Source organism: Eucalyptus grandis, chromosome 1, assembly GCF_016545825.1.
Source record: "Eucalyptus grandis isolate ANBG69807.140 chromosome 1, ASM1654582v1, whole genome shotgun sequence".
In the NCBI taxonomy this organism is placed as follows: domain Eukaryota; kingdom Viridiplantae; phylum Streptophyta; class Magnoliopsida; order Myrtales; family Myrtaceae; genus Eucalyptus; species Eucalyptus grandis.
In genome coordinates, this window is record NC_052612.1 from 7,920,300 (window position 1) to 7,991,242 (window position 70,943).

At 39.0% G+C, this 70,943-nt stretch overlaps 7 protein-coding genes, 2 long non-coding RNA genes and 1 pseudogene across 9 annotated transcripts; 7 read left to right on the forward strand and 3 right to left on the reverse strand.

Annotated features, from left to right (window-relative positions):
* Positions 1-1,907: 1,907 nt before the first annotated feature.
* Positions 1,908-3,272, forward strand: LOC120290627 (annotated as a pseudogene).
* A 4,386-nt stretch (positions 3,273-7,658) lies between these two features.
* LOC104451168 (protein ACCELERATED CELL DEATH 6) lies at positions 7,659-15,017 on the reverse strand. Its single transcript, XM_039316241.1, has 4 exons — positions 14,294-15,017; positions 9,097-9,620; positions 8,323-8,459; positions 7,659-8,220 (listed from the first exon to the last, which is right to left on the reverse strand). Exons 1-4 carry the CDS (start codon positions 15,015-15,017, stop codon positions 7,659-7,661), a joined length of 1,947 nt encoding a protein of 648 aa, XP_039172175.1.
* A 12,834-nt stretch (positions 15,018-27,851) lies between these two features.
* LOC104438499 (major allergen Pru av 1) lies at positions 27,852-28,758 on the forward strand. The gene is made up of 2 exons (XM_010051697.2): positions 27,852-28,158; positions 28,484-28,758. The coding sequence occupies exons 1-2, from the start codon at positions 27,852-27,854 to the stop codon at positions 28,756-28,758; spliced, it is 582 nt and encodes a 193-aa protein (XP_010049999.2).
* A 5,329-nt stretch (positions 28,759-34,087) lies between these two features.
* On the forward strand, positions 34,088-34,890 carry LOC104451136 (major allergen Pru av 1-like). Its single transcript, XM_039309416.1, has 2 exons — positions 34,088-34,271; positions 34,595-34,890. Exons 1-2 carry the CDS (start codon positions 34,088-34,090, stop codon positions 34,888-34,890), a joined length of 480 nt encoding a protein of 159 aa, XP_039165350.1.
* A 1,347-nt stretch (positions 34,891-36,237) lies between these two features.
* LOC108957953 (major strawberry allergen Fra a 1.08) lies at positions 36,238-37,084 on the forward strand. Its single transcript, XM_018869507.2, has 2 exons — positions 36,238-36,452; positions 36,540-37,084. The coding sequence occupies exons 1-2, from the start codon at positions 36,269-36,271 to the stop codon at positions 36,836-36,838; spliced, it is 483 nt and encodes a 160-aa protein (XP_018725052.2). The 5' UTR covers positions 36,238-36,268; the 3' UTR covers positions 36,839-37,084.
* Positions 37,085-50,576: 13,492 nt separating this feature from the next.
* Positions 50,577-52,025, forward strand: LOC104437914 (major pollen allergen Car b 1). The gene is made up of 2 exons (XM_010050995.3): positions 50,577-50,782; positions 51,284-52,025. Exons 1-2 carry the CDS (start codon positions 50,632-50,634, stop codon positions 51,592-51,594), a joined length of 462 nt encoding a protein of 153 aa, XP_010049297.2. The 5' UTR covers positions 50,577-50,631; the 3' UTR covers positions 51,595-52,025.
* Positions 52,026-58,027: 6,002 nt separating this feature from the next.
* Positions 58,028-58,929, forward strand: LOC104451095 (major strawberry allergen Fra a 1-3-like). Its single transcript, XM_010065842.3, has 2 exons — positions 58,028-58,178; positions 58,643-58,929. The coding sequence occupies exons 1-2, from the start codon at positions 58,028-58,030 to the stop codon at positions 58,927-58,929; spliced, it is 438 nt and encodes a 145-aa protein (XP_010064144.2).
* Positions 58,930-63,953: 5,024 nt separating this feature from the next.
* On the forward strand, positions 63,954-65,131 carry LOC120291247 (major strawberry allergen Fra a 1.08-like). Its single transcript, XM_039308359.1, has 2 exons — positions 63,954-64,178; positions 64,661-65,131. Exons 1-2 carry the CDS (start codon positions 64,028-64,030, stop codon positions 65,005-65,007), a joined length of 498 nt encoding a protein of 165 aa, XP_039164293.1. The 5' UTR covers positions 63,954-64,027; the 3' UTR covers positions 65,008-65,131.
* A 1,374-nt stretch (positions 65,132-66,505) lies between these two features.
* Positions 66,506-68,093, reverse strand: LOC120291250. Its single transcript, XR_005549183.1, has 2 exons — positions 66,875-68,093; positions 66,506-66,734 (listed from the first exon to the last, which is right to left on the reverse strand). It is a non-coding gene; the product is annotated as an uncharacterized LOC120291250 (long non-coding RNA).
* Positions 68,094-68,523: 430 nt separating this feature from the next.
* Positions 68,524-69,434, reverse strand: LOC120291251. Its single transcript, XR_005549185.1, has 2 exons — positions 69,290-69,434; positions 68,524-68,901 (listed from the first exon to the last, which is right to left on the reverse strand). It is a non-coding gene; the product is annotated as an uncharacterized LOC120291251 (long non-coding RNA).
* Positions 69,435-70,943: the final 1,509 nt, after the last annotated feature.

The following is a 70,943-nucleotide window of genomic DNA, read 5'->3' on the forward strand; positions in this document are numbered from 1 at the left end:
GAAGCCCATCTCTTGCAAAAACGCTGATGCTTACGATTGAGTTGTTGTTACATGTTGGCTGGATCTTTCCATCTCCCACCATAATTTATGTCTTCATTCGTGTCTCTTTCAAGAAAAATAACAATCGAGACTGAACCGTAACTACGTTTTGAAGCGGTAGATATGCTGCATGCTGTCATCAAAGACGCTTGTCAAACATCTTGTAAAGATCTCGGCATTCTTTTAACAGAGTTGAAACTGCCGCGAGATTATAGATATGAATGCGCCGCTTTGCCCATCTGTCTGTGAGGCCAGATCAGAAAAGCATATCGAGGAAGAGAACAGTTGAATCAAGAAGGGACGGTCAACTTTTTCACATATGAATTTTCTGCATTTGACACGCAATTGTTACTTCACATTCGTATTTTTTAAGTCTTGAGATTTAACAAAGACTCTGGCGTGGAAAATCATTCGCGATTCACATGTGACGGAATGGCACGCGATTGGAAGCTTCAAAGAGATGAGAAAAGGCGCTTGATGGAGACTTAGAAATGAGTTAAAAGTAGTATATATATTTAATCAATTTTGGACGTTTTATTTTAGTGAGGTTCATTTGGGTTCCACATGAACCTATCAAATATAGCGATTTAGATTAACTTAGTACATATAGCAAAATTTTGATGAAGAAACAGAAATGAGCTAGCGTCATATTTATATTAAGTGGAATTTGGACTTTTATAGTGAATTCAATATGGATCCTATGTGAACTCATCAGATTTGGCAATTTAGATCAATTTAGGACATACAACACACTTTTGACAAAGACTCGGAAATGAGTTAGGGCCTCATTTTTATTTAGTAGAATCTAGACTTTTAATTCCAGCGAGTTTTATATAGGTCCCACATGAACCCATCAGATTTAGCGATTTGGGTTAATTTAGTACATGAACCCATCAGATTAAGCAATTTAAATCAATTTAGTACATACAATGCAATTTCAATGAGAGAGCATCATATATATATTAATGGAATCTGAATTTTTAATTTCAGTGAGTTTCGTATGGATCCCATGTGAACCCATCAAATTTAGCGATTCAGAATAACTTAGTACATATAGCAGAATTTTGACGAAGACTCGGAGATGAGGTAGTGTCATATTTATATCAAAGGGAATTTGGAGTTTTAATTCTAGTAAGTTCTATATGGATCCCATGCAAACCCATCAGATTTGGTGATTTATATCAATGTAGGACATCAAACACACTTTTGATGAAGATTCGGAAATGAGCTATGGTCATATTTATATTAAGCTGAATTTGGATTTTTAATTCCAATAAGTTCCATATGGGTCTCACATGAACCCATCGGATTTAGTGATGTAAATCAATTTAGAACACAATTTTGACGAAAGAGCACCGTATTTATATTAAGCAGAATTTGAACTATTAATTCTAGTGAGTTTCGTATGGATCCTATGTGAATCCATCAAATTTAGCGATTTAGATTAACATTGTACATACATAACAATTTTGACAAAAACTCGGAAATGAGGTAGCATTTTTTCATCGTATTTATATTAAGAAGAATCTAGACTTTAATTCTAGTGAGTTCTATATGGATTTAGATCAATTTAGAACATGCAGCATACTCACCAATTAACTTTTGCTTGGAAACACTATCTAAATTTAGCGATTATTTTTAAGAAAATATTTTTCAAATTATTTATTTTCTACGAAACCCTCCTAAGTAAGAAAGAAAATATTCAGTAATCATAACCCTTCACACTCAGTCTCTCTCTATATATGTCATCTTCTGTTTAGCCTCCTTTCTTCACTCCCAAGTCCTAGAGACCAACTTCATCACGACTACTCAGTCTTTCCTGATCATCAGCCTCTTCTCAGTTTCAGCAACTCTGTTCGGATCCAGTCATGGGTGTCATCACTAACGACTTCGAGACCACGTCCCCAATCCCTCCGGCCGAGATGTTTGAGGCCACTCTCCTTGACGCCGATAACCTCATCAACAAGGTCCTCCCATAAGACGTCGAGAGCATTGAAGTCCTCGAGGGCGATGGAGGTATGACTTTCTGCGAAAGTTAGTCCTTCCGTATTAGGAACTTAGGATCGCTCCAAATCAAGGCGGGTTCAACCTTGTGGAACACTATAATGAACATTGAAAAGGATAGATATATGACTTGATTAATTAAGACGTTTCTAACTATTTAAATTTACACAAGTGATCATGTGACTTGATTTCGATCAGGCAAAATCAGGCCATGTCTAAGTCAATAGTATTGGATTGGGGTTGGGGGTTGATTCCGAAATGGCCGGATCTACACCATCAAGATCGGTGCTCACAATGTTGAAACTGGCAAGTTCTAAATGTGAATGTTACTTTTTGTTACTTTGATAGGCAGTCAGTACAAGACGGCAAAGCACAAGGTCTAGGCCTTGGACAAGGAGAACTTCACCTACTGCTACTCAATCATCGAGGATGACGCGTTGGGCACCGCCTTTGAGAAGATCAGCTATGAGGTGAAGATCGCCGCGTTGCCCAAGGGAGGCTCGGTGTTGAAGAGCATGAGCAATTACTTCACCATTGGCGAGGTGAATATCACTGAGGAGGAGATCAAGGCCGGGAAAGAGAAGGCAACGGAGGTCCCAGGACCATCAAGTTGATCACTTTCGACGAAGGTTAGTCCGTCCGTGTTAGGATCGCTTTGGATCAAGGTTGTTTCAACCTTATGGAACATCATAATGAATATTAGAAAAGATAGATATGTAACTTGGTTAATTAAAGATGTTTCTAACCATTGATTTACACAAGTGATCAGGTGACTCGATTCCAATCAAGCGAAATTAGGCCATGTCTAAGTCAATCGTATCAGATTGCAGTTGGAACAACTTAAATGGCCCAATCGACACCATCAAGATCGTTGCTCGTGATGTTAAAACCAGGGAGTTCTAAACGTGAATATTACTTTTTGTTACCTTGATAGGCAATCAGTATAAGACAGTGAAGCACAAGGTCGAGGCCCTGGACAAGGAGAACTTCACCTACACCTACTCGACCATTGAGGGGGATGTGCTGGGCACCACCCTTGAGAAGATCAGCTACGAGATGAAGATCACCGCATCACCCGAGGGAGGCTCGGTGTGCAAGAGCACGAGCAAGTACTTCACCATTGGCGAGGCGGACATAATTGAGGAGAAGATCAAGGCTGGGAAAGAGATGCGTCCGCGATGTTCAAGGCCATCGAGGCTTATCTCTTGGCAAACCCTGATGCCTATTGAGCCGATCTCATCACTATCTTGTATTGTTCATGGTACTGTATTAAATATGTCTGGTTGTGGTAAACTGAAAAGGAGACGAGAAGAGTTCGAGTCACTCTATGCTTGGAGTTGAGCATGTTGGGCTGATGAGTGCTGTTGTTCGTCTTTGCTGAGAATAAGAGACTGAAAGGTGTGGCAGGAATCTGGTGTAGTGGTTTTTGTGGAATTTTTGTAAATTGGGCTACATGTGGAGTGCATCAAGGGTAAAAAAGTTGAAAAAACTTGATATTTTGTTGGTATCGTGAGATTCTCTAATTTTCAGTAAATTTCATACAATGATAGACTTCATGAGTAATAAATGAAATGGCGAATGGCCAATAAAATCTCAAACATTGGCCTGGTATTTCAAATTTGGACAAACATCTAAAACTATTGATGTTGCACAGTCTTTCATAAACCGCAATATATATGATCATTAATCAAAAAATTCATTCTTATGATATGTGAATAAAGTTATAAGAAAAGAAAACCATAGTTGAATGTGTTTGGGGTTTGGACTTATCTAATTGTGACACTTGGGCTATTTGGAATTCTATTTAAGCTGATCTTATCTCTTGATGCTCAAAAATCAAAGTTTGCTCTTATGCTCATATATAATGGGAATGTCGATAATATGACGACTTGTTCATGAAAATCAATCACTATCGATTTGTCAACAGTAGTAGCATATTCTTGTGAACTAGGACGCTGTATAAATCCTTAATTTATTAAAATGTTTAGATTTTAGTAGGGCTAGCAAAATGGGTCCCAACCTATTTTGTGAATTAGATTTAATGAGCATCGAGAAGTCAATAGATAATTGATTTCGTATTTCTTGTACTTGTTTTGCAAGTTTTCATACTCGTAACCTGTAATTGGATTTGGAACATCTGCCGAAAAATAGAAAAAAGGAGGCTCTACATTTCAGTAGCATAATTTTCATGCTACTTGAGAAGAGAAGAGAACCATTTGCAACATCAATCTATCAGTCTAGCAAGACTTCTTGAATGTCCGTTCTTTATGAAAAATACTTCTCATCCTACCTTAATTAATTGAAACATTTAATTCCCCAAGATGTTTTTTTTTTTTTAATCAGTTATACTCTACTCCTACTCTAACTTTCATTCTCAGACTTTTATCATATCTTCTTACAGGGCATGGGAATCGAAACTTACACTTGAAACTAAAGTGTCTCCACCCCCAACCCCCTGAGAAGGTGGGGATTTGAACCCCCCACCTCCCCAAGATGTTGAAAGTGACAAATAGATGATTATGTGGAATCGACTTGATGGATGATGATATGATGATGGTGAGCACACTTTACCATCTCAAGGTAATTTTTATATATAAATATTTGCATAGATCTCCAAGTACCATCTTTGCTGCTAAGGTTTGATGGTATTTAGATGGTGCAGTGAGGACTAAAATTGGATGGACACATGTCGCAATCTAAAAATGGAGATAACAGATAGATCGAGAGAATTACCAAAAAAATCATAAATCCATTACAATTGTACCAATTTAGTTCTAAATTTTTCGTAATCGTGTCAATTCAATCTATTCTGCCAATTTTGGACGCCGGTCATTCGACCAACACGATGTGGCAATTTTTAATAATTTTTTAATAACTTTTTTTCCTTTTATTTTTTCTCTTCTCGATTCTTTTGCTTCTTTGATGAGTCTCGTCGGCCACGAGCGAGGCCTCGGGGCTGCGCACGAGGTGGCTTCACCTAGATCTAGGCCAGGCCATGACGAGATTGGCCTCACCTAGGTGCGGGTTCCAATGCTAATGTGAATAATTTTTACAATTCTTTCAAAACATTTTTTTTTCCCTCTTTTTAGTTTCTTTTCTTTCCTTCTTATTTTTTTCTTCCTTTGTCCCCCTTTAGTATGTGGCCCGCGCAAATCCATCAGCCCTTGCTAGCCGGCGAGGGCATCGGGCCCTTGCTATCAATCACCGAAGCCATGGACCGGCTAATGGCTGGCGAAGGGGAATAAGAAAAAGAAAAAAGGAAAATATAAAAAAAGAAAATGAAGAAAATGAAAACATGAAAAAATGAAAAAAAATTGAGAATTTTTTTTTAAATTACAAAAATTGTCCACCTCAATACCAATCATGTGCCATAGGATGGCTAGCGTCTACGTTAATGATTTTCGGTCAAAATTAGTCGAAATGACTATATTAGCAAATCGTCAAGATGTTTAAAATTAAATCAACTAATTTAAAAATTTTATAACTCAATAGATATTCGTACAATGGGATCCTTCTTATTTTTTGTAATTATCTACGTTCACTGTCGAATAAATAGGTCCAGAATCACTTTAGAGTTATATTCTACTTGTCAATACCAACCAGCTTTGAAATAAAAATCAGAGATCGGAGGAGGAAAATCACATATCCAGACTTTTCCACAATTCTCCTTGAGTTGCGTATTGCAATTCCTTTTTATCTCGTCCCTTGACTAGACTTCTATGCCCGCTGCTCACTAGATTATACCCCGCCACGAATCAAACACCAAAACTCATTTGCATGCACAGAAATTGGGCGCCGAGGAGGGAGAAGTGGGGAAATGAAAGGGGTGTAAATGGAAATGAGTTCGGCGTTTGATTCTATTTTTTTGTGAGTAGTGAAGAGAATTATTTTGTTCCGGTTTTCTTCACCCAACTCTCGACTCAGAGAGTAAGCGATGAGAATTTGAGAATTATTTTCTTCGCACACCAAACAGGTAAGTGAGTGCTTAGGATTTCGTGACTCGAGAGTGCCGCAAATTGGACTGGTTCAAAGTGAATCGGACATGGCCACTCCAGACGAGTGATTTCATAAACCCACGAGCTTCCACATGTTCAATGTTAACAATTTGATTCCAGGGCAATGAAACGGATGAAATGAGCTATTCATCCATTTAATTTACATGAAGTGTGTATCACTTTGAAATTTCGGGGAACTACAATCAATCGTTCTAAAAATTTAAATTATTAGACAGATGCGATGTTTAATTCAAATACTTTAATACAAATACTTTGGGAGAATTACCAAAAAGTCCTAAACCTATTGTAATTGTGCCAATTCAGTCTAAATTTTTTTAGCCAATTCAGTCCTAAACCTTTTACTTTTGTTCAGTTCAGTCCTTCCGGCCAAATTAGCCGGCCGGCCGAGCGTGGCAGCCGGCCGGTGCCGGCAAGCTTTTTAATAATATTTGATTTTTAAAATTTTTTTATTAATTTTTTTTTTTCCTTTTTTTTTCCTCCTCCCTCCTCCTTCCTTGGGCTCCGACCTGGCCCGCCTGGCGGTCGCCGGACCGAGGCGATCCGGCGGGGATCCGGCGAGGAGGCTTCGCCACGCGACGGCGAGCCCCCTCGCCGTCGGGCGCTAGCTCGCCTCGCAGTCGCAGGGCGAGGCGAGCCTCGCCGGACGCGACGGCAAGCCCCCTCGCCGGATCCGGCGGGCTCGCCCGCCCAACGACCGCGAGTCGAGCCCTCGCGGATCGGCGAGGGGGCCTCGCCGTCGCCAGGCGCAAGCTCGCTCGCGGTCGCCGGGCGAGGCGAGCCCTCGCCGGATGGCGAGGGCTCGCCCGCCCCGACCGCGAGTCGAGCCCTCATCGATCCGGCGAGGGGGCCTCACCGTCGCGGGCGCGAGCTCGCCTCGCGGTCGCCGGGCGAGGCGAGCCCTCGCGAGATCTGGCGAGGAGGCCTCGCCGTCGCGTCTGGCGAGGCCTCCTCCCACCGGATCGCCTCAGTCCGGCGACCGGCCAGGCTGGCCGGTCGCCGGAGCCCAAGGAAGGAGGAGGGAGGAGAAAAAAAAAAGGAAAAAGAAAAATTCATAAAAAATTAATAAAAATTAATAAAAAATTTTAAAAATCAAATATTATTAAAAAGCTCGCCGGCACGGCCGGCTGCCACGCGCCAGCCGGCTAATTTTTGGCCGGAAGGACTGAACTAGAACAAAAGTAAAAGGTTTAGGACTGAATTGGCCAAAAAAAAAAAAGTTTAGGACTGAATTGGCACAATTGTAATAGGTTTAGGACTTTTTTGGTAATTCTCCCCAATATACTTTTATACTCATCTTCACTCGTAAACTTGAATTGATCTAAGATTGGAACACGAGAACATATAATAGATGAAGCAAATAGGACCTGAAAATGTTTGAACTTAGAACATCTGCCTTAATAACATATGACATTTGATGGAATTATATTTAACAATTCTAATAAGTTAAGTTATTAGAGAAACACATGGTTTAGCTTACATACATCAACAATCACCTTTGATCTGACATAAAGGAAAGCAACCGTAGAGTGAGTCACACTCACCAAGGAAAACATATATTATTACTACATATTACAGATAATATGGAATGATCAATTCAAATCAGTGACTTGGAGGATGTAACGCATCCTCACATTTTGCTTTAGCCGAGTCATCGGTCCTCGATTCACCGGCATCATCCACAGGCGGACTAGCGAAGGTCTTCTTCTCCCTTCTGTTATCTTCCGCGTCATTGTCATCATAAATGTACGTCTCAACTCTCCACACATAAACGTAAGCGAGAATAAGCCAGAATGTTAGTCGACGGAGAGGATGACCGAAGATGGGAGGGTCCCCTAACAATTTAGCAAATGAGATAATGAGGAGGAAAACGAGTCCCAAATAAAATATGGTGTTAGCAAGCCACGGGAGTTTGCCAATGGTCAAGGTGACACCAGTTAAGAAAGCGGTGGACATCGCTGGGAGTGCAATTTGTAGTGGTAGCGTTGTGCGCTCGAATGCAGCGACTGCAACGTCGACATCAACTATCTGGGCCCAGATGAGGTTGACGACCGCAGTCATTGAGCAGAACATCGCGATGGTGTTGCAAATCACGAAAGCCTGGAACATTCGATTGTCCAGCATCGTAGCCATGCCCCGGTCATCTTTGGAGGCTGTGTCCGAGCTGTTAAATCCTCCAGGGACTGCAAAACCAGCTGTGAAAGTCACTGTGGTCACAAGCGTTGCCACCACCATACGGGAATTGATGTAATCCTTGACGATTTACCTGCTCGGCATGCTTTTGCGCGAGCGGACTACTGATAACTCTTCATCTCGAGCTTCCGCTCTAAGTAGGATTAACTCTTGGTTTCCAAGTAAACCTTTTCCCGCGAGCGAGCAAAGCAACGCCAGGCATGCCAATACCTGAGATCGGAAGCATGTAAAAAGGAAAATAAGAACAAACTTATACCATATTGATAACGGGAATGAACTCTGGAAACGTTGGCTTCTAAAGATGCAGTTTCTGCTCTTTTTGAAGAATTAGCACAAAACTACCAAGTTCATTTTAGACAAAAAAAAGAGGCATGAATGGAATCTATGCGGGCAATCATTTCATAGGTCAACAAAATGATAATGTTATGAGATTGTGCTACATTTGGAGCGTTCAAATTTGCCACATTGACCCCTGGCTTTTTATGAAAAACAGAATGCAACCTTGACAAACCCTGCCTTTTTATTCATGACCGTATTCAGAGGCTCAATTAAACGAAATGTATAAATTGTTATCTCCGTGTTATGAAAGACACGTTACTTGTTTCTAACTGCAGAGAAATCCATGATCACAAATTTTAATTACCTCCTATCAAGACTAAATTAGGGACTTGCAGAACATTTATCCGAGAGGAGCCTGGGCTATTCTAGAAATTTGATCAATACTTCTACTGTCTAGTTGGCTGGGAGACATAATGATTTGAATACAAGATCTGCCTTAACTAATGCATTAGTCTACGAAATCTCCAGTAAGTTAATAAATAAAATAGTGACTGTTCATGTTACCTACATGCCGAATCTTATACCCCTCTGCCTTGCGTCGTCGTAGAGCAACGTCAAAAGCGAGCAAGCATTGGTTGTTGCGAACGTCGAGTCGAATTCCGTCAGTCCGCACAAGATGAATCAAAGCAGCGGGCTGTGAATGCATCGCAGCCAAGTGCAAAGCTGTATTTCCATCATGATCTGCTAAATTTAACAAGTGCACTAGTTTTGGATTGCTGAGTATATATCTCACTACGGAGGCTCTCCCATATTTTGCGGCGACATGAAGAACAGTTTGCCCTTGCCCATTTAGACAATGTGATACTTTCTCTAGCCTCTCGATATGTTCAACATAACCCATCTTGCTCGCAATATGAACGGGGAGATCTCCATTTGTGTCCTGTTCTAGGGTCAAATATTCAGTTTCTGGTTGTAAAAATTGGAATGCCCGGGGCCGATTCAGGTGAGCTTCTAAATGGAATACATTGCCCCCGGTGGAGTCAGTCATTGTGAATAGCTTCATGTGTTTCTTGGGTATCAGGTCGAGTAAATCTGTGATTAGGAGCTCCAAATTAGGATGGTTGGAGTTTGGTTGGTCTCAATGTATATAAACCCATTTTGGAATAAGGACATCTTCGACGTACCTTAATCACTACTAGTATTGATAGTTGACAATAACAGATTAGATTGCAATACCAAAGCTAGTTAATGACATCGACATGTACTTAAGATTTTACTATAAAAATCTTACTAAATGACATAGCAATTTATATGGCATTTCCACGCCATGAAGTATCTAATAGAATCGGCAGACGTAATGCAAGCTAAGGCAAGATCAAGGAAAGGAAAATGATGTTCGTCGAATTCTAGCAAGTATCAAGCAGACTTATTTAATTGTCAAGAATATTGCAACACCCTCCACAGCACCGTACCAAAATCCCCTTAAAATTGTTCCATCCTCTTTGGATTGAATGTCATCTTCTTCGTAAAGGTATACGGCACTTATTCAGCTCAATTAAGAAATTATGTATTGAGCAAAACTTTTGAGTAAAATCTAAGTAAAATTTGTGACCAGAATCTATTTCTAAAATAGTAGAGCTTATAAATAATAAATTACAGACAGGAAAAGGCTCCACCAAAATAAAAACTTTTTGGCCCCAACTATGAAAATTTAGAGGTGCTAGTAAAGAGGTTCAATAATGTTAGAGAGGTGTTTCAATTGTTTGAGAATATTCCGACGGTGTTCGAGGATTGAGGGTGGCCATTGGACTTCAGGTGAGAGTGCTAGAGATAACCTCATCCTTGGGGATTGTGCTACTCAATCCCATTATATCTTTTGAATGGACCAAATATATTTTGTGAAATTTCAGTGATTCTAGGAAAGATATTTTTACTCAATAAATCACAATATATGTTCTACCTTGTATGTGCATTGCATGGAGTCATATATATCCTAGTTATAACGACCACATATTTAAGCTGTGATGACACAACACAAAACAAAATGAGTCTCATTTCACTGCCATAAAAATTACATCCATAATACTAAAAGTTCAGTGAAATTTGCAAATTAATCTAGACCGTTGTAACATCTACATAAATAAATAATGATTTTTTTCTTTAAGAATTGTCTCTAAAAGTGATTTATAGGGCTCTAATTTGTAAGGGATTGATTATTTTCCTCACAAAGAGTGTTTTTCTTCCACTTTCAATTTATTTTGCTTCAAATTAGGATTTATGTTTGCGTCGTATACCATGACTTTTGTTCAACAAAAGAGACATTAGTTTTATTGAAATTAGTTCTAATGAGTTTCAAATACCGCAAATGAGCAATTATTGAAAATTCTAACATTTCTATAATACTTCCTATAAAATATACTCTAATAATATCGTTAAGTACATATACAAATTTCATGAGTCATATAACAACGATAATTAGGAATTTTCTAACTGTTGTCGAGTCCTCTATATTTTACATTAATATATAACTTGAATTAAGAATTTCACATTTATTCTATTCAAAAGAGGAAATTTTATATGAAATAGAATACTATTTTACCAATTATTTATAATAAAAACATATTTCAATTTTACACAAATTAAAAAAAAAAATGTGCTCACATGACGGATGCTGTCATTCTTGAAATTGATGGAGCAATTAGGCCACAAATTTCAATTAAGCAATATGGGCAATCGGTTACATTCCAGGTACATTAGTGAAAGAGTGAAAATTGTCTAAAAATTCTAAATCTGTTGCACTTATGCCAATTTAGTCATAAACCTTTTGATTTTATCAATCACTCCTAAACATTTTTACTTGTTACTAATTAAGTCCATCTAGCAAATTTTGATGGGAATACGCCGACGTGGATATCAGCGGTGTCACGTAGGACGGCTGACACTAATGTAAACAATTTTTAAAAATATTTTTTATTTTTTATGATTTTTATGATTTTCTTTGCTTTCTTCTTTTGCGCTAGCCACTAACTATGGCCGAGCCAGCTAGCCTCGCATGCCTCTAGTAAGACGTGGCCGAGCAAGGGGGCTCACCCTTGCCTAGTTTGGGCAAGGGTTGGTCTCACCTAACTTAGGGGAGGCTAACCCTCGTTGAGGCTTGGCCTCACCCGGCTAGGCATCACTTGCGGCAGGCAAGGTCAGCTCACCCAGCCATGGCCGATAGCCGGCCATTGCCTGTGATTGGTGGCCGGCCATTGATAAAAGGAAGAAGAAAGAAAAAAATGAAAAATGTATAAAAAATTTCAAAAAGTACTAAAATATTTTTAAAAATTAATCAACGTCAACGAATTTGGTCAAAATTAGCCAGATGGACTCAATTAGTAAAAATTAAAAAGGTTTAGGATTGAATTGACAAAATTGAATGGTTTATGACTGAATTGGCAAGAGTGTAATAGGTTTAGGATTTTTTGGATAATTTTCCTAAGTGAAAGAATATTACTAGATTTAAAGAAATAACCTTACCTCATTTAATTGATATGAACCTTAAAAAAAAGTGCCTACCATGATAACCTAGTAAAGTGCCTATCTACAAAAGTCCATGGTACGCTCGATTCATTCCAGTGTCATCTACTTTTACATTCAATGAAGAATAAACACTGAACTATTATCAGATTTCAATCAGTAGTACTTCATAAAAGGATTTTTATATATTGGACAGTAAGAATAAGAAATATATAGTAAATCCAATTTCAATGGTATCTTTCGTATAGTTTCTAAAGTGCTTATTAGAATTATGAGCTCACAAACTATGAAACAACCCTTTTACATACATGTTCACTACGTGGTTAAATATGGTAGAATTAGGTTTAATTGTATCATCACAAATAAGTTAAGCCATTTATAAATGGATTATGAATGTTGTGTGTGCGGGTCGACTTCTACAATCTATTCAACGATTGCATCGTAAGTTTAGACACATACACTTATTGGGTATGCTAATTTATTATTTGCATCACATAATACATTGTTACGTTATGTCTATTTGAAATTGTTTTTGCATGTTCAGTTCAAATAGAGAGCCTCAAACATGTTATGTCGTGCAATGTAAATAATAACATGTGCTCGGATTAATAAATTGAGACAGGATAAAAATAAAGTCACTGCATCTAGGGTTGGAATTATACTTAATAGGGAAAATTGTCCAAAAAGTCTTAAATCTATTATATGATGATTAATTCAATCTTAAATCTTTCAATTGGGCCAACTTAGTTATTAAAATTTTAATAACTTGCCAATTTAGTCATAAATCTTTTAATTGTACAAATTTAATCATAAACCTTTAACAATTTGTCATTTAGTCATTCTAGCCAATTTTTGTTGGAAATCATTAACGTGGCAGTCTAGTAGCACTAGTTGTCCTACATGACACGACCAATGTTAACATGGATAATTTTTGCAATTTTATTTTTATTTTTCTAATTTTTTTCCTTTTTTCTTTCCTTTTTTTTTCTTTTCTTTTTCTAATTTCTTTTTTCCCTTTGCCAACCATCAACGGTTGATGCCTGGAGGAGGTTGAGCAAGGGCAAGGGTTGCCCTATGCAAGGGTAAGAGGGTGGCCGTGGTAGAGCGAAAAAAGGGATAAAAAAAAGAAAAGGAAAAATGCAAAAAATTAAAAAATATTGTTAAAAAGCCACATAAACGATCAACATCATGTAGGACGGCTAGCTTTGACTAAACTGCCATGTCAGTGATTTCCAGCAAAAATTGATTGGAATGACTAAATTGACAAATCTTTAAAAGATTTACGACTAAAATGGATATTAAATTGGTACAATTAAAAGATTTATGATTAAATTGATAGCCGCACAATAAGTTTATAAGTTTTTGGACAATTCTCCCTATTTAATATGAATGTAACACCTGAATGCAATCCACCAATCTGATGATCAATGAAAGCCAGCTGTGCTTTTCAAGTAGTAAACTCGAGATCCATGGTGTTAGCTGCCAAAAAATTCCACATAATTGATTATCGTGTGTCTGATGAATTTTATCTCAATATTGTTAATGGTCAAGGTAATTTAGGCTAGATTACGGTATTGGCTTTTTCTACAATGATTATGATAACTGTATTCATTTTTAGAAAAAAAATCAAAACTTTCTTTCTTTATTTAAATCCACTTTTCTTAATTTCTTCAAAACCTATTGACTATTTGTCACAAACAAATTAACGGTTTACGATGTTCCGTTAATTTGCTGAGAGTGACGGAACCTTTTTTTTTTTTTTTGGTCAAAGAGTGACGGAACCTTCACCTCCTCTTTTTCCAATGAAAAAAGCACGCCTGTGCAGCCTACAGGTTTGCTACTAGTTCATAATTCATGCCCTTAACTTTCATTTGTTCATTTTGGTTCATGGCTGTCATTCGCTTCAAACATGGTGTCATTGTTAGATTCCAGATTTTCATGGTCATCAATATTAAATATTTGCACTTTATAGCTTTTCTAATCAAAGATCGACAACACATGAGTTTCTAGTGAAATGGTTGTATTTGTAATATTTAAGCCAATCTATTATGCCCTAATGTGAATAATTTGTTTATTATGCGGCTAAACCGATGGGTATCCAACTACTTTAACAAGCAGGGTAGGGAATTTTAAGTAAAAACCGGTAAGGGGTTCTGGTAAGAGCAAAAAGTTATTGTACAGATTTGGAATGAGTCAGTCTAGAAATAGATAAATATATTTCCACATAAGCAGATTTAGGTACGTACCCCATTTTCCACGTACAATGGCACCATGAATGGGCGGCAAGCCTTCTATCCTCGATGGTTCCAACGAGTGTGAAAATAAAGCCTCAAGTATGCTGCGGTCGTCAACCTGGAGGGCTAGGTACAGGGGAGATTTCTCACTCGCGTTCTTCCAGTACACGGGCTCCAAATCTTCGCTCAACAAATAGCCCACCATGTCGGCATGTCCATTGCACACGGCCTCGTGCAAAGCGGTGTCTCCACGTTTGTTCTTCATCCTCAAGAGGTTCTTGTCCTCGACGTTGGGGAGGTCTCTTGCCCGGCCAATCAACATCTGTGCCGCTTCAGTAGATCCCCCCAACCAAGCGACCAAGTGGAGTGGGGTATTTCCACGATTATCTTGGGCGGTTATGAGGTGTTCACCAACATAATCAACCAGACAGCTTAGGATTTCGATGTTCCCGGTTGCCGCTGCGATTTGGAGCACTGATCCGTTAATTGCAAATGGGAAATTTAAAACGGCAGACCAATCGATGTCCCGCAACAATGGATCATTTAAACGATCGATCACGGAACGGAAACTGTCAAAATTGCCGCCTGTGAGGAGATCCCCCAGTTCTCGAGCATATTCGTAAGCTTTTGCTAGCCGTCCACCTCTCCAGATTTCTTCTTCAGAATCCATTTCATCCTCTGCGATCGAGTTGTTCATTCCACCATCCTCCACTTCTATATTCAGCTCTTCGGCCATTGAGCCCAAGCTATGCAAGTAATCTAGTTGTTGAAAAGGAACATGGGTCGTGAAAGAGACGCTATATCAATTAAGTATTGAATAATGCATCCATCTAATTATCTAAACTTCTATAATAGCTAATAGTGCTCCTTCATAATTTCATATGGCATCAAAACTAGAAAATTTTGAGTTTTTGTAAAAGACAAATACATGCTACATCTTGATGGGATAATTTAAAGCTGAAACACTCACTAACACAACACAAAAAAGAGGAGACAGATATCCTTTTTGTTTATTTCACCTTTCTTTCACCTTATCGAAAACAATTACAGGACTCGACTTTTATACGCTTCACACATAACTCCTAAACTAAATGACTCATAAATATAACTAATGTTCTGAGGTGATAAAATCCTAAGAACTTACAAAACATTGATTACACTTAGAAACATGAACACTCATGAAATAAAAATACGAATAGACTTCTCAAAAACAACGCTACAATAAAGAATCTAATTAACTCGAGCATCGGACAGTCATCCGTATCAATTCACCAAACAAAATCATCAGTATCAAATTCTGGAATATCAGCATTGACAACCATTAATATCAGTAACTTCTCCATTGACATCAGCAACTCGTAGTCGATTGAGGACATTTATTAATTTGGTTTAATTTCTAACACATCTCATATGCAAGTCCCGGCCTCCTAACACCCACTTTTATCTCCTAAAAAGTACAAATTGGAGCCCCGAGATAAACTTAAGTGAATAACTAAATCTGGTCTCTAAAAGAACGCTGCATTGGCTTATCAATCGTCGCACGTTTTGCCTTCACGGGCTGTGTTGGTTTTCACCACCCAATCTGGCCTCAACGACTCTGTAATCTTGCCAACTAGTAGATCAACTGCTGTCCTTGAATCGGTCTCTAGGATGATTCTTCAGATTTTGATAACTCGCCAATCAAATTTGTGATGGAAGAAAACCACGATCCTTTTTTGCAGTGGCGGTGCTAAAAGATTTTCTCCGTGGCCACGACAAGAGAAGGAAAATTATTTTTTAACACCGAGAAATTTCATTCACGGTCCTAAAGTTTGATATTTACTGCAGTTATGCTATTGATCTCTTGAAATTAGATTTTGCACTGCCAATCTAATGTTATGTGGTCGGTCCACTACTACTATTTGTGTCAATTATTGACTGAAACTTTTTACGTGTAATCGATTTAATTTACAACATCGTTAAAGTCACATGATTGGCAAGCAAAAAATGTCATGTAAGAATATTGTTGGAGCTTAGATCATGTGCAATAATAGTAACTTAGATTCAAATAAATGTAAGAAAACTAAATCTGAACATGATAAAACTGAATCACGACCTAATTATGTAATCAACATCGATAATCCAAAAGCCATCAAAAAATGTTGTCAAATTTTGCAATGAAAATGCTTGTTAGCAACCGTAGTCAATGATGTAAAAGTTCACGGATAGAATTCTAAATTTATTTTATCTCTATTTGTACGTAATGCTCTAGCTGGATGAACTCTTTTTAGCCATAACTTCCATTGATGGATCACACAAATATTAACATCACTTGTATTTGATTTTGATTAAATTTGCATATTGATAATGTCCATAATCTTTGACCTGTTAATTGAAAGTATGATTGAAGGAAAATATTACCAGTAGACAAAACTGACCCATTGAAACTTAAAATATAAAACAAGTGCACCATGTAGTGGCCCACAAAATGCGCCTAATACGTATACATATTTCCAATAGCATACAGGGCTTTGACAAGGAGGTCTATATGTCAAACCCATGGTATTTCGATATATAATCAGGCATCAACCCTAAGTCTCTTTTACATTTCTACTCAGTTGTTGTTGTTGCAGTTTCAGTAATTCAAACTTCAATTAGTCAGATTACTGTGTTTCGAGTATTCAACGGAATCAAATTCTTCAGAATAATATAGTCAGTTGTGTACTAAATCTCATGACATATTGGTCAGCAAAAAGGGAAATGATAAAATTTCTTAGTTAAGTCAATGGCCCTTATTGAGATATAAGGACGTGTCATCCTTAATGTAAGGATTTGAAAATAAGTGTAATTGCAACATTGTTAAACAATCGGTAAGTCTTTCTTCACTAATTGTGTTTCAGTTGAATACGAGCTCAATTTTTAGAGTCACATTGTCTTAAAAATTGGCCAAGTATTCAACTGCCTAAATTTTGGATTTCTAATAAAAGATTTAACCCTAAACAATGAGTTGTGCTAATTAACGGGGGTGGCTTCCATTTCGAGGAGCTCGAACTAGGTCAAACTTCAAGAAGAGAGACTCTTTCATATGATTCTTTTATTTATTTATTTAATTATGGCAGCCACATCACAACATGAATCAATGAAAAGGATTTGTTAGCATCGATTTGCAATTCGCTCATATTCTGAATAAACCTCTTGATAACAATACGTTTCTAGCTTGATGGATGAAATTAGTGTTTGTGATCCTTTTGGTTAATGTTCACTTTCCTTTATATTAATTTTTCCGGAATATGCTTTGTAGAACAATTATGTATATAAATAAATGAATGCTTTTGCTGATATGGTTTTCATCCCTGGGCATCTGATGTTAATGCTTTTTTAAGAAACAAGAAGGGGGAGAAGCACATACTTAGGGGGAGTATCACACTATGTGTACATATTAAGGGGAGTTTATTATGTTTTGCAGACATATTTGTACGGTCTATTAAAATGTCGCATGTAGAAGCATGCATGAATCATCTCTGGTTTTACAGTCAAATAGTTCTGCAGAATATGCATGCTTATGTGCATAACTCACTCTTATTGAAGGAATGGTATAGGTTTGTCATTGTCGAAAATAGAGAAACTGCTAGGAAAAAATACTAAAAGGATTATGATAATATCAAAATTTAACCCAAGGATTTAAAGAATTCATTTAAGTGTGCAAATGTTCATGTTTAAACCATACAGAAGCTTGGTTCGGATTTTACAAGTACATAAGTAAGATTTTACTATGTCAGGAAAGCTGCTGGAGGAAAGGTGTAGAACCAAACTAGGTTATGCAAAGCAGTCAGATTTTTTTAGCAGGCACTCTCCATGGATAGAGTTAATGACTATTGGAGTTCCTAAATCAAAGCAATAAAATGTGACATCCCAAGATTAGTTATGCAAAAAAAAGGGACTAATTCGATCAGAAGGTTGGTGAAACAATATAATTAAAACCTGCATTAATAGAAGATCAGATTGATGGCCTAGATTGTAACAAGGTTTTATACATTTGTTTTTAAGGAATTTTGCTGAGATTTTTCTTTTTTTAATTGAAGATTAGATAGATATAACTACTACAAGAGAATTTAAGTATTATTGGGAGACTTTTAAGTTCGTGTCTTTCGTAAACTTGTAATACCCATTTTAGTGTTGTTTCTAATTATTAGCAAGAGGGACAAACCCATTCGTAAACATATGAAGAGGGTGGTTTTACATACTTAGAGTGAACACTATTTGTCTAGGCAAGAGATAAAATGTATAATAGACTCTTTGTAAACAGTCGGAGGTGTGGTTTATAATTTAGAAACGGACCTTTGTATCGTGTGAACAAGGAGTGAGAATGGCTATTGGAGGGTCCAAAAGTTACTCAGTGTACAGCGGGATTGCTATAGAAGGAAGTCAAGTTCTCTGTGGCAGCAAGTTCTACACTTGTAACAACTAATTGTCTAATCAATCCTAGACTTATTGCATGGATACTAATTCGGTCATCAACTAGACTTTCGTGTGAAATTTCAATCTAGTCCTTTTGCCAATTTTAGCTGAAAATCGTGGGCATAGTGATATGCTACATAGGACGGCTCACGATGATGTCACGTCAGAAATTTCTGGAAAAAATGACTGAAAGGAATCTATTGGAATTTTATACAAATATTTAATATTAAATTGGCAAAATTGAAAAGTTTACGACTGATTGAGTAATTTTCTAAACAAAATGATATTTGTACTCTTGGCATAGCTAGTAGAGTTCAGTCTATTTGGGCTTTTAGAGCTAGAAAGAGGAGTATGTATACCTGAATCGAACTTTCATAATTCTCATTTTGCAATTTTTCTTTCTCTAAACTTTTTAGTTTTGTCTTGTTTGAATTGCTAGTATACTTGTTAGTAGAAGCACAATTTTTATACGGGTAGGTTTTACAAAATTGATTTTTAATATCTTGAAAAATCAATTCACCCCACGGGCTCCGGTGGATACTGGATATCCAAAAAAAAAAAAAAAACTTCACCCCATTGTTACGGGGGTAACAAATTTCCTTAGAATTGGACTAACGGAGAACACATGATCTTGGTCAAAAAAAAGTAATAATAATTATGATCACGACAATTCGACACCCAAAAAGTCATAATTATGCCATTTACAAGAAGACCTCTTGTTTAGTGAAGAGACCATCCAGACGAAAATTGTTAAAAAGGCAATTAACTCTCATACGTCACAGGGACGACTTTTCTACTCCATTTTAAAACAAACGGATATTTTTCATGCGGATAAATTCCTGAAAGAGTTGGTAAGTGTTAAAAAGTTATTGTTAAAAAAATAAATTATTACCTGATTTCCATATGACTTATTTATAACTTAATAGCAACTTTGTGAAAAACCAACTTTTTCTTGATAGTCTGCAAATTCTCACTTTGATTGACTTAGAATTTTCGCTGTGAACATGTAAGGTTTTCTCTTTTGGGTGGACTGCAAATTCAAATTATGCTCACAACAAACTAAAGATGACCAGATTTCTCAGGGCAATCTAGAAGCTGGGGTGAAGCAGAATTAGCAGTAACCAAATGCAGATCAAAGTTAGCTAATCCAAAGAATTAAACATTCTTATATCAAGCTAAATGCAATTGCAAAAAGCCACGTGATGTTTGAATGTGCATGGATAGTTCAGAAAGCAACAAAACAATGATGTTCGAGTATCCTTAAAAGAGTCCGATCCCATAAGACAGGAAAACCGTGGCCAAAACCCAGATCTAACAGAACATGGTAGCACATGAAGCATATCATAGGACAGAAGACATGAGTCAAGAGATCAAAGCAAGAAAACCTGAAGAGTAAAGAAAGGTTGGACTTGAGAAGAAAAATATGGTGTTGGGAGCGGAGGACGACGCTAACGCTGATGCTCTGGAATGGAAAGTCCGATGGATGAAGGACTTGGAGGGAGGTCAACAAAGATGGGTTGCTCCTTATCATCAAACCGAAGGACAAAGCCACTTGAGGTGCATAATTGCTGGTGAAACTCAATTATATTTTTTTGCCTTTTGTGCAGCTGGCGAAGAAAGAGCAGCTCGGAGAGAGAGAGAGAGAAGGAGAGAGGGAGAACAGGGTTAACAAAAATGTCGGTTGGATGCGCCTTTTTAGCGAAAATTCATCGCTGAAAAGTATTTTCAAAAAAATTTAATTCCGGAGAAAGTAAATAATTTTCTGGTGTTCGTTCGTGCCAAAACATGTTGGAGAAAAATTAATTTTATGGTGTTTGATAGCAAGTGAATCCACTAATATGCGTTAATAAAGTCTAATTTAGGCTAATTTAATCTATAAGAATTAGCAAAAAAAATAGGAAAAATGATTTATTACCATAAACAGAAGTTTTTTTTTTCCAAATATAAATTTATTATTTTCAATCCACAGAAAACACTTTCGGTAGATTGAATAATTTTCTATCATCTAAATATTGAAATATGGAAAAAAAATTCGTAAACAGTTTTCCATCAACTAAATGGGCATTTAGTCTATCTTTAAAAAATTGTGATTGTTTGTTTCTTGAAAAACAAAAGGCGAAAAAGTTTGCTTGACAGCTAATTGTACGATGTCCGAAAGATTCTACCATGTAATAAGTCGATACCCTCCATCACAAACATTAATCTTCCCAAATTATTAACTTAGATACTGTCTTTTTTGTTGACCCTTATCATATATCAATCAACTAAGGAGGATGTCATGTCATGATTTTTTAAGGGCAACGTCGACAAATAATATCGGATCAAAGAGGTGAATTAACGAAAATATGATACTATAATTACACTTTATTTGCACATAATGTATGTAGCCAATACAAAGATGTTATTGTATAAGATCAACCTCATGGGACACCGATTCCATAGTATTTGCTTCCGATTCATGCGATAAGTGTTGATTTCTCTTTCTGGGATCAAATCGAATGTTAATGACTTCATGTCAGCGAGGAAGATGGGATTAATGGGTGACGGAAAGTGGAGATTGAAGAACAGTGAAGAGAGACTTGAGAGGCCGAGACATAGACCAGGGTCCGCGTGCACGTGAGAGCAGACCTGGCACGTGCGTGAGTGGCCAAAACCTTTTGTAGTTTCTATTATTAGCCACAAAATTGCTTATCCTAAAGTTTGTGCTTTCTCTATCTCCCAATTAGCTCTCGACCAAGCTTTTTCACCACTTCAATCCAAAAATCATCGTGATCAATTCCGCTTTTGGCCTGGGTGCTTTATTTGACGGCAATTTTGCGATTGTCTTGTTAACATATGCTCTAAAAGAATTTCAGTAGGGAAAAATTCATTCATCAAATGCAACTCCAGCAAGGTGATTAACTTTACAGAGATCCTCGTTTTACCCGCTCCGACCTGTAATACTCCTGATGACCCTTCCAAAACCTGACTTATTGAACCCTTGCTAAGTAAACTTTAAGGTGTCAAGTATCGAGGGTTATCAGACATCTGGCCTTCAAAGGGATTTTTATAAAGAAGAGTGAACGACCAAAAATGTGTCTGTTTGAGTTGACGTTGTATGTTGGTTTGATCTATTAGACCAAAACCACGCGTGCACACGTAAAAAATCTTAATAACATTAGATCTTAATTCATCGATTGCACGTTAATTTATATTTATCAAAAGAGCGAATGAGATTGTAAGGTCTTGTACATCATAACATATTAGACAAATTCCCCATTGCTTATGGGGCACATGGGTGGTGTATCTCTCTCTTGGATTGATTAAATTAAGTAAATCATGTGTTAGAGGAAGAGTCTTTCATCCAAGGGAAACCATTAAAACAATGTTTGAACAATTTGGTAGATCTATACCCTACAAAATGATTTTCAATGTTGTAAGCATGCACTTTCATCTAATGATCATCCCGATGTATTGTGTAGTTCTTTACAAACTCTACCAGGCCAAAAAAAAATTTGTCCTCTCAATTTTATATAATTATTATTGTCATCATCATTATTAAGAGAGTAGATCGTCACTTTGAATTATGATTTATATATAATCTCTCTCTCTCATTCATCATTTATGTAGTTACTCCTTTATGCTTTCATAGTCGGCAATCCACAAGTGATTAGATATTGGTCCGAATGTTAGTGTGCTTTTAGTTGATGTGGGATCTAAATACAACTCTTGTGGTACTTAAATGCACGGTTGCCTAGTAATGTAGTTTGGTATTCTCAAAAAATAAAATAAAAAATATCATACATACTTCTTGGTTGTGGCTATGACATTAATGAAATCTTTTAGATCGTGCACTTTCGATGAACATGTATAGATTTCACCAAATAAGATTCCAAGTAAATTAAAAAATAAATAAAGTGATGTCCAAAGCTAGAAGAGCAAGGCAAAAAGGAGCTATTTTAGAATATCACTAGGTTGATTTTTTACTTTTCGTAAACAATTTCAGTCACATGATGGGATAAAGGTGCAACCGCACTTGTCTCTTCTTTAATTCTTTTCTTTTTTTATTTTTAATCTTGTAGTTTGAGATTTATATTTATTGATACTTAAATTTTGACTAAATATATAAAATTAAAATTATATAAAAATTTGGAATCAATTTGACCCTACTAAAAACGATTTTCACATCATCTAAGCATTAATATTATTTGCATTTTAAGTTTTATTTTCGTTTTATTTCTCTTATTTAACCCTATTTAATATTATTTATTAAAAAAAAAGGGCCCACGGGGGCTGGGCCTTCGCCTTAGCCCCCCTCTTTTCTCCTTTCTTCCCCTGGTGGGCCCAGGGCCCACTCTGCTTGTGCTTCTCACCCCGGCCCGGCCCCTCCTTCCTCCTTCCCGCTTCTTCCTCACGCCAGCGAGGACGGCCGCAGCAGTAGGAGCAGAGCAGAGCAGGCGCAAAGCAGAGCAGGCGGCGGTGGAGGCGACGGGTGATGTGATGCTGGTTCAGCCAAGGGGGGCCGGTCGGCGCCAAGGACCGGCGGCCGAAGCGCCTCCGCCGACGGCCTTCTCAGAAGGCCAGAGGTCGGGGAGGAGGGAGAAATCGGAGGGGGGTCAAGTACGAGGCGAGAGGGATTCGGATCCGAGGAGAGAGGGCCGCGAAAGAGAGACCGTAAGTTGAGAGAGAGAGAGAGAGAGAACGCGACTGAGAGAGCCGCTGTTGGCCTCCACTTCCGAACCAAAACTGATGATCCGCCGCCGCTCCTTGTCCACTTCGAGGCCATGGTAAGGTCCCCGTTCGGGCCGTCTTGGTTTTTCCCGATTCGGGGTCGGCTTCCCGAGGATCCCGGCTAGGAGACGAGCGAGGCGGACGGACGTAGCCCGATCTATCGAGCTCGTCCGCCGTCCGACGCCGCGAGCAGGGTAGGGACTCTCGGCCGACCGCGCTTTTTTGTGCCCATGCCCTGTTTCGGGCTCGCCGGACTGGGCTGCTGCTTACCGGTTCATGCGAGTTTCCGGCCTTATTTGTGGCTGGATCTTATGGCTACATGGCTCCTGATAAGTTAGATGATCGAATCTAATAGAACATTTCGCGGGTACAAATGGTCTCGGATTGATAATTTGCATTCAAATAATTCTAACGGGACTTTTATGATTCTTGCAAGTATAGGTTTTGAAAAGTGATACGTCTTAGAGAGTGGGTTTCAAATTTGGAATTTGGGTACAACTTGACATTATGATCATGACTTTGATTCATTCTTCTTCTTGAAAAATAAAATTAGTAGTAACTCTGCGGTTAATGGACAAATCGAATTTAGATTCATTCAATAATTCTAACAATACTTTTAGGAAGAGTAAGTATAGATTATGAAAAATGGTTTCTTTTAAAAGTATCACAGAAATTTGGAATTTGTGGACAACTCGACGATGTGAGCAAAACCCTGACTAGTTCTTCTTTCAAGAAACAGAGTCAGCAGTAACAGTAGTGACACTAGAGAATGATGGGAAGCATCCATTGAATGTTCTTTCTTCCCTACAAATGACAAAAACGTCGACATTTTTGAAAGACTCAAATGTGCTACTGAAGGATGTGCTCGACCCACGGCTTCCTCCTCCGACCGGCCAACTAGCCGAGGAAGTGGATGTGCATGGGGACGAGTCTCGATTCGCGACCTACCATGCATTTCGTCAAGCAGGAATTCTCCGCACGCACTCAAGCTTGCTTGTCTAAGCCATTGGATTCTATTAGAATATTTTAATAATAATTTAGTGACTCCCTCAAGGTTGTCTGCATTCAAAGATCTCTCGCATGCTAACAAGTATCATTTGGGCTTGAGATCCATGCCTTTTGTCCTCTTTCTTTATTATATGATTTAGACCAATGTGATGTTGAGTTAGATTACTAAACGAGGCGATTGAGAATCATTTAGAGGGCATTTTCAACATAATCTCACAGATCTCTTGCCGTGGGACTTGGAACTCTTAGGTGAAGACGATTCCATCCCACCTGCAAGAATGTTCAAGGCCGTTGTTCTTGACGACGATCTCATCCCCAAGCTCCTCCCACAAGCCTTTAAGGATTTTGTCATCCCTGAAGGTGATGGGGTCCCGGCGCCATCCTTGGCGAAGGCCAGTGCTTGCGCTGTCTTCTATTTTCATTTATTTTGATTGCGTCGCATTAACACGTGATGTCAAAGAGGACATTTGCCGACATTCTTTGTTAAGGCTAACGTGGGAGCTGACTGCAGTTGTCTGTGTCTGGCAGCTAGACAGTTCAACTCGGTGTAGCACCCGTCGAGAAGCTGGACAAGGAAAGCTCGCAGCATGCGTACGCCATCGTCCAGGGCAACGCGCTAGAGAAGATCCCGAACGAGATCAAGTTTGAGGCGGGTCCAGACAGAGAGGGTGTATGGCCAAGAGCATGAGCAAGTACTTCGCCATGGACCGGGTCGAGAACAAGGCCAGCAAAGAGAAGGCCATGGGAATGTTGAAAGCCAAAGAAGCCCATCTCTTGCAAAAACGCTGATGCTTACGAGTGAGTTGTTGTTACATGTTGGCTGGATCTTTCCATCTCCCACCATAATTTATGTCTTCATTCGTGTCTCTTTCAAGAAAAATAACAATCGAGACTGAACCGTAACTATTTTTTGAAGCGGTAGATATGCTGCATGCTGTCATCAAAGACGCTTGTCAAACATCTTGTAAAGATCTCGGCATTCTTTTAACAGAGTTGAAACTGCCGCGAGATTATAGATATGAATGCGCCGCTTTGCCCATCTGTCTTTGAGGCCAGATCAGAAAAGCATATCGAGGAAGAGAACAGTTGACTCAAGAAGGGACGGTCAACTTTTTCACGTATGAATTTTCTGCATTTGACACGCAATTGTTACTTCACATTCGTATTTTTAAGTCTTGAGATTTAACAAAGACTCTGGCGTGGAAAATCATTCGCGATTCACATGTGACAGAATGGCATGCCATCGGAAGCTTCAAAGAGATGAGAAAAAGGCGCTTGATGGAGACTTAGAAATGAGTTAAAGTAGTATATATATTTAATCGATTTTGGACGTTTTATTTTAGTGAGGTTCATATGGGTTCCACATGAACCTATCAAATATAGCGATTTAGATTAACTTAGTACATATACGACAATTTTGATGAAGAAACAGAAATGAGCTAGCGTCATATTTATATTAAGTGGAATTTAGACTTTTAATTCTAGTGAATTCAATATGGATCCTATGTGAACTCATCAGATTTGGCAATTTAGATCAATATAGGACATACAACACACTTTTGACAAAGACTCGGAAATGAGTTAGGGCCTCATTTTTATTTAGTAGAATCTAGACTTTTAATTCCAGCGAGTTTTATATAGGTCCCACATGAACCCATCAGATTTAGCGATTTGGGTTATTTAGTACATACGACGTAATTTGATGAAAGAGCACTATATTTATATTAAGCTGATTTGAACTTTTAACTTTAGTAAGTTTCCTATGGATCCCACATGAACCCATCAAATTTAGCGATTTAGATTAACTTATTATATACAAAATACAATTTTGACGAAAACTTAGAAATGACATAGCATTGTATTTATATCAAGGAGAATCTAGACTTTTAATTCAAGTGAGTTCCACATGGATCCCACGTGAACCTGTTAGATTTAGTGATTTAGATCAATTTAGGACATACAACACACGTTCGATAAAGACTAGGAGATGAGCTAGGGTCATATTTATATACAAAACAATTTTGATGAAAACTTAGAAATGACATAGCATCGTATTTATATCAAGGAGAATCTAGACTTTTAATTTGAGTGAGTTCCACATGGATCCCACGTGAACCTATTAGATTTAGTGATTTAGACCAATTTAGGACATACAACACACGTTTGATAAAGACTCGGAAATGAGCTTGGGTCATATTTATATACAACACAATTTTGACGAAAACTTAGAAATGACATAGTATCGTATTTATATCAAGGAGAATCTTGACTTTTAATTCGAGTGAGTTTCATATAGGTCCCACATGAACCCATCAGATTTAGCAATTTGGGTTAATTTAGTACATACGGCATAATTTTGATGAAAGAAAACCGTATTTATATTAAGTTGACCTGAACTTTTAATTTAGTGAGTTTCCTATGGATCCCACATGAACCCATCAAATTTAGCGATTTAGATTAACTTAGTATATACAACACAATTTTGACGAAAACTTTGAAATGACATAGCATCGTATTTATATCAAGGAGAATCTTGACTTTTAATTCGAGTGAGTTTTATATAGGTCCCACATGAACCCATCAGATTTAGCAATTTGGGTTAATTTAGTACAGACGGCATAACTTTGATGAAAGAAAACTGTATTTGTATTAAGTTGACCTGAACTTTTAATTCAGTGAGTTTCCTATGGATCCCACATGAACCCATCAAATTTAGCGATTTAGATTAACTTAGTATATACAACACAATTTTGACGAAAACTTCGAAATGACATAGCATCGTATTTAGATCAAGGAGAATCTAGACTTTTAATTCGAGTGAGTTCCACATTTATCCCACGTGAACCTGTTAGATTTAGAGATTTAGATCAATTCAGGACATACAACACACATTTGATAAAGACTCAGAAATGAGCTAGGGTCATATTTATATACAACACAATTTTGACGAAAACTTAGAAATGACATAGCATCGTATTTATATCAAGGAGAATCTAGACTTTTAATTCGAGTGAGTTCTACATGGATCCCACGTGAACCTGTTAGATTTAGCGATTTAGATCAATTTAGGACATACAACACACATTTGATAAAGACTCGGAGATGAGCTAGGGTCATATTTATATACAACACAATTTTGATGAAGACTTGAAAATGAGGTAGTGTCGTATTTATATTAAGGGGAATCTAGACTTTTAATTCTAGTGAGCCCATTAAATTTAGCAATTTAGATCATTTTAGAACATGCAGCACACTCACCAAATAACTTATGCTCAGAACATTATCTAAATTTAGTGATTATTTTTAGGAAAATATTTTCTAAATTATTTATTTTCTGCAAAATATAATGCATCTTAGTAAGAAAAAAATATGCAGTGATCAGAACCCTTCACACTCAGTCTCCCTCTCTCTATATATGTCAACTTCAATTCAGCCTCTTCTCTTCACTCCCAAGTCCCAGAGACCAACCGTCACTACTACTCAAGTCTTTCCAGATCATCACCCCTTCTCAGTTTCAGCAACTCTATTAAGATCCGGTCATGGGTGTCATCACTTTTCACTTCGATATCCCATCCCCCATTCCCAGGCCAGGATGTTCAAGGCCGCTATCCTCGATGCCGATAACCTCCTCCCCAAGGTCCTCCCACAAGCCGTCAAGAGCGTTGAAGTCCTCGAGGGCGATGGAGGTCCCGGGACCATCAAGTTGATGACTTTTGCCGAAGGTTAGTCCATCCGTATTAGGAACTTAGGATTGCTCTGAATCAAGGTAGGTTCAACCTTATGGAACACTATAATGAATATGGAAAAAGATAGAAATATGACTCGATTACTTAAGATGTTTCTAACCGTTTAACTTTACACAAGTGAGTATGTGACTCAATTTTGATCAGGCAAAGTCAGGCTATGTCTAAGTCAATTGTATTGGATTGCGGTCGGAACAATTGGGTTAATTCCTAAATGGCCTGATGGACACCATGAAGATTGGTGCTCGTGATATTGAAACCTGCGAGTTCTAAATGTGAGTGTGACTTTTTGTTACATTGATAGGCAATCCGTACAAGACAGCGAAGCACAAGGTCGAGGTCCTGGACAAGGAGAACTTCACCTACTGCTACTCAATCATCGAGGGCGAAATGCTGGGCACCACCTTCGAGAAGATCACCCATGAGGTGAAGATCAACGCGTTGCCTTTGGGAGGCTCGATGTTGAAGTGCACGGACAGTTACTTCACCGCGGAGGAGATCAACACCTGGAAAGAGAAGGTGTCCGCGATGTACGAGGCCATCGAGGCTTATCTCTTGGCAAACCCTGATGCCTACTGAGCCTATCTTTTCGCTATCTTGTATTGTTTACGTAATGCGTTAAATATGTGTGGTTGTGCTATACTGAAAAGGAGACAAGAAGAGTTTGAGTCACTCTGTTTTGAGCTAAGCATGTTGAGCTGGTGAGTGTTGTTGTTCTTGTCTTTGCTGAGAATAAGAGAATAAAAGGTGTGATAGGAATCTGGTGCAGTGGTTTTGTGGAATTTGATAAACTATGCTACATGTTTATACATGGCTTGTAGAATGAAATTCTCTAATTTAGTAATTTTTTACGAGGAAAGAATTCATGAGTTACAAATGAAATGCCAAATGGCCAATAAAATACCAAACTTTGGCCCAATATTTTCGAATTTGGATTAACATCTAAAGTTATCAATGTGGCACAATCTTTCATAAACCACAATATGGCAAGTACATCCCTTCTCTATGGATCGTACCAAAAGAGTTAGCAAATTGCGAGAATTTACTGAACCTGAACTTGAGCAACAACAATCTGTTGGGTGTCATGTCGCCAGAGCTGGGGAACTTGTTCACGCTACATAACCACTAGACTTGAGCCACAATTCACTAGTAGGATCAATTCCTTCCAATTTAGCAAAGCTCACTAAATTGGAAAATCTCAATGTTTTGCATAACGATTTGTCGAGTACGATCCCAGCTGCTCTCACCAGCATGAGCAGTTTAAGCTTCATGGGCTTCTTATACAACAAGTTGACAGGCGTAGTTCCTGGTGGTCGCCTCTTCCAACAATAACTAGGAAGTGCTTTTATTGCAAATCCAGGCTTGTGAGGAAACGCGACGGAATGTCTCCATGTGGGTCGAGCAGTAAATCGACTGACCATCGGAGAAAGGTTCTGATTAATGTGATTGTTGCGTTTGCTGCTTACTACTTCTCGCGACTCTTATTGCTCTGATTTTGGTGCTTTGGCGGTGAAACAAGCATCTCGATGAAGAGATAAGAAATCTTATGAAGTGCGTGAAATCATATGGGAAAGGGGAACGTAGTTTGCATTCAACGACATTGCCAAGGCCACCAACGGCTTCAGTGAAGAGTACTGCATCGGAAAACGTGGATTCAGAAGCGTTTACAAGGCCGAATAGGCCAGCGGCCACATCGTCACGGTAAAAAAAGTGTTGGTTAACCGCAGGGACATCATCCAATCTTTTCTGAACTTTGGCAAAGGTCTTGCGTGGAGGAAGAGGAGCAGTTGAATTGGACTTGTGTCAAGAGAATGAAGATTGTTCAATGCGTGGCTCCCACGATCGCCTACTTGCATCACGATTGCTCACTGCCTATTGTCCATTGGGACATGATGTTGAACAACATCTTGCTCGAGCCTCAACTTTTGGTTTTTGGGACAGTGAGGCTCTGAATTCGGATTCGTTGAATTGGATCCCAGTGGCTGCATCGTATGGCTACATGGTTCCTGATAAGTCACATGATCAAATCTAATCAATACATTCCCCCTGTACCTATGGTCTCGGGTTGATCAAATAGCTTTAATTGACATATTGAATTTGGATTCATCCAATAATTCTAACAAGACTTTTAGGAAGAGCAAGTATAGATTTTGAAAAGTGGTCTGTATTAGCAGTATCTCAAAAATTTGGAATTTGTAGGCAACTCGAGGTTGTGATGGAAACATTGATTCATTCTTCTTTCATGAAACGGAGTCAACAGTAAAAGTACCGATGGTAGAGAATGATGGGGAAGGATCTAGGAATCTTCTCTCTTCCCTACAAATGACACGAATGTCGAAATTATTCAAAGACTCAAATGTGCCACTATAGGATTTGCTCGACCCATGTCTTCCACCTCCGACTGGCCAATTGGTCAAGGTAGTGGTATTCATGGTCATGGTGGCAATAGCGTGTACGCGGACGAGTCTCGATTCGCGACCGACCATGCATTTTGTTGCGCAAAATTATCCGCATGCACTCAAGCTTGCTTATCCAAACCGTTGGCGCCGTTAGAATATATAAGTTATAATTTAGTGACTTCCCACCCTCAAGGGTGTCTCCATTCAAAGATCTCTCGCATGCTAATAAGTTTAATTTGGGCTTGAGATCCATGCCTTATGTCCTCTTTTTTTATTTATTATATCATTTAAGAACATTGTGATGCTGATTTAGATTACTAAACAAGGCGATTGAGAATCATTTAAAGGGCATTTCAACATAATCTCACATATCTCTTGCCCTGCGACTTGGAACTCTTAGGCGAAGACGCATTCCATCTCACCTGCACGAATGTTCAAGGCCTTCGATCTTGATAAAAATCTCATCCCCAAGTTCCTCCCACAAGCCAATCTGGATTTTGTAACCATTGAAGGTGATGGTGGTCCCAGCACCATCACGTCGTTTCCGGCGAAGGCGAGCACACGCGCTGTCTTCTAATCTCATTCATTTTGATCGTGTCGCATCAACATGTGATGTCAAGACATTTACCGACATTCTTCGATAAGACCAACGTGGGAGCTGACTGCATTTTTCTGTGTCTCGCAGGTAGACAGTTCAACTCGGTGGAGCACCAGTCGAGAAGCTGGACAAGGAAAGCTCGCGCATGCGTACGCCATCGTCCAGGGCAACGCGCTAGAGAAGATCCCGAACGAGATCAAGTTTGAGGCGGGTCCAGACAGAGAGGGTGTATGGCCAAGAGCATGAGCAAGTACTTCGCCATGGACCGGTCGAGAACAAGGCCAGCAAAGAGAAGGCCATGGGAATGTTGAAAGCCATAGAAGCCCATCTCTTGCAAAAACGCTGATGCTTACGATTGAGTTGTTGTTACATGTTGGCTGGATCTTTCTATCTCCCACCATAATTTATGTCTTCATTCGTGTCTCTTTCAAGAAAAATAACAATCGAGACTGAACCGTAACTATTTTTTGAAGCGGTAGATATGCTGCATGCTGTCATCAAAGACGCTTGTCAAACATCTTGTAAAGATCTCGGCATTCTTTTAACAGAGTTGAAACTGCCGCGAGATTATAGATATGAATGCGCCGCTTTGCCCATCTGTCTTTGAGGCCAGATCAGAAAAGCATATCGAGGAAGAGAACAGTTGGCTCAAGAAGGGACGGTCAACCTTTTCACATATGAATTTTCTGCATTTGACACGCAATTGTTACTTCACATTCGTATTTTTAAGTCTTGAGATTTAACAAAGACTCTGGCGTGGAAAATCATTTGCGATTCACATGTGATGGAATGGCACGTGATCGGAAGCTTCAAAGAGATGAGAAAAAGGTGCTTGATGGAGACTTAGAAATGAGTTAAAGTAGTATATACGTTTAATCGATTTTGGACGTTTTATTTTAGTGAGGTTCATATGGGTTCCACATGAACCTATCAAATATAGCGATTTAGATTAACTTAGTACATATAGCACAATTTTGATGAAGAAACATAAATGAGCTAGCGTCATATTTATATTAAGTGGAATTTGGACTTTTAATTTGAGTGAGTTCCACATGGATCCCACGTGAACCTGTTAGATTTAGTGATTTAGACCAATTTAGGACATACAACACACGTTTGATAAAGACTCGGAAATGAGCTTGGGTCATATTTATATACAAAACAATTTTGACGAAAACTTAGAAATGACATAGCATCGTACTTATATCAAGGAGAATCTTGACTTTTAATTCGAGTGAGTTTTATATAGGTCCCACACGAACCCATCAGATTTAGCAATTTGGGTTAATTTAGTACATACAGCGTAATTTTGATGAAAGAAAATTGTATTTATATTAAGTTGACTTGAACTTTTAATTTAGTGAGTTTCCTATGGATCCCACATGAACCCATCAAATTTAGCGATTTAGATTAACTTAGTATATACAACACAATTTTGCCGAAAACTTCGAAATGACATAGCATCGTATTTATATCAAGGAGAATCTAGACTTTTTAATTCGAGTGAGTTCCACATGGATCCCACGTGAACCTGTTAGATTTAGCGATTTAGATCAATTTAGGACATACAACACACGTTTGATAAAGACTCGGAAATGAGCTAGGGTCATATTTATAGACAACACAATTTTGACGAAAACTTAGAAATGACATACCATCGTATTTATATCAAGGAGAATCTTGACTTTTAATTCGAGTGAGTTTTATATAGGTCCCACATGAACCCATCAGATTTAGCAATTTGGGTAAATTTAGTACATACGGCATAATTTTGATGAAAGAAAACTGTATTTATATTAAGTTGACTTGAACTTTTAATTTAGTGAGTTTCCTATGGATCCCACATGAACCCATCAAATTTAGCGATTTAGATTAACTTAGTATATACAACACAATTTTGATGAAAACTTAGAAATGACATAGCATCGTATTTCTATCAAGGAGAATACATACGGCGTAATTTTGATGAAAGAAAACTGTATTTATATTAAGCTGATCTCAACTTTTAATTTTATTGAGTTTCCTATGGATCCCACATGAACCCATCAAATTTAGCAATTTAGATTAACTTAGTATATACAACACAATTTTGATGAAAACTTAGAAATGACATAGCATCGTATTTATATCAAGGAGAATCTAGACTTTTAATTCGAGTGAGTTCCACATGGATCCCATGTGAACCTGTTAGGTTTAGCGATTTAGATCAATTTAGGACATATAACACACTTTTGATAAAGACTCAGAAATGAGCTAGGGTCATATTTATATTAAGCACAATTTGGACTTTTAATTCTAGTGGGTTCCATATGGGTCCCACTTGGACCCATTGAATTTAGCAATTTAGATCAATTTAGTACATAATACACAATTTGAGGAAAGAGCACTGCATTTATAGTAAGCAAAATCTGAACTTTTAATTCTAGTGAATTTTGTACGGATCTCACGTGAACCCATCAAATTTAGTGATTTAGATTAACTTAGTACATACAACACAATTTTGATGAAGACTTGAAAATGAGGTAGTGTTTTATTTATATTAAGGGGAATCTAGACTTTTAATTCTAGTGAGCCCATTAGATTTAGCAATTTAGATCAATTTAGAACATGCAGCACACTCACCAAATAACTTATGCTTGGAAATACTATCCAAATTTAGTGATTATTTTTAGGAAAATATTTTCTAAATTATTTATTTTCTGCGAAATATAATGCATCTTAGTAAGAAGGAAATATTCAGTGATCAGAACCCTTCACACTTAGTCTCCCTCTCTCTCTCTCTATATGTCAGCTTCAATTCAGCCTCTTCATTTCACTCCCAAGTCCCAAAGACCAACTTCATCACTACTACTCAAGTCTTTCCAGATCATCACCCCCTCCTTAGTTTCAGCAACTCTATTAGGATCTAGTCATGAGTGTCATCACTTTCGACGTAGAGGTCACGTCACCCATTCCCCTGGCCAAGATGTTCAAGGCCTTTATCCTCGACGCCGATAATCTCCTCCCCAAGGTCCTCCCGCAAGCTGTCAAGAGCATTGAAGTCCTCGAGGGCGATGGAGGTACCGGGACCATCAAGTTGATGACTTTTGGTGAAGGTTAGTCCATCCGTTTTAGGAACTTAGGATTGCTCTGAATCAAGGCGGTTTCAACCTTATGGAACACTATAATGAACATTGAAAAAGATAGATATGACTCGGTTACTTAAGATGTTTCTAACCGTTTGACTGGACACAAGTGATTATGTGACTCGATTTTGATCAGGCAAAGTCAGGCTATGTCTAAGTCAATCGTATTGGATTGCGGTCGGAACAATTGGGTTAATTACTAAATGGCCTAATCGACACCATGAAGATTGGTGCTTGTGATGTTGAATCCTGCGAGTTCTAAATGTGAATGTGAATTTTTGTTACTTTGATAGGCAGTCGGTACAAGACAGCGAAGCACAAGGTCGAGGCCCTGGACAAGGAGAACTTTACCTACTGCTACTCAATCATCGAGGGCGAAATACTGGGCAGCGCCTATGAGAAGATCAGCCATGAGTTGAAGATCACCCCATCGCCCGAGGGAGGCTCGGTGTTGAAGAGCACAAGCAGTTACTTCACCATTGGCGAGGAGGACGTCACCGAGGAGGAGATCAACGCCGGGAAAGAGGAGGCGTCCGCAATGGTCAAGGCCATCGAGGCTTATCTCGTGGCAAACCCTGATGCCTATTGAGCCGATCTTATCGTTATCTTTTATTGTTTATGTAATGTGTTAAATATGTCTGGTTGTGCTGAACTGAAAAGGAGACAAGTAGTGTTTGAGTTACTCTGTTTGGAGCTAAGCATGTTGGGCTGGTGAGTGTTGTTGTTCTAGGTTTGCTGAGAATAAGAGAATAAAAGGTGTGACAGGAATCTGGTGCAGTGGTTTTGTGGAATTTGGTAAACTATGCTACGTGTTTATACAAAGCTTGTAGAATGAAATTCTCTAATTTTACTAATTTTTTTTACAAGGAGAGAATTCATGAGTTACAAATAAAATGCCAAATGGCCAACAAAATACCAAACTTTGGTCCGGTATTTCGAATTTGGACTAACATCTAAAGCTATCAATGTGGCACAACCTTTCATAAACCACAATACGTAAGATTGTTAAGGAAAAGTACATTCTTATAATATATCAAAAAAGCTATTGAAAAACATAGTTGAATGTGTCTAGGGTTTGGACTCATCTTATTATAACACTTGGGCTATTTGAAAGTCTATTTAAGCTAATCCTATCATATCTCTTGATGGGGACATTGGATTAGGGATCAAATTATTCAACAATAATAATATCAAAAACCGAAAAGAAGAAGAAGAAGAGGAAGAGAGAAGCAAAGTATAACGGAAAAGCAGCCGGCCCCACCTCCCCCAAACTTAGACGATAAGCTGATCCTTAGACACCCCGTTGCCGACCCGATTGTGACCCAGTCAAACCGCCGGTGTTTACTGAAGTTTGAATCAACTTTAACCCAATTGAACGGCCTTTCTCGATGCATTTGAACAGATCTGCCGTGACATTAGGGCGTTGCCTGCGAAGAAATAAAAATTATGTAATAGTGATATAGTGTGACATGCTTACGTAATATCATTAATCAATTAAGGATTCTCGTTTGTTCCATGTCAAACGACATTCGATTAATACACTTTTCTCCAACTAAGGGTATTTCCTTATAATATCTATTCAGCAAGTCACGTAGTAGTCCGACCAAATCATTATTAGATCAAACTCCACAACAATCATTTCAAAGGGATGGCCGCCCATGTGAACATGAGAATGTGCTCTCTCTTGTGTTCATCTTTTGGAACATCATCTTTGACATTTCAACTTGAATCTGAAAGGGATCGAAACCATTTTCATGACCAAAAGAACAAAAGAGACCAACTTAACTACTCTTCTACATTCCTTTACGCTGCAAATCCTTGACCATTCTATTTTCCTCAAACGTGACTCTTGCCAAACTAAGCCGACCTATTCACATAATTCTAACCATAAATAGGAGGCATCGACAGGACTCAGAAGCATATCACTTCTTTGAGGTTATTTCTTTCTCATCGCTTTGCTAATAGCCATGGGGGCAACCAGCATCACACAAGAGCTCACATGCCCGATCGCTGCGGCTCGCATGTTCAAGGCCTTGATCATCGAGGCGAATGCCCTGATCCCAAAGCTACTTCCTCAGTTCATAAAGAGCGTGGAGCTCGTGCAAGGCGATGGAGGAGACGGGAGCATCGAGCAAGTTAACTTCACCGAAGGTACGTAGACTCAGCATACACCATTCTTTTGGATCCTCTCTAGTGATGAGTTCAGTGAATTTATTTCTCATTCGGTAACAAACGCAGCTAGTCATTTCAAGTATGTGAAGCACCGGATCAATGAGCTCGACAAGGAGAACTTCGTTTGTAGGTACACAATGATTGAGGGTGACGCACTGGGCGACAAGCTTGAGTCGATTGATTATGAGGTCAAGTTTGATGCTGCCAGTGACGGAGGGTCAGTGTGCAAGATGACCAGCAAGTACAACACCAAGGAGGCATTTCAGGTTGAAGAAGAGGAGATCAAGGCTGGGAAGGAGAAGGCCATGGCCATATTCAAGGTCGTGGAGTCTTACCTCCTAGAGAACCCACAGGCCTACGCTTAGGACATGTTCCGGCGCCCTTCTCGTTAAGAATATTGTTTGTAATTCTTTGCCATGATTTAGGTTTACACATAAGAATTTGTTGAGTGTCATACAAAAGCTCTTGCTCTCAAGAAGAGCTACCATATCTTCTTTACTTTTGTCTTGTGATTTCGACAGACCGAATTTTGATCTGCAGCACTTAGAGCTCGCCAGAGTCATGAAAACCAAGTTCTTCGAAATCGGATTTAAATTCTTGAGCTTGGACAATTGGAACGTGAGATAAACAGAAATGAGCAACTGCATCTCTCGATTATTTGCGATCATATCGACACTACATGCAGACCAACAACTTATAGTATCCGGCGATTTGTACTCAATTTGGATCGAGATGTATAGAAACTCTGCAAAAATTGAAAATTGAATACGGCGGCCGTTCTCGTGTCTCCCTTTTGAACGTATCTACTTTCGTTGTTTGTTTTACCCAAACAGACGGGTTACCATTTGGGAACTTGGAATTCGATCGTCATATCTCATATTTTCTGTGTAAAACCATATCATTTCAATGTTGTCAAATGTCTCAAAAGTGACCTCTTGGCTTTAGCTAAGTTCGCTTCACATAATAACTAGGTTTAGAACCTTTGATAATTATATCTAAGTATACAGCAGATGATGTCGAAATGCCAAAATGGCTTTTAGGGAAGATGGTCATCTAAAGTCTCCAGATCTCAGATTTCTGGAGTTATAGCTAACGAATGTGACATGCGCTCTGTCAATTTATCGAGGGTAATATGTAATGTTCTTCTCTTATGCTGCATTTGCTCACTAAGAAATAAAGTCAATAAGGATATATTAAGATTAAGCAAGAAGTCCTGCAGATTTTTTATATCATATTATTTGGTCGAGTAAACAACGGATACAAGGACAGATACAGATATACTGTCCAATCAAATGTTTGATAGACGGAGGATGTGATTGTCTAATTAAAGAAACAATTTTCTGGAAAAGTATATATACAGAGCCACGGACTTGAGCAGGTCCTTAAACTGCTCAAAGGAGGTAAAGGCGGGAAAACCGCCCAGGGGTGGGTGACCCCGTTCTTGCCTCCCCATCCTCTTGGTCGGTTGGATAAATTATAGACCGAGAATTAGGGGGCTCATAGGCAGTGAAGGTAGGTAACCAATCCCAGAAACATTGTGTCTATGATGAAAGTCATAAGCTACAACTGGGCTGGCATGTGGTAACCAATCCTTGTCACTCGTCCGGCGTGATATGAGGAGGGTGAAAATCCCACAACTTGTTAGCCATGCCTAACGGCATAGTTCCATAACCAACTGGGCTAACAAAGTTCCCCCGGTAATGGAACTGTGCCGTAATCCACCATAGGGCGACAACCACTAGTGCAATGGCGAGGCTGGGTGGCCTCTGTCGTCATGGTGATTGCCTGAGACCAGCATACGTGGTCGGGATCATAAAATTTTGGAGGGCACAAGACTGGCAAGTATGCGTATGAATTTCTCCTGGGGCAGCTGCGACTTGACCAGTGGCTTGCCCCAAGCGAGCATCTCCGTCTTGAGCAAGTTTCACGCTACAAAGCAGCAAAAGCACCCCACTTAAATTGATGTCTAGAGGAACAAAGCTACCTGTAATGAGTCCATGGAAACTCTTGATCACGATCAGCAGTAAATTTCCAGTAAATTGCGTATATAACCTAGAACAATTGGTTCTTATTTGAAACAGCAAAATAGTCCGTATACAAGATGCTTTATGGAACTCACTTTCTCGCGGTGGAATATAAAACTTCACTTCACCTATTCTTAGCCCCCCTAATTACCCCAACAATCCGAAATTTATGAAGATGCAACAAGACGAATCAAATCTCGCCCCAACAAGAACAGCTACCTCCTAAGATTTAGAGCTTCTACTCATCATCTGTATCATCCTTAGTTTGTCCGGATTCATCCTCATTCCTATAAAAGACGTGATCGTGAAAGAAGATGAAGAAGACGAGAGGAAGGAAAGCGAGATGGGGAAGTTTTCTTGTATTTCGGTATATCCTTGTAATGTACAGAGCATGTCTATTATAATACATGTTGTATGTAAATAAAAGGAAACAATATTATATACAAAATCAGATTCGATATTAATTGATCTTGACTTGTGCAATGATATCTGAAAGATTCGGTTGAATATCCTTGCGTATCTTTAACACTCCCACTCAAGCTGGTGGCTTGTAAATGTCCAAGATGCCTAGCTTGCTCAAGAGATACGCATGCTGTCTCTGACATAAAGGTTTGGTGAAGACATCTGCTGGTTGTTCTTCTGTCCCAATCCCTTGTGTCTCGATCATCCCTTGTTGAATCTTTTCTCGTGTGCTTGGTTTGGTGACAGCCCACTTCTATGTGCTTGGTTCTCTCATGCACAATAGGATTCGATGCAAGTTTGATGGCTGCATCATTGTCACAAAATAGTCTGGTCGGTCCTCTAACTTGTACTCCAAGATCTCGAAGCAATCCCCTTAACCATACTATTTCACAAGTTGTTTTGGCCATAGCACGATATTCTGCCTCTGCCGAAGATAGTGAAACTGTCGGTTGCTTTTTTGTCTTCCATGAGAGTAAAGAGTCTCCCAATTTGATGCAGAAACCAGTAATGGATCTTCTGCTCATCGGACAGGTCGCATAATCCGCATCACAAAAAGCAGTCATCCTCATGTCGCATTTCCTGGAAAGAAGAATCTCGAGTCCTGGACAACTCTTCAAGTACTTCACCACTTTAAGCATTGCATTCATATGAGATTCCTTCGGTTGATGCATAAACTGACTGAGTGTCTGGACTGCATAACTTATATCTGGTCTGGTCATGGTCAAATATATGAGCTTCCCAACGAGCTTCTGATATCTCAATTGATCCTTGAGTATATGATCAGTTTGTTGAGATAAACCAGCATCATAATCTGCTGTAGTCAGTTTAATGTTCTGCTCAATTGGAATTACAGCTGGCTTACATCCTGATAGACCTGCTTCCGATATAATCTCCAGTGCAAATTTCCTCTGACTGAGGGAAATCCCTTGGTCTGAGCGTGCGATTTGGATTCCAAGGAAGTACTTTGGTGATCCTAAATCCTTAATATGGAATGTTGAATGCAAATAGCTTTTGAATTCTTTGATAGCTACTTCATCATTGCCCATAATAAGTATATCATCTACATATATCATTAAGTAAATAGATGACATACCTCTAGTCCATGTGAAAACAGCATAATCAAACTTGGACTGTTGAAAACCGGCGGCTATCAATGACTCAGCAAACTTTGCATACCACTATCTTGAGGCTTGTTTGAGTCCATACAAGGATTTGCGGAGACGATAGACCTTATCCTCCCCCTGTCTCCGTAAACCTGGTGGCACTTCCATATAAATCTCCTCATCTAAATCCCCATGCAGAAATGCATTGTGCACATCCATATGATGCAATGACCAGTCCCAAAAAGCCGCTACGGAAAGGAATGATCGAACAGTGACATCTTTGGCCACGGGGGAAAAGGTTTCGTGGTAGTCAAAACCTTCCCGTTGTGTGAAACCTTTCGTCACTAATCGAGCTTTGTATCTCTCAACAGATCCATCGCACGATACTTGATCTTGTAAACCCATTTGCATCCAATCGCCTTGCGGTCGGGCAGTAGGTAACAAGATCCCACGTCTGATTATCCATCAAGGCCATTAACTCTGCTTCCATGGCCTTCTGCCAGCGCGGATCAGTGCGTGCCTCCTCAAAGCTCGATGGTTCTCGCCCATTAGAAATGCGAGTAATACAACATCTATGTTCTGGGGAAAGTCTATCGAAAGAAACAAATGAGGCAACCGGAAATAGAATACCTGGTGATTTCTGGACTCCGCATATGTAGTCTTTGGTCCAGGTCGGTGGACGTGTGCTACGTCCGGATCGCCTTGGTACATGGTGCCTTGATGGTGAATGATTATCATTTGAATCCCCAACACTACTCGAAACTGGAGAAGCGACTTCCTCCTGGTGTGATGCTATCACTTTAGCTGAGGACGTCATGTCCATAGGGGTCATAGCATATGGCCTGATATTTGCTAATGGAGGAAGGAGAACATAGTTTGGATCTTCCATAGTCTCCTTCGTCTGAATAATACGAAAAAGATCATCCCGTTCTGTATCTGATGCAGAGGTGGCAAAAGGAAAAGAGTTCTCTTGAAACGAAACATCTTGACTAACTATGAATTCTCCTGTGGAAGGATCAAAAACCCTGTATCCCTTCTATAAAGTGGGATATCCCATAAAGATGCATCGACGAGCACGAGGTCCCATTTTATCCCTAGGACCTACTATGGTGGCGTAGCAAAGACATCTAAAAATCTTCAAATGTCCCAAATCTGGTTTCTTTCCATAAAGCAGCTCAAAAGGTGTATGCCCATCAAGAAGTTTACTTGGCATACGGTTGATTAAATAAGTTGCAGTTAAAACACAATCACCCCAAAAAGTGTCTGGAACAGAAGCTTGGAATTTCAAAGCCCGTGCCACTTCTAAAAGATGACGATGCTTCCATTCTACCACCCCATTTTGTTGTGGTGTATAAACACATGTGCTCTCATGTAGTATTCCATGGGACAAAAAAAGAGCAGTACATTCATGATTGAAAAACTCACTACCATTATCTGTCCGGATTTTTTGAACATCTTTCCCAAATTGAGTTTTTGACAAGGAAAGAAAGTTCTTAAGGTGAGACAGAACTTGACCCTTACTTTGCATGAGAAAAAGCCACGTAGCCCTGGAGTGATCATCTACGATGGTGAGAAAGAACCGAGACCCATCATGATTTAATGTATGGTATGGCCCCCAGACATCAACATGTAATAAAGAAAGAATGTCAAGTGAGTGATGTTGACTTAGTGGAAAGGGTGTTCGCGACTGTTTCGCAAGTGGGCAAATAGGGCATTGAGGGTAAGGAAAAGAAGAACTGTGACACAATCTGGAATGTAAAAGGAAATTCTTATCATTGGTAGTCAGATTACACAATGATTTATTACAAGAGAGTAAATCAAGATTGTTGGGTGAATTTCTCCAATAATACAATCCTTCAGAGAGGTTACCCCAGCCCATCAGTTTCCCAGTCGAAAGGGCCTGAAATAGACAAACATCAGCATTGGAAAAAACTTGGCATGAATTTTCTTGACAGGCTTTGGACACTGAGATAAGATTGAATTGGAAATTCGGGATGTAAAGAACATTTTTTAGAGTAATTTGTGGGCTAAGAATGACAGTCCCAGTTAGGGTGACACGAGTGATATTGCCATTTGGCAATTGCACAGTAATAGGATTAGTTGAATCTTCATGAATATCAGAAAATAACCCCTTATTGCATGTAATATGATCACTCGCTCCAGAGTCAATAATCCAGGCATTTCTTGATATGCTACTTGTCAGGCAATAAGAAATACCTGTAAAACTGCTCCCCCTTTTTGGTGCCTCCAATTTTTGCAAAGCCTGCAATAATTGTTGATATTCTCCATGTGTGATTGGTTGATTGACATCTCGTGGATGGAGTGGGCTGATAAGCCGCTGCTGAAATTTCCTTCCCTTTCCCCGGGCCTCCCATGTAATTTCCAGCAATTGTCAATTGTGTGGTGGGACCTTTTACAATAATCACAAAATAACTTCCCTCTATTTTTAAAATTCAGCCCAAAATTTCTTGAATAATTCGGACCGTTGGATCCCTTTAAGCCGAGCGCATCTCCACCGTCGAGATCACCCGAGTGCTGCGCCCCTTTCTGACCATCGGATCACTGCAGTCGATCTTGGCCGTCCACGGAGCCTTTAAAAGGGCCCTTTTGCTCCGCGAACCCTAGCGCCCCCTTTGGCTCTCCGAACCCTAGCGATATCGCCTCTCTTCCTTTGGCTAGGGTTTTCGCCCTTTTCGATTTTCGCCGCCAAGGCTAGGGTTTCGGTGGTTTTGGCCTCGGATGTAGTGAGTCTCTGGTTCTCCTCCTGCACCGCGAGCTGAATTATCTGGCCAAGGGGAGGAGCTGGTTCCATTGCCAAGATCTGCGATTTGAAATGGAGGTAAGAATCGTTGAGAATCAATAGAAAACGAGTCGGCTTTTCTCGGTCCCTTATTGCTTTGTATTGCTGGAGTGTTGCCTCCGGTCCTTCGAGTCTCTCTTCTGCCGCTTCTAACTCGTTCCAGAGGGTGGATAGCTTGTTGAAGCATGTCATCACTGACATGTTTCCCTGCTTGAGCTCGCTGAGAGCTTGATGCAACGATAAAATTTTTACCCTATCGAGTTTTCCGTACATTTCTTGAATATTTTGCCAAATTGTTTTTGAATCCTCTGTGGGAGGTAAACCTGCAGCAATTTCGGGGCTAATGCAGTTACCTATCCACGTTCTTACCAATTGGTTGCATTTTTTCCATTGTCGCCCCATCTTCTCATCGGTCGGAATCGGAATAGTTCCGTCAATGAAACCTTCTTTATCTTTGGTGACGAGCGCTCTTTGAAACTCTCGTGCCCAGCTCGAGTAGTTTTCGGGTCCTGTGAGAGGGTGACTAATAAGTCGCAACTTCGGCCCGTCCGAATTGGAAACATACAGGGCATCGCCGGGTTCTAGGCGACCCATGGCGGCCGCCAAGGAAATCGGTAGGAGACCGGGTGGAAACCTCGAGTAAGGGTTTGCTTGCTGACCCTGATTGAAAGCGCCCTGAGTCCCCGCATGCGAATCGCCTGGGTTTTCGCCCGCATTAATCGACCCGATTGTTTCTGATTGGTCCGCCCCGCTTGCGGCTGGTGGACTATTCTGAGTTTGACTTCCTGGGAATGATACATTCGGATTTCCTCCATAGTATACTGGCATTGGCACCCACCGGTATGGAGTCCCCGAATGAGGATACCTGCATCGGGGTTGCCAAGGAAACAATTGCCCCATCGCGGGCCGATCGACCGACCTATGATGTTATGCACTTGATCTTGTGCTTCGAGGTCGCTGCATCCACAGGTAATTGCCCCGATTGAGGTTGATTGTCAGCCATGGCGGTATGAAGAACTCCCTCTCTTCCTTTTCCTTCGTCTGTTTCAATGTGATTTCCTCAGGGTGCTGATTTTTGCGCCGGAGTGCTAATGCGTTTTGCGGAGTTAGCTAGATTTTTTTGGTGGAAGATCGAAGACCATAAGAGGACAAATCGAAGAAGCGAATTAAAGGTGCATAACCCGCTGTTGACACTTAAATTTTGACGACCCGTTTAGTCATTTATCAAAAAATTATGGATTAATTTTAACCCCTAAAAAAATATTATAATTCAATTGCATAGCATATAATTTTTAGGTGCATTTATTTTTATTATTATTTTATTTTAATTTGCATTTTTTACATTTGTTTACCGGACCGGTGGCGGATGGGTCGAATTGGTGTTTTTGAGTTTTAAATTAACGGTCGGACTAAGCCCATGAAGAGTACAAATTGGCCCAAGCCCATTTTCTGAAATTGAGATTTGAAATGAGGATTTTTGGAATTTAAGAAAATTGGGGTTATGATCTTATCTTTAAAAATCAGTAGAAAATATTTAGGAGATAAGGAGAATAAAAATATTTTGGTGATTAGGAAGTTATAGGCAATCTTTTCGTCGGATGAAATATTCATAAAAGGATTGCATTTTGTTTTGGCCTATAAAAGGGTGTGTACGTAAGGCTTTTGGGGTTTTTCTTTTCTCGATGGAAGAAAAAACGAAAATCAAGCACACCAAAAGAGAGAAGAGCTTCGGTTTCGTTAGGGTTTGGGGGAAGGAAAGAGTGAAGGTTTGACTTTTGCTGAAAAAGCAAAAAGCAAAAGCAGAACAGAGACGGGATTGCAGAGAGAAAAGTGAGAGAGAAAGGACATGCCGGAAGAAGAGAGAGAAAAGGCAAACAAAAAAAGAAAAAGAAAAACAAAGGGTCTTCTCCTTCGTGCAGGCGTCCTCGCCCCCTCCCGGCCTCCGTCTGCGAGCACCCACGCCGGCCCTTTTAGCCGGGTTTCCGCTGTTGCCTCGCCAATCCGCGTGCTCCGCCTCATCTCCGATCCACGCTGGTTCGTGACGCCGGAGCCACTCCTCACCCGCCGCCGTTGCAGCTCGCGGAGACCCCGATGCGCCGGCCGTGCGTTGCACCGGCACCACGACGCCAGCCTCCACCGCACCTCCGCCATCGTTGCGCCGGCCACCGATCGCCCCCGCTCGTCACTAGTCGTCACCCGCGCCATCACACAGACCCGCGACCAGAACCGAGCTCGAGCCGGTCGCCGCACTTCCGAAGCCCGCGACCTGCAGATCTCTCGCTCGCCATCACCGAGCACCACTGACGTTGCTCCTGCTCCGTTCACCTCTGCTCCCGCATCGCCGCGCCACAGCCGATCTCCGCTTCGCCAATCGCCTCGCTTGCAGCAGCACCAGACGCCAGAAGTCCCGACTCCAACGCCTCTGTTCAGGAAACCTCCATTGCCCGCGACGCTGTCATAGCCGCCGCGCTTGCGCCTCCGCCTGTCCGATCCAACCGCGCCGGACGCCCAGAGACCTGTGCCTCCGCCTCTGCCAGCGCCCGACGCTTGCTGACTCCCTTGCCGGAGCTTCGAACCAGCTGCCAAGCTTTGCCTAAAATCAATTAGGTTGTTTTTATTTTTCATTTATTTTACTCTATTTTGTTTATATTCTTTAGTTTAGTTATTTAATTGGATCCCAATGTTCACTTTATGAATCTTGTAGGCATTATCTGCAAGAGTTATCCCTAAGATTATTGTAATTATTAATTTGATCCGTAAGATGTCGGGTCATTTTTTTTAATTATATTAATTCTTGGGGTTTGTCGATAGTATTTTAAGTGTTGAATCAATATAATTATTAATTTGATTCGTAAGAATTCGGATCAGATTTTTAATTATTTTGAACTCTTTGTTAGGTTAATTAGGGTTAGGATAATCGTTAATTTGACCTGTGAGACAACAAAGTTATTTTTTCGATTATTTTAATTCTTTATTTGATTAAATATCTTGATTGTTTAAATTTAATGTTTAGTTGATAATTGCTTGTTTTTGAAAACCACTAAAAAGTCTAAAAAATATTTGAATTAGGATTCAGTTTGTTTTGGAATATTTCTTGTTATCTTGCATATCTAGAATAGGGATTTTATTCCGAATTTAAAAATAAAAATCCAAAAAAAGAAAGTGATTCATTTAGGTTATTAGTTTTTTATTTGAATTGCATGTTTAATTATGTGAAGTTTTAATTTCGAATTTCTTAAAGAAAAACACAAGAAAATCATTGTGCATTTTAGATTAGAATTGCATGTTTCATTTTAAATTTAGATCATCTTTTTAGATAAATTGCATCTTAGATTTAGATAATGTCTTAGTTTAAATTAGATTTAATATGACTTAATCCCTAGTTTAAATTAGATAGAATCTTAATCTAGCTAGATCATTTTTGCATTTTTAAATTTCGAATTTCATAAAATTTGTCTTAGGATGAATTAGTTGCAATTTCTAGGAATAGATTGCATTTTTAGAATAGAAAAAATCATGTGCACGTTATATAGAATTAAGTCCATGAAATGCACGTCATTTTAGTGATTATTGTTAGGTTCATTTCTAATTAGAAATTGCCCGTCATTAGATTATGTCATTTAATAAATGTCACGTGACATATAGCTCGCATGCTAAATTGTATACTGCATGTCATTTTAGGTTAAATAATTTTGTATGTCATTGCATCGCATTGCATGTCATTAGAATTAGGTCATTTAGATTGCATTTAATTATTGCATTTCTTCATGTCATATAGTTTAGGTCATGTTGCCATGTCATAGTAGATTATTAGCATGCACGCATGATTCTCATTAAATAAAGTGAAAACAAAAATTGAGTAATTGCTTGTTAATTAGAAACCATATCTAGGATTGTTGATGTGGATTTTAATTTAACACTGCAGATGCTTTCATTGCTTTGAGGTAAATTCTACATTATTTAATTGCTTTCTTGGGTGTTAAATTGGTGGTTTGCGCACCCGCATAATAACCTCACATGTTAGAGAGATAGTTTAAAATAAATTAGCTGCCTGCAAAAAAAAAAAAAAAAAAACATTTTTGAAAATAAAAAGAATGGTATCGAAAGGGCATTAGAGAAATCTAATGTAATCAAGTCCCCGTACCCTTAGTCTCTGGTTCGTAGGAGTAAAGTAATTCTCCCATTATTTACTTAGGTGTCTAATCGACCTACCATAAACTGATTAGTGGCGACTCCTGATTGAAAATCATTTGCATGTTAAGAATTCAGACCTAAGTCGCGAATTGGTATGGGCTTGGGAGAGCCCGAGCTAAGCTTAAAGACTTAGTAATCCATTAACCTAGTTTTAGGTGGTGAACCCGAAAAAATTGGGTCGCGACACCCACTCTAATACCATGAAAGAAGATGAAGAAGACGAGAGGAAGGAAAGCGAGATGGGGAAGCTTTCTTGTATTTCGGTATATCCTTGTAATGTACAGAGCATGTCTATTATAATACATGTTGTATGTAAATAAAAGGAAACAATATTATATACAAAATCAGATTCGATATTAATTGATCTTGACTTGTGCAATGATATCTGAAAGATTCGGTTGACCCTCATCATCACTTTCATCAGCCTGACCCTCGTAAAGAGAATCTCTAGTTTGATCATGTGTGGCCTTGTCAATCTGTTGGAAGACAACGTTTACCAAAATTATAGACTGTCAAGCTCAAAAGATTATCTGAAGCAAAGATATAAAGGGCCTAAACTGAGCGACAACAAGCTGCAGCTGACCAGCTAAATGTAGTCATGGGGTTGGATGGCTGTCCCTCTAGCTTCTACAGTCTATAAGGGATACAATAATTATATAAATCATACCATCAACCATAACCCGAGAACAGTAAATAACGTGAAGCTCTACCGAGAGTCCGAAAACTAAAATAATTTAGATGAAGCAAAAAAAGAAACTAATGCAATTATTTCATATCATTGTTGATGCAACCTAGACCTAGAGAAAAGATAGACAAGATTTTTCCTAGAACCAGAGATGACAGAACTCTTCAGAGCTCTAGCCATAATTACCCCTTTCCCTCGTACCACTTTTACAATTCAATGAAATCGACGGATGTAAAGGCGGTTTAAGATATTTATGAATAGAGTTTGCATTAGCAGCAGCCTTTTTTTTTCCATTTTCTTTTTTTATTTTAGATTTCTAACTTAGAAGCATGTGAATTCGGAAATAGTTTCATCGTATTAGACATTTATGAGAAATGTATATAACAACCTAGCCCCAATTACCCTCGTCACTTACATTGGTTTTAGCATTCAACAGAAGTATATAGAAAATAATGTATACATGAAACTGTAGAACTTTATCCTAACCCAGATTGTGGGGTCCAATTTTGTGTTTCTAAGTTCAGACTTGTGAAATAACTTTATGATGAGATAGTCACCAATTTGAATAGAAAAGATATTTGACCACTTTGATTCTAAACTCAAATAAACAAAACTCCTATTCTAAGTAGTCGGTTGAAAGACTTGAGTAAGCTTTTACTTGCCCAGCAATAGTTTTGAAGCAACCATGTCTCACCTAGGCATAGAGAACTAATATACTCTCCTAACCTGCGGTGGCCTAAGTAGCATTGACACTGACACGCGACACACACACAGCACGACACGATACGCTGACACGTTGTTTAGAGAACTCCAACACGTTAAGACATGTTGTATATTAAAAGTATATTTTTATATATACATAATAAATTATCATTTTTATGATTATTCAATCAAATTAATTTGATTTAAATTCACAACTAAATAAATAAATTATAAAAAAAAAGAGGCTAGCATGAATTTACACTAAAAATATTAATTTAACATTTGTTAATATTATTTATTGTTTTAATTTGATAAATTTAACTCCATTCTAACAATCCATATAACTTGGAGGGAAAAAAAAAGGAATCGACATTCTGGTCTTGCATGTCGAAGAAAAGAGAAAAAAAAATTGAGTGGTGAATTATGTATCACAATAAGTGAAAGTTAGAAGAGAAGAAAGATGAGGTTTTTCTTCTTCCACCTTTTTTTTTTTTTATTTACATATTTACATTTAGACTCCTTCTTTATTAAAAAATTTAAAATTGACTCAGTGCGTGTCAAAATCACCTATCAGAATTCTAAAGTTGCGTGTTGGAATTTCGAACTCGAGTGTTGGAGAGCGTCGAGAGTTGACTAAATATCAAATTTTCTGAAACCTGTTAATTGAGTATTGAGAGTGTCGAAAAGTGTCCGAGAGTGTCAAACATATGTTGGAGTGGCCGACATGACACAAAGATTTTCAGATAGTATCAATGCTTCCTAGGTGGTAGCCTCCAAGAACTGACGTGGTGTTTAGCTTCACCACCGACGAGCCCCCCGATTCTCATCCTATCTTTCTCTTCCTGGATAGGAGGGAAGATGAGGAATTACAATGGGGAGTCCAAACCCTCAGGGGTTCTTCCCCATAAAGAGTCCATTGAGTCATTTAAAGAATTGCTCAAGTCCCGAATAACTTTCTGATGAGATAGTCACCAATTCGAATAGAAAAGACACTCAACCACACTGATTCTAAACTTGAATAAATAAAACACCTATTTTGAAAAAAACACTTGAAAAAGAAACAAGAGATAGGCTAACCTTTGATCAATAAAAGCATGGAGTAAGCTCTTGCTTACCTCAGGAAGCTGATTTATATAGATGCTTACATTGCAACATACTCATGGAATCATTTCATGCAACTGGTTAATCAACCTTTTGGCCGAGGCGAAGGGATTTGTCTTGGGATCATTCCCGATCAGAAAGAAGAGACCCATCTTAGTTGTCAATTTGCTTTTGATAGCCAGACAAAACTAGGAACAAGATAATATCACAACAATAACATGCAGACCAGTCAACGCATGGAGAGGACCATAAAGGATTAGAGGCAGAACAAAGGAGAATGCTTTTAAGGAAAATGGCCAAAGCTTCCTCCCCGTCTCTAGAGTCCATGAGGAGATAGTTAAAACTCAAAAATTAAAAAAAAAAATTAAAAAAAATTGAGTTGCAAAAGCTTTATGTTGCTTTAGGAAAAGAAGGAGGATAATTAAATTAAATTCAATCCTAAAGTTAATCATTTGTCGAATGGGTAATGTATTGGGTTTTGAGGGGTTTAGCTTTTTTATTTTTTATTTTGGCTAAAACTTGGGGGGTTTAGCTTTTTATGGGAGGAGAGATGGTTTCAAGCAAAAGGGAATAATTTGCTTTTCCACGACATGCAATTAAGCGGAAGTTACTCTATGGCCAAATTTATGGAGGGTCGATGTTTGTACAGGAAAATGATACAAATGATCCCTAAACTTTAATCTAATATACAATGTGGTGCTTAAACTTTTGATTTGTTTAATATAGTTCCTGAATTTTTAGTACATGTTCAATTAATCCATGAATTATATAACAATATTTAATGTTGTCTATGATCTTAAATTAATGAAGGACTATATTGAACATTTTTATATAGTTTAGGGCTATATTAAACATATACAAAAAATTCTAAGGACCATATTGAGTAAATTAAAAATTTATAGATCATATTGCATATTAAATCAAAGTTTAGGGATTATTTGTGCAATTATCCACCTTCTTATCGCTATAAATATCAACTTTGTACTTTGCCTCCCCTCGAAGCTCATTCTTTTCATTGCTTTCTTTCTTTCTTTCGAGATTTTTATCCCCTTTTCAGTTTCAGCAAAATTCTATTCGGATTCAATCGATGGTAGAAGTTACTCTCAAGGCCGAGATCACGCACCCAATCCCTAAGGCCAGGTTGGTCGGGGCTTTTCTAGGAGCGGGTGGCTTCTTCCCCTATAACCTCCTGCCAGCCGTCACAAATGCTGACATCCAGGAGGCAATCTTTATCGAAGGTACTTGATCAATTGAAATGTTCCTCACCATTAAAATCGCATATCCATTGTATTGCATTACAGTTATAAATGGGCATGATCCCTAGATGGCCTGATCATCAACACTAAGATTGGTGCTCATGATGTTGAAAAAAAGAAAGAAGAACAAAAAATAGATATTCGGAGATTATGTGATGTTTACTCTCAAGCTCTTTGTTTACACTTTGTTCATCTTAATTCCTATCTAATGATCTAGAACGTAATCCTAGATATGAAGAACAAAAAGGTCCTTTTGTTTTTTTTACTTGCATATTTTTTCAATGTTCTTACTTAGGATTTTATTTATTGTACATCCTTATTTATTATATGAATTTAAAAAAACAAAAACAAAGGAAGATTTTGAAAAAATAAATAAATAATCTAACAAGTCATCAACGGAAACGGAAGAAAGGGATTGGAACCTTTGGTACGAAAAACTCATAGGACGGATCGGCGCGAATGTCACTTTTGTTACTTCTATAGGCAGACAGCGCAGGACGGTGAGGCACACGGTTAAAGCACAGGACCAGCAGCCCTTCCTCTACAACCACTCGACCATCGATCGGGATGAGCTGGGCGGAATCTCCAAGGAGATCAGCCATGAGGTGAAGATCACCGCGTTGCCCCTGGAGGGTGGCTCGGTCTGTAAGTACGCGGGCAGGTACTTCACTGTCGGCCCAGGGGATATCCCCGAGGAGGAGATGATGAGGGCCATGAGAGGGAAGGCGTCCGTGATGTTCGATGCCATTGAGGCTTATCTGGAGACGCCATCAGACGAAGTCCTGTTCGAGTAAGTTCTCGGCCAAGGGGATATCACCGAGGAGGAGATGATCAGCGCCTTGAGGCAGGAGACTGCTAGTCCTGTTCGAGTCAGCGCTAGTTGAGTACTGTTTTTGTTGTCGTCGAGGGAGTGCGTTCGTCTTTGTCTCTTCGCGAATATGATGGTGGTTCTGGTAAATGTTTTGCAAAATTGCTGTATTTGCTTCGTTGGCAAGCCCGGATGAAGTGTTTTTGGAGTAACCTTTCGTCCGATGTGGTCCTCAATTGAATGATGGACGTAGCGTGCGGCCCCCGTTTTCTCTTTCTTTTTAATTTTTTTTTTCTTTTGGTCTAGATAGTTGCGTGTGCCCCCCTCTGAGTTTGATGCACATACAGCCTAATTTGGATCGGGACGCATTGAAGCCCTGCAAAACTGAATACAGCAACCATTTTCGCTTCTCCTTTTGAACTCCCTCGCCTTTCGTTGTTTGTTCTCTTACTCAAACGAACTCGGAATTCAACCATCATATTCCATTTTTTCTTTGTAAAACTGCATATCATTTTAACGCTATCAAACGTCTCAAAAGCAACCCCTTGGCTTTAGCTGACTTCACTTTACATAATGACTGGGTTTAGAACCTTTGATAATTATATCCAGCATACAGCAGATGATATGAAAATGCCAAAACGGTTTTTAGGTTGCCACGTGGTTTGAGGACATCTAAAGCATCCCCGGTCAGTAAGATGGTCATCTAAAGTTTTCGAGTCTCAGATTTTGGAATCATATCTGAAGAATGTGACATGTACTCTGTCAATTCATAGAGGGTAAAATGTCGTGTTCTACTCTTATGCTGCATTTGGGCACTAAGAAATAAGGTCGAAAAAGATTCGTTAAGATCGAACAAGAAGTCTTGCAGATTTTTTATATCACAGTCCTTGTACGAGAAAATACCAGATACAAGGACAGATACAGATAAACAGTCAATAAAGTGTCCAATAGACGGATGATATGATTGAATAATTGAAGAAACAATTTTCAGGAAAGTATTAATAGAGGTATAACCTCCTAATCAACAGACCTTTCCCGAATGAATAACCATTCATTTCATGAAAAACCTGCGCTTGTTAGCAGCTAAATCACTCTCTCCTCTCGTAGTGGGCCTCTTTTCTTTCCCCCGCTGGCATGAGAAAAGAGTCCATTCCACTATCTCTTCTTATGGGGCAAAAGAACGTTTCAAGTGCCATAACTTTGGCTAAAATGACACTTAAGTGCCATAACTTACAAAAGATATACTTAAGTGCCACATTCGAAGAAAAACGGATCACTTGAGTGCCACTCCAGCCAAAGTCCGACCAAAACGCCGACGTGGCATTTTTTCGGCGAAGCGCACCCAAAACGACGCCGTTTTGCACGCCGACGTGGCAAAAAAAAAAATGCAAAAACGGCGTTGTTTTGGGCTGTAAAAAAAAAAAAATTAAATTAAATTTAGTTAAAATATTAAAAAATAATAATTTTAAAATTAAATTTAGTTAAAGTATTAAAATAATAATAATGAAAAAATTTAAAAAATTTAAATAAAAATAAAAAGGGAACGGGGGAGGCGGCCGAGGGATTAGCCCTAAGTCGCCGCCGCCGCTACCGCCTTGTCGCCGCCCGGGAAGGGCCGGCGACGGCGGGGAGGGTTAGCCGGGTCGTCGGGCCCGGCCAAGGGCCGGTGACCCGGCCGGCGGTGGCGAGGGCCGCCGACCCTCGCCGGATCGGCTGCCCTTGGCCAAGCCGAGCGAGGGCTGCCGACCCTCATCGAATTTGGGCAAGGGCTGCGACTCGCCCGCAGCCCTTGCCCAAATTCGGCGAGGGTCGACGGCCCTCGCCGCTAGCCAAGGCCCGATCTCGACCGACCCTCCCCCCGCCGTCCCGGCACTTCCCAACAGCGGTGGGGCGGTGGCGGCGGCGGCTGCTGGCGATCCCTCACCGCCTCCCCCATTCCCTTTTTTTTTTTAAATTTAAATTATTATTATTTTAATATTTTAACTAAATTTAATTTTAAAATTATTATTTTAAAATATTTTAACTAAATTTAATTTTAAATTTAATTTAATTATTTTTTAATTATTTTTTTACCACATCAACAAAAAACGATGCCGTTTTTGCATTATTTGGCCACGTCGGCGTGCAAAGCGACGTTATTTTGGGCTCGGTTTGTCGGAAAATGCCACGTCGGCATTTTGGTTGAATTGACACTCAAGTGATTCATATTAGTCTGATTTTGACACTTAAGTGTACCTTTTGTAAGTTATAGCACTTAAGTGTTCATTTGGCCCAAGTTATGGCACTTGAGGTGTCCACACATCCTTCTTCCGGCCATAATCCACTATAAGGCAATAACCACTATGACGACGGCCAGTCTGTGACGTTCTCTATTGTCATAGTGATTGCTTGAGACCAGAATTTGCAGCATACGTATGAATTTCTCCAGGGGCAGCTGCAACTTGACCAGAGAGTTGCCCCAAGCGAACATCTCCATCATGAGCAAGTTTCACACTGCAAAGCAGCAAAAACAAATCCAACTCAAACTGATGTATAGAGGAAAAAAAGCTACTTGCGATGAGCATGGAAAATTACAAGCCATAATTGGCACATGGAAACTCTTGATCACGATCAGCAGAACGTCCAGTAAATTGCGTATATAAAGTAGAGCTGTTCGCATTTAACTGGTTCTTAATCGAAACAGCAAAATAGACTATATACAAGATGCTTTATGGAACTCACTTCTTGCCGTGGAATGAAAGACTTTTTCCTGAAAATGCAGATCAGAGAAAAAGATGTTGCAGCCTTTATTTCACCTATTCTTTACCCACTAATTCCCCCCAACGAACCAATTTTTTGAAGATGCAAGACGACAGATCAAATTTAACACCAGCAAGGATGACTACCTCTTAAAATTTGGAGCTTCTACTCATCATCTGTATCATCGCTAGTTTGTCCAGATTCATCCTCATCCCTGTACAAGACATGATTGATGTCATCGTCCTTATCATCACTTTCATCAGCTCGATGCTCATGAAGAGAATCTCTAGTTTGATCGTGCACGACCTCATCAAACTTTTGGAAGACAACGTTTACCAAATTTAGAGACTGTCAAGCTCAAAAATTTATCTGACGCAAACATATAAAGGGCCTTAACCTGACCGACAACAAGCTGCAGCCGACCAACTAACTGCAGTAATGGTTGGATGGCCGCCCCTATAGCTTTTGCAGTCTACGAGGGAAACATAACTTTGTAAATCATACCATCAGGAAACCATGACCCAAGAATAGTAAATAACGTGAAACTCTACGGAGAGTCTGAGAAGTAAAATATTTTAGATGAAGCAAAAAAGAAAACCAAGGCAATTCCTTGATATCATTGTTGATGCCACCTACGCCTAGAGAAAAGATTGACAGGATTTTTCCTAGAACTAGAGATTACAGAACTCTTCAAAGCTCTAGCCAGAATTACCCTTTCCCTCATACTACTTTTACAATTTAATGAAATCGACGTATATAAAGGCAATTTAAGATAACTATGAACAGAGTTTGCATTAGCAGCAGCCTTTTTTTTTTTTTTTTTTTTTTTTTGTTCAAAGATTTCTAACTTAGAAGCATGTGAATTCGAAAATAATTTTATCGTATTTGTTAGAATTATGTCTCAAGTTTGAGCGTTTGCGAAATACGATCTGATTGGATAAGTTTTTCCATATTTGAATCGCTTGGATAACTTTTTCATATTTAATCGTGAAGATATTTTTTGTCCAAGGAAATAGCACAAGGAAAGAAATCCGCTTTAGGTCCGTATAGTGGACGTCTTCTTCAAATCCTAATCCTGTGATTGGTCGGTCAACAAAGGAGTGATTCGTTGGACTCCTTGTGGTTGCACAAAAGGAAATAAAATAAAACAAAATCAAGGGTTTTTCTTGAGTGAAAAAGAGCCGCACGAGAAACAGCCGCCACGGGGTTCTTCGTGGGTGGTGTAGACGCTGCACAGAGAAGATTCAAGAAGCCGCACGGAGTACTTCTTGGACGCATGAGGGAGTTGTCTATCGGCCGCATGAACGTAAATACCCAGTGAATTTTAAATGAATTTGACACGAGATGTCATTGCACATCGTCTGATTTTGATTTTCGTCAAGGAGGGGCTGTTAAAATTTTTGAACGTGTGTGCTGCAAAAGCATGGTTTTAGTATTAGTTATAGTGTTTGATTAGTGATGTTGTGTGCAAGCGTATGGTATAGTTTGTAGAGAATGGACAAGGGATAAACTAGGATAATTGAAAGACAAAAAACATGAAATGTGGGAAATAGTTTCATTAGTTAGATAAAATAATTTTACAATAGTTGAAGGAAGCGTTGATGGAGGAGCTTCAAGATATGGAGTATTATCTCATGCTCCTCTCACTCTATTACATTTGTTGGTTTGCTACGCTCCCCCCTCTTTCCTATTTATAGGGACTAAATACAACATTCTAGAATAATGTGGAATGTTATCCACTTAGGCTTATTCTAGGAAATTCTACATTGTAGTTCTTCTAGAGACTTCTGTTACATGTTGGACATTTTCCTCTTTCTTCCAGAAACTTCATCTAGGGAATTCTAGAAGTTTAGCAACTCTAAGAAATTCTAAAAAAATGGATCACCATTTACAACTGGAGCAAACCCCATTCCGATGGATCGAAATCCAACAGTAATTTCAGTACTTGGTCCGCTATATCATGAAAAGAGCTATCAAGCCTGGGATCTGGTACCATAACCGTAAACCTGCCAAATGTATAGGAAAATATTAGTAGAGGGAGCAAGAGATAAATCCGTCCAATGCTGCAATATTTGATATTAACAGCAGGAACGGTAGATTGGGTGAAAGAAAATCCCTTGTTAGAAATCAAAATGGTCAAGGGATGAAAAACGAAGAAGAGATCTACGAAATAGAACAACCAAATGCACAATAAATCATTTAAGTAATAAAGAACGAAATGGGGGCAGCAAGTAAAAGAACTTACCTTATTTGGAAGAATTAAGTTGAGCAGGAGGGAAAATGTAATTGCAGGAGAAAAGGAAAAGGATGGATCGTCTAAGCCACATTAGGCACCATAAATTTCAGCACCAGAACATTTTGCTAATTCTCCCTTCTACTTCGAAAGTCCCAGACAGCAATCCCAAATCTAGACCCCCATTATATGTCTTGTACAGCCTAACTAATGTGATTAAGCCCTATATTACTGCATGCCACTGTTCACATCCCTGAGGTCAGTTAAAATCACCACTCTCTGCTAATTATCCTAGACTAGGGCTAACGATGAGATAGTCACCAATTCAAATAGAAAAGACACTCGACCACACTGATTCTAAACTGGAATAAACAAAACTCCTATTCTAAGAAAAGCACTTGAAAAAGAAACAAGAGATAAGCTAACCTTTGATCAAGAAAAGCATGGAGTAAGCTCTTGCTTACCTCAGGAAGCTGACATAAAGATGCTTCCTTTGCAATATACTCATGAAATCATTTCATGCAACTGATTAATTAACCTTTTGGCCTAGGAGAAAAGGATTTGTCTTGGGATAATTCTTGATCAGAAACAAGGGACCCATCATAGTTGTCAATTTGCTTTTGATAATCAGATAAAACTAGGAACAAGATAATATCATAGCAATAACATGCAGACTAGTCAATATTTCCTGGCAAAGGGTTAGAGGCTAAACAAAGGAGAGATGTTTTTAAGGAAAATGGCCAAAGCTTCCCTCCCTCTCTGGAGTCCATTAAGACAAAGTTAAAACTCAAAATTTTAAAAAACAGTTGGGTTGGAGAATCTTTATGTTGTTTTAGCAAAAGAAGGGAGATAATTAAATCAAATTCAATCCTAAAGTTAATCATTTGTTGTATGGGTAATTTATTGGGTTTTGAGGGGGTTTAGCTTTTTTCAAGGGAGCAGAGATGCTTTCAAGGAAAACGAATTAATTTTTTCTACTACATGCAATTAAGTGGAAGTTACTCTATGGTGAAATTTATGGAAGGACCGTACGAGAAAATGATGCAAATGATCACTAAACTTTAACTTAATGTGCAATGTGATCCTTGGACTTTTGGTACATATTCAATTAATTCCTGAATTATATGAAAAATGTTCAACGGTGTCTCTAATCTTGAATTAATGAAGGACTACATTAAACATTTTCAAACGGTTCTTGGACTATATTGAACATGTACCAAAAGTCCAAGTACCACATTGAACAAATTAAAAATTTAGAGACCACATTGCACATTAAATCAAAGTTCAGGGATCATTTGTATCATTATCTGTTTTCTTATCACTATAAATATCGACCTTTTACTTCGCCTCCATTCAAAGCTCCTTCTCTTCACTGCTTTCTTTCTTTCTTTCTTTTGAGATTTTTATTCCCTTTCCAATTTCATCAAATTCTATTTAGATTCAATCGATGGTAGCAGTTACTCTCAAGGTCGAGATCACGCAGCCGATCCCTAAGGCCAAGTTGGCTAAGGCTTTTCTCGAAGCCAAGGGTTTCTTCCCCCACACCCTCTTGCCAGCCGTCACGAATGCTGACATCCAAGAGACAATCTCTGTCGAAGGTACTTGATCAATTGAAATGTTCCTTACCATCAAAATCGCATATCAATCATATTATAATTGGGCATGATCCCTTGATGGCCCAATTGACAACACTAAGATCAATGCTCATGATGTTGAAAAAAAAAAAAAGAAATTGAAAATTATGTAATGTTTACTCTCAAGCTCTTTGTTTACACTCTCTTCATCTTTGGATTTCTATCTAATGATCCTGCACAAAATCCTAGACATGAAGAATTAAGATCTTTCTTTTTACTTGTGTAATTTTTCAATATTCTTACTTAGGATTTTATTTATTGTACATCCTTATTTACTATATGAAATAAGAAAAACGAAAACAAAGAAAGGTATTGAAAATAAATATAAATAAAATAATTACTCATTAACGGAAACGGAAAGAGAGGGATTTGAATCCTTAGACTCATACTATGGATTAGCGCGAATATAACTTTGGTTACTTCTATAGGCAGACAGCGCAGGATGGTGAGGCACACGGTTAAAGCGCCGGACCAGGAGCCCTTCCTCTACAGCCACTCGACCATCCATCGCGATGAGCAGGGCAAAATCTCCAAGGAAATCAGCCATGAGGTGAAGATCGTTGCGTTGCCCCTGGAGGGTGGCTCGGTCTGTAAGTACGCGGGCAGGTGCTTCGCCGTCGGCCAAGGGGATATCACGGAGGAGGAGATGATCAGGGCCATGAGAGAGAAGGCGTCCGTGATGTTCAGGGCCATCCAAGCTGATCCGGCAGCTTAGTCTAATATGTTCTCTTCGAATAAGGTCTAGTCGAGTGCTGTTCTTGTCTTGTCGTCGAGGGAGTGTGTTGGTCTCGTCTTTTCCGCGAATATGATGGTTCCGGGAAATGTTTTGTAAAATTGCTGTACTTGCTTCGTTTGCAGAGCACATATGAAGTGTTGTTGGTGTTGGGATATAATACGCAGAAACGACAACATCTTACAATTTACGTCAACGCGAAATCATCCGAGAAATAAACGAGAAAAATAAGGATATCAGAAATTTACGTTGGTTTGGTTCGAGTATTGGTACTTACATCCACGGGGAGAGCCGACAGCAAATAATCTACTATAATCGGATAATCAGAGTTTATAATCGCTCATACGCTCGATTGTTTCCCACACTTATATTTAACTCAAAATCTAAAGTGTTTATAAATAAACAACTTATTTGAATATAAACTCTATATACGCCGAAATCAGGAATTTCAGTGTTTGTCTTTGGTCCGCGTATATCTTTTCAAAGCTTCTCGCGGCTTTCGGCTTGAAAGATCGTGCGTGGCTTCGTAGGGTTTTTTCCACTTGCACCACTGCAGCTCCTTACGGCTTTCTCTCTGTGTGCAGCTTCTTCCTTCGGCTCCGCTTCACGCCAAAAAGGCAACAACTTTATGTTATTATACGTGTGCCCCGAGTCAACGTTGACTCTGGGCCCCACGGCCTGATTTCCTTTTCCAAAGGAAATTCGTAACTGCAGGATTCTTTTCCTTTTTTTTTTTTAATTCTTTTGTCTTCCCCAGCAAAGAAGAACTTTGCTTTTTTTTTTTTTTTTTTTTTCATAAATCCGTCCCACGATCAAATAACAAAAAAAATTATCCCAATGAATCGCGTTTTGCAAACGCTTAAACTGAAGACATAATTTAACAGTTGGAATAAACCTTCGTCCGATGTGGTCCTCGATTGAGTGATTTTCGCGTACGGCCCTGTTTTCTTTCTTTCTTTCTTTCTTTCTTTTGGTCTCAATAGTTGCGTGTGCTCCCCTTCAAGTTTCATAATACATACAGCTGAATTTGGCCCGGGACATATCGAAACCCTGCAAATTCGAATGAATAATCTAAAACCAAATACAGCAACCATTTTCGCTTCTCCTTTTGAACTCCTCATGCCTTTCGTTGTTTCTCTTACCAGAACGAACTCGGAATTCCATCGCCATATTTCATGTTTTCTCTGTAAAACTACCCTATCATTTTAATATTGTCAGATGTCTCAAGAGCGACCTCTTGGCTTTAGCTGACTTCGCTTTGCACAATAACTGGCTTTACAACCTTCGATAATTACATCCAGCAGACAGCAGATGATGTCAAAATGCCAAAACGGTTTTCAGGTTGCCAGTGTAATGCAATGATGACATCTAAAGCATCCCGCGTCAGTGAGATGGTCACCTAAAGTTTCTGGCTCACATATTTTGGAATTATAGCTAAAGATTGCGACATGTATTCTGTCAACTCGTTGAGTGTAAAATGTCATGTTCTACTCTTATGTGGCATTCGGTCACCAAGAAATAAAAGTCGAAAAGCATACGTTAAGATCAAACAAGAAGTCCTGTCGATTTTTCATATCACATTCCTTGTGCCAGAAAGCACCCAATACAAGGACAAATACAGATAAACAGTCAATAGAGTGTCTAATAGACGGATGATATGATTGAGTAATTGAAGAAATAATTTTCAGGAAAGTATAAATAGAGATGCCATAATCCACTGTAAGGCAATAACCACTACTGTGATGGCCAGTCTGTGGTGGTCTCTGTCGTCATGGTGATTGCCTGAGACCAGCACACGCGGTTGGGATCAGAAAATTTGTGGAGGGCACGAAAAATTGGCAACATATGCATGAATTTCTCCTGGGGCAGCTGCAAACTGACCAGTGAGTTGCCCCAAGCGAGCATCTCCGTCATGAGCAAGTTTCACACTACAAAGCAGTAAAAACAAATCCAACTCAAACTGAATGTTTAGAGGAACAATGCTACCTGCAGTATGGAAAATTAAAAGCCACAATTAGCACATGGAAACTCTTGATCATGATCGGCTGTAGAACTTCCAGTAAATTGCGTGTATAACCTCGAGCTGTTCCTGTTCAACTGGTTCTTAATCGAAACAGCAAAATAGTCTATATATAAGATGCCTTTCGGAACTCAGTTCTCGAGGTGGAATATAATACCTTAACCTGAAAATGTAATCAGAGAAAAAGTCTTACGGTCTTTCATTTCACCTGTTCTTCACCCACTAATTACCCCAACAATCCAAAGTTTATGAAGATGCAACGCGATAAGTCAAATTCAACACCAGCAAGAATGACTGCCTCTTAAGATTTAGAGCTTCTACTCAACATCTGTATCATCGCTAGTTTGTCCAGATTCAACCTCATCCCCATAAAAGACGTGACCGATGTCTTCGTCCTCATCATCACTTTCATCAGCTCGACACTGGTGAAGAGAATCATCAGTTTGATCACGTGTGGCCTTGTCAATCTGTTGTAAGACAACGTTTACCAAAACTAGAGACTCTCAAGCCAACAGATTATCTGAAGCAAAGATATAAAGGGACTAAACCTGAGCGACAACAAGCTGCAGCCGACCAACTAACCGCAGTATCTATTGAATGGCCGTCCCTCTAGCTTTTGCAGTCTGCAAAGGAAACAATAATTATATAAATCATACCATCAGGCAACCATAACCCAAGAACAATAAATAACGTGAAGCTCTATAGAGAGTCTGAGAAGTAAAATAATTTAGATGAAGCAGAAAAGAAACCAATGCAATTCTTTCAGACCATTGTTCATGCAACCTACACCTAGAGAAAAGATGGACAGGATTTTTCCTAGAACCAGAGATTACATAACTCTTCAGATCTCTAGCCATAATTACCCCTTTCCCTCGTACTACTTTACAATGCAATGAAATCGACTTGTATAACGACGATATAATATATTTATGAACATAGTTTGCATCAATAACAACCATTTTTCTTTTTTAGATTTCTAACTTAGAAGTGTGTGAATTCGGAAATAATTTCATCGTATTTGTTAAATTATGTCTCGAGTTTAAGGGTTTGCTAAACACGACTTGCTTGGATAAGTTTTTTCATATTTTAACCATTTGGATAAGTTATTCATATTTAATGGTGAAGATATCTTTTTTCTGTTGAAGAAAATAGCACAAGAAAGAAAATCCGCTTTAGGTCCGTACAGTGTGTGATTGGTCGGTCAACAAAGGAGTAATTCATTGGACTCCTTGTAGCTGCACAAAAGGAAATAAAATAAAAGAAAATCAAGGATTTTTCTTGAGTGAAAAAGAGCCGCACAAGAAATAGCCGCCAGAGGGTTCTTCGTGGGTGGTATGGACGCTGCACAGAGAAGATTCAAGAAGCCGATCAGAGGACTTCTTGGACGCACGAAGGAGTTGTCTATCGGCCGCAGCGATGTGACTATACAGTGATATCATGCTGTGAGTTTACATTTGATTGAGTATTTATTTATAAACATTTTGATTTTGAGCTTAAATTTAAATATGAAAAACACTCGAGTGTGTGAACGATTATAAATTTAATTCTCCGATTATAGCGAATTATTTGCTACTGGCTCTCTTTATGCATATATGTATCAATACTCGAACCAAATCACGTAGATCTCTAGTGTTCTATTATTCCTCGCTTATTTCTCTTTTTTTTTTCGCATTGACTTAATTTGCGAGATCATGTCGATTCTACGTTAATATCACAACAGTATTAGACATTTATGAGAAATGTATATATTATGACACAAGCCCAATTACCCTCGTTGCTTACATTGGTTTTAGCATTCAACAAAAGTACGTATAAAATAATGTATTCATGAAACTGTAGAAATTTATCCTAACCCGGATTGTGGGGTCCAATTTTGTGGTTATGAGTTCAAACTTGTGGAGTAACTTTCTGATGAGATTGTCAACGATTCGAATAGAAAAGACACTCAATCACAGTGATTCTAAACTCGAATAAACAAAACTCCTATTCTAAGAAAAGCACTTGAATAAGAAACAAGAGATAGGCCAACCTTTGATCAAGAAAAGCATGGAGTAAGCTCTTGCTTACCTCAGGAAGCTGACATATAGATGCTTACATTGCAACATACTCATGGAATCATTTCATGCATCTGATTAATTATCCTTTTGGCCGAGGAGAAAGGATTTGTCTTGGGATAATTCCCGGTCAGAAACAAGGGACCCATCATAGTCGTCGATTTGCTTTCGATAACCAGACAAAACTAGAAACATGATAATATCATAACAATAACATGCAGACCAGTCAAAATTTTCTGGCAGAGGGTTAGAGGCTGAACAAAGGAGAGATGCTTTTAAGGAGAATGGCCAAAGCTTCCCTCCCTCTCTCCAGAGTCCATGGAGACAAAGTTAAATATCAAAATTAAAAAAAAAAAAAAAAAATTTGGGTCGCAGAAGCTTTATGTTGTTTTAGCAAAAGAAGGGAGATAAATTAAATTAAATTCAATCCTAAAGTTAGTCATTTGTCGTATGGGTAATTTATTGGGTTTTGAGGGGTTCAACTTTTTATGGGAGGAGAGATGCTTTCTAGGAAAATGAAATAATTTTCTTTTCTACTACATGCAATTAAGCGGAAATTACTCTATAGCGAAATTTTTGGAAGATTGATGTCCATTCTGAAAAATGACATAAATGATTTATGAACTTTAACCAAATGTGCAATGTGATTTTTGGACTTTTGGTACAAGTTCAATTAGTCCTTGAATTATATGAAAATATTCAACGGTGTCTCTGATCTTGAATTAATGAAGGACTAAATTAAACATTTTCAAATAGTTTTTGGACTATATTGAACATTTACCAAAAATCCAAGGATCAAATTAAACAAATTAAAAGTTTAGGGACCACATTACACATTGGATCAAAGTTGTGGGATCATTTGTATAATTATCCCTTTTCTTATCACTATAAATATCGACCTTTTACTTCGCCTCAATTCAAAGCTCCTTCTCTTCATTCCTTTCTTTCTTTCTTTTGAGATTTTTATACCCTTTTCAGTTCAGCAAATTCTATTCGGATTCAATCGATGGTAGAAGTTACTTTCAAGGCCGAGATCACGCACCCGATCCCTAAGGCCAGGTTGGTCGAGGCTTTTCTCGAAGCCAAGGGCTTCTTCCCCCACACCCTCCTACCAGCCATAAAAAATGCCGACATCCAAGAGACGATTTCTGTCGAAGGTACTGGGTAAATTGAAATGTTCCTTACCATTTAAATCACATATCAATCATGTTGCATTACAATTATAATTGGGCGTGATCCCCAAATGCCCTGATCAACAACACTAAGATTGGTGCTCATGATGTTGAGAAAAAAAAAGAGTGGAGATTGTGTAATGTTTATTTTCAAGCTTTTTGTTTACACTCTCTTCATTTTTGGATTCCTATCCAATGATCCGGGAGGTAATCCTAGACACAAAAAATAAAAAGGCTTTTCTTTGTTCTTGCATAATTTTTCAATTAACTTACTTAGGATTTTATTTATTGTACATCCTTATTTACTATATGAAAAAAAAAAAAAAAAAAAAAAAAACAAAGAAAAACAAAGAAAAGTTTTGAAAATAAATATAAACAAAATAACGAGTCATTAAGGGAAATGGAAAGAGAGGGATTCGAACCCTCGGTACGGATTAGTGTAAATGTCACTTTGGTTACTTTTATAGGCAGACAGCGCAGGACGGTGAGACACACGGTTAAAGCGCCGGACCAGGAGCCCTTCCTCTACAACCACTCGACCGTCGATCGTGATGAGCAGGGCAGAATCTCCAAGGAAACCAGCCATGAGGTGAAGATCGTTGCGTTGCCCCTGGAGGGCGGCTCGGTCTGTAAGTACGCGGGCAGGTGCTTCACCGTCGGCCAAGGGGATATCACGGAGGAGGAGATGATCGGGGCCATGAGAGAGAAGGCGTCCGTGATGTTCAGGGCCATCCAGGCTTATCCGGAGGCGAAATCCATGGAACCCAATCCTGCTCCAATGGCTCCGCCAAGGAGAGTTCGCTATGTGGATTAGCGAATATGATGGTTCTGGGAAATGTCTCGTAAAATTACTGTACTTGCTTCGTTCGCAAGCCCATATGAAGTGTTGTCCGAATAAACTTTGGTCCGATGTGGTCCTCGATTGAGTGATTATCGTAGCGTGCGGCCCCTGTTTTCTTTCTTTTCTTTTTTTCCTTTTGGTCTCGATAGTTGCGTGTGCCCCACTTTGAGTTTCACGATACATACAGCTTAATTTGGATCGGGACGTATTGAAGCCCTGCAAAATCGAACGAATAATTTAAAACCGAATACAGCAACCATTTTCGCTTCTCCTTTTGAACTCCATTTGCCTTTCGTTGTTTGTTCTCTTACACAAACGAACTCGGAATTCAATCATCATATTCCACTTTTTCTGTGCAAAACTGCCGCATCATTTTAACGTTATCAGATGTCTCAAAAGCAGCCTCTTGGCTTTAGCTGACTTCACTTCACATAATGACTGGGTTTAGGGCCCGTTTGGTTCAGCTTTGGGAAAATGCCCTTGGGAAAATGCAAATACCTTTGAGATAAATGAGTTTTCCAAAATGCTAGACTGTTTGGTAAACTGTAACTGAAAAGTGCTTTAGGGAAATGCAAGACTGTTTGGTAAACATATATTTGAAAAGCCCTTTGGTGTGACCAAATTAAGTTTTTTAGTTTTAGTATTTTTAAAATTGCAAAAAAGAAACAATGGCTATATAACATTTACATTTTCATGTTGAGAGTAATGTAAAAGATACATATTAATAAATTTATTTAAAAATTATATTAAAATAATTTGATTATAAAGTAGATGCAAAGCTCAATTTTTGGCTAAGGATTTTTTTAAGTTTGTTTTCAAATTTGAATAATTTTTTTAATTATTATAGTATTAATCATCTTCATTAATTAATGATCATTCTAGTATATTAATAAAAAGTTGGGCTATTGATTGTCAAAAGATAAAAATGATATAGCAAAAAAAAAGGTGAACTTATTTGGTGAATGATAAAGCGACTGATTGTGGATGCTATTTTTTTTTAGTAAGCATCGCATATAAAAAGGGAAGAACTCTCAGCGGAAATAGATTTTTCTATAAGTGATGTTTCGTTGAATATTCACATATATTTTAAGATATTTTGTTGGCAATCATTGCAATTGGTAGATAGTATAAAAAATTAAGGGATATATTATGTTGGCTCCATGTTCATTAGTTAGTTTTGTGTTAACATCGTTGATTTGGCATCATATACATGTGTTGTATTGTGTCGTGTAGGTTCAATAAATTTCAAATCGTGTTTATGTCGAGTAAGTTGACACAATCAATTAATCATGTACATACGACACGGACATGAATCGACACTCATAGCTGTGACCTCTATTTCATGCTTACAAAGAAGAGCGAAGGAAGCATAATATCGATTGCTCCAAATTTTACCGTGGGTAATCGGCAGGCCAAGATTATTGACCGTGACATGAGACTTCTAAATTTTGGCAGTATATAAATTAATTAATTAATTAAAAACGAGAAAGACTTGAATTATTAAAAAGAAGAAGCAAATCCATAGTTATGATTAGGGAAGAAGCAACGTAGAAGCAAGGGGGGAATAAAATAAAACAAAAAGAAAATAAAGAAAAAGAAGGGGAAAAAAATCCCAGAAAAATAGGCTCGAATTCCCCCTCGAGTCGATTTGGCTGTTCTGAGTCTTCTAACCACCCAAACCCTCATCAATGAACTATATCCTGCAATGATTATCAAAAGATTAACTGAGAACCATCTTATGTTATATTGTTCTATAAAGCAATAGTTGAGATACACACACAATCAAAATGTAATGAAAACACATGCAACTACGGACATAAAATAAGCAGTATATATGCACCTCCATAACTGTTGCCATAGGATTGTTGCTCCCATGGCCTGGTGGGAACCGGCCTAGCAATAGAATTTGCATTGACAGGAATAGTTCTATCAGTAGTCGAAACAATTTCACCGGGTCTTGCTGTTCCGGAAGCTTCCACTATATCACTAGTGCTTCCAGATGATCGCGGCTTAAATGGCATAGGACCTGATGAACCCCCGGCTCTTTCCCACGGCTTAGGAGGTGGACCATTTGTTGTGGAAACAGGGAATGAATGTGACAAACTACTGCAAACAAACAAGGAGGACGGATGGTTGGGGTCGATTTTACATAGTGGCCTGACTTTGCACCAGCTGCCTCAAGACTAATCACTCTTAAGGGCAACACCCAACATGAGAATCCCTATTCAATTATCACTACAAAACACGGATCATTCAAGCAGATAAAGAGTTAAGAGACACCAACCGACGATTGCCCTTAAAGATACACAAACGGAGACCCAATAGACGGAAAAAGCAGCTAAGCTCGTAAAGAAAAAAACCCAGAACGCAGAGTCCACACACAACGGAATTAAACCAAAAAAGATAGAAACTTCAATTACAGACTCCCACCAAATTCGGCTACGAGAATAAAGCCCCTCCTTTTTCATCACACGACCACAAAACTTAAAGCGAATGGGAACCCAAATCAGAGAAGACAGAGCACTCGATTCAACCGGACGTCACCCATAATTGCATCAAGAACGGAAATGAACGAGCAAGAACGAAAGACAAGAAAGGAGCGAACCCAACGCGCCGTTACTGGAGTCCATGGCAAGATAGGAGAGAGCTCCGAACCCAGATGAAGCACCCCGTTATGCCTGATTCACGCGTGAAGCCTCCCTTGGACCTCGGGCGGAGAGCCGAAGCCGTCGCAGTCGCCATCGCAGGAAGCTGATCCGTCGCCGATCCGCGAGAGGAGGACCTCCGAGTGGTGCTCGGATTGCTTAGATCTCGGATCTCGGATCTCGCTCACTCGTGCGACGAACTTCGGCCTTGATGGAGTGGTGCTCGGATTCAAATCGGGATGGAGTGGTGCGAGTTGCAGGGAGAGGAACGCTGCAGAGAGAGCCGCGTCGATGGAGAAAGAGAGGAAAACGCGGAAAGAGCTAGGGTTTTGTTTAGTATGGGTAAAAGTGGACTTTTAATAAAATTTTAAGGGTAAAATAGGCAATCGGGAAAAATTCATTAATTCCCTACATCAGCATGCCGAAAATGCTGAAATGCCCAAAGCAGGTCCCCACCTGCTTTGGGCCAAAGATTTCAAAGCAAAGATTTTGCCAAATAGCCTTCAAACGCCGAACTAAACACCCTTATATTTTTCCCAAGGGCTTTGGGAGCTCAAAGCCCCTTGGGAAAGCTGAACCAAACACCCCTTTAGAACCTTTGATAATCATACCCAGCATACAGCAGATGATATCAAAATGCTAAAATGGTTTTTAGGTTGCCACGCGGTGTGAGGACATCTAAAGCATCCCAGTTCAGTAAGATGGTCATCTAAAGTTTCCGAGTCTCAGATTTTGGAATTATATCTAAAGAATGTCACATGTACTCTGTCAACTCGTGGAGGGTAAAATGTCATGTTCTACTCTTATGCTGCATTTGGGCACTAAGAAATGAAGTCTTAAGATCGAACAAGAAGTCCTGCAGATTTTTTATATCATATTCCTTGTATGAGAAAACACCGGAGACAAGGACAGATAGAGATAAACAATCAATCGAGTGTCTGATAGACGGATGATATGATCGAATAATGGAAGAAATAATTTTCAGGAAAGTATAAATAGAGATGCCATAATCCACAGTAAGGCAATAAACACTACCACGACGGCTAGTCTATGGTGGTCTCTGTCGTCATGGTGATTGCCTGGGACCAGCACATGTGGTCGGGATAAGAAATTTTTGGAGGGCACGAAATCGGCAGCATATGTCTGAATTTCTCCTGGGGCAGCTGCAACTTGACCAGTGAGTTGCCCCAAGCGAGCATCTCCATCATGAGCAAGTTTCACACTACAAAGCAGCAAAAACAAATCCAACTCAAACTGACGTTTAGAGGATAAAGGCTACTTGCCATGAGCATGGAAAATTAAAAGCCAGAATTAACACATGGGAACTCTTGATCATGATCAGCAGTAGAACTTCCAGTAAATTGCGTATATAAACTAGAGCTGTTCACGTTTAACTGGTTCTTAATCGAAACTGCAAAATAGACCATATACAAGATGCTTTATCGAACTCAGTTCTCGCGGTGAAATATGAGACTTTAACCTGAAAATGTAATCAGAGAAAAAGTCTTTCAGTCTTTCACCTGTTCTTTACCCACTAATTACCCCAACAATCCACAGTTTACGAAGATGCAACGCAGCAAATCAAATTTAACACCAGCAAGAATGACTACCTCTTAAGATTTAGAGCTTCTACTCAACATCAGTATCATCGCTAGTTTATCCATATTCATCCTCATCCCTGTAAAAGACGGGATCGATGTCTTCGTCCTCATCATCACTTTCATCAGCTTGACACTTGTGAAGAGAATCTCTAGTTTGATCACGCATGGCCTTGTCAATCTGTTGTAAGGCAACGTTTACCAAAACTAGAGACTGTCAAACTCAAAAGATTATCTGAAGCAAAGACATAAAGGGCCTAATGTTGGAAGATCCATTCTTTCACCTAAAGCTGAGCAACAAGAAGTTGCAGCCCACCAACTAACTGCAGTAACGATTGAATTGCCGTTCCTCTAGCTTTTGCAGTCTGCAAAGGAAACAATAATTATATAAATCATACCCTCAGGCAACCATAACCCAAGAACAATAAATAACGTGAAGCTCTATGGAGAGTCTGAGAAGTAAAATAATTTAGATGAAGCAAAAAAGAAACCAATGCAATTCTTACAGGCCATTGTTCATGCAACCTCCACCTAGAGAAAAGATGGACAGGATTTTTCCTAGAACCAGAGATTACAAAACTCTTCAGATCTCTAGCCATAGTTACCCCTTTCCCTCATACCACTTTTAGGATTCAATGAATTAGACGTGTATAAGGGTGACATAAGATATTTATGAGCAAAGTTTGCATCAGCAGTAGCTATTTTTTTTTTTAGATTTCTAACTTAGAAGCATGTGAACTCGGAAATAATTTCATCGTATTTGTTAAATTATGTCTCGAGTTTGAGTATTTACTAAATGCAACTTGCTTGGATAAGTTTTTCCATATTTGAACCGTTTGGATAAGTTTTTCATAGTGACTCGTGAAGATTTCTTTTCTGTCGGAGAAAATAGCACAGGAAAGGAAATCCGCTTTAGGTCCGTACAGTGGACGTCTGCTTCAAATCCTAATCCTGTGACTGGTCGGTCAACAAAGGAGTATTTCATGGGACTCCTTTAGCTGCACAAAAGGAAATAAAATAAAAGAAAATCAAGGATTTTTCTTGAGTGAAAAAGAGCCGCACGAGAAATAGCCGCCTGGGGGTTCTTTGCGGGTGGTATAGACGCTGCCAAGAGAAGATTCAAGAAGCCGATCGGAGGACTTCTTGGACGCACGAAGGAGTTGTCTCTTGGCCGCACCAACATGAATACGTGGTGATTTCGTGCCGTAAGTTTTCGTCTAATTAAATATTTATTTGTAAATATTTTGGTTTGAACTTAAATTAGGTGTGAGAAACACTCGAGCATATGAGCAATTATAAATCTGATTGTTCAATTATAATAGATTATTTGTTACTGGCTCTCTCTATTTATGTATGTACCGATACTCGGATCAAACCACGTAAATCTCTGATGTTCTATTATTCCTCGCTTATTTCTCTAATTTTTTCGCATTGACTTAATTTGTAAAATCCTATCATTTCCACATTAATATCACAACAGTATTAGACATTTACGAGAAATGCATATATTATGACACAACCCCAATTACCCTCGTCGCTTACATTGGTTTTAGCATTCAACAAAAGTACATAGAAAATAATGTATTCATTAAACTATAGAAATTTATTCTAACCCAGATTGTGGGGTCCAATTTTGTGGTTCTGAGCTCAGACTTGTGGAATAACT

Bases quoted from the DNA above. Each gene is read 5' to 3' on its own strand.
- LOC104438499 (XM_010051697.2), top strand. From the start codon at position 27,852: ATGTCAACTTCAATTCAGCCTCTTCTCTTCACTCCCAAGTCCCAGAGA. The intron at 28,159-28,483 runs GTTAGTCCATCC...TTACATTGATAG, and splicing joins GTTGATGACTTTTGCCGAAG to GCAATCCGTACAAGACAGCG.
- LOC104437914 (XM_010050995.3), top strand. From the start codon at position 50,632: ATGGTAGAAGTTACTCTCAAGGCCGAGATCACGCACCCAATCCCTAAG. The intron at 50,783-51,283 runs GTACTTGATCAA...TTACTTCTATAG, and splicing joins GGAGGCAATCTTTATCGAAG to GCAGACAGCGCAGGACGGTG.
- LOC104451168 (XM_039316241.1), bottom strand. From the start codon at position 15,017: ATGGCCGAAGAGCTGAATATAGAAGTGGAGGATGGTGGAATGAACAAC. The intron at 9,621-14,293 runs GTACGTACCTAA...TCCTAATCACAG, and splicing joins CATTGTACGTGGAAAATGGG to ATTTACTCGACCTGATACCC. The intron at 8,460-9,096 runs GTAGGTAACATG...TTCCGATCTCAG, and splicing joins AGGGGTATAAGATTCGGCAT to GTATTGGCATGCCTGGCGTT.
- LOC104451136 (XM_039309416.1), top strand. From the start codon at position 34,088: ATGAGTGTCATCACTTTCGACGTAGAGGTCACGTCACCCATTCCCCTG. The intron at 34,272-34,594 runs GTTAGTCCATCC...TTACTTTGATAG, and splicing joins GTTGATGACTTTTGGTGAAG to GCAGTCGGTACAAGACAGCG.
- LOC104451095 (XM_010065842.3), top strand. From the start codon at position 58,028: ATGGTAGCAGTTACTCTCAAGGTCGAGATCACGCAGCCGATCCCTAAG. The intron at 58,179-58,642 runs GTACTTGATCAA...TTACTTCTATAG, and splicing joins AGAGACAATCTCTGTCGAAG to GCAGACAGCGCAGGATGGTG.
- LOC120291247 (XM_039308359.1), top strand. From the start codon at position 64,028: ATGGTAGAAGTTACTTTCAAGGCCGAGATCACGCACCCGATCCCTAAG. The intron at 64,179-64,660 runs GTACTGGGTAAA...TTACTTTTATAG, and splicing joins AGAGACGATTTCTGTCGAAG to GCAGACAGCGCAGGACGGTG.
- LOC108957953 (XM_018869507.2), top strand. From the start codon at position 36,269: ATGGGGGCAACCAGCATCACACAAGAGCTCACATGCCCGATCGCTGCG. The intron at 36,453-36,539 runs GTACGTAGACTC...TAACAAACGCAG, and splicing joins GCAAGTTAACTTCACCGAAG to CTAGTCATTTCAAGTATGTG.